The sequence below is a fragment of the Pongo abelii genome, chromosome 1 (genome assembly GCF_028885655.2).
Source record: "Pongo abelii isolate AG06213 chromosome 1, NHGRI_mPonAbe1-v2.0_pri, whole genome shotgun sequence".
Classification (NCBI taxonomy): domain Eukaryota; kingdom Metazoa; phylum Chordata; class Mammalia; order Primates; family Hominidae; genus Pongo; species Pongo abelii.
Window position 1 is genome coordinate 18,821,610 of NC_071985.2, and position 60,948 is coordinate 18,882,557.

Below are 60,948 nucleotides of genomic sequence, written 5' to 3' on the forward strand. Positions count from 1 at the left end.
ATCCTGCCGCAACTGTTCTGAGACAGAGCCATGCTGACCTCTCAAACAAAGCCCAGCTCCATATTTGGTGTGTGAGCTCATGTTCTCAGTTTCTCCTCAAGAGGAGCTTACCCACAGCCCCCAAAAATCTGCACTCAAAGAAAAAGCCCACACCGTGAGCCGAGCCAGTGCCTCGGCCTAGCAGTCATCCTGTGCATGCTGGCACCTTCTTACTCCCCCACAGAAGAGACCCTCACTCCTCGTCACGTGATGCCTCAACCTCACTTCTCATGGAAGGCATTTCATGATCATCTTTGGACACGAAGAACCCAAATATGTATGACATCTCCTTCTCAAAAGTCAATTGCAATGAACGTATGTAGCAAATAGAAAACATCAATAATTAGAGGAGGCATCACCTGAGTGCTGAATTGTCTCTCAGATCCTTCTTTTTCTTCTCCTGGCTATCAGCTAAGGGTTCCTCCAGTACAAAACTTGCCTTGCACCTCTGTGCTTTGGGACCCCAGGGGTATCAATTCTGTTCAATCAGTGAACACATCAGTCACTCAGTCAATCAGCTGACAGATTTTTCTAAGCCTCCACAGTACACAATGCTGCCTATGTGGACATAGAGTTTCTAGAGGAGGGAAGAAGATATGGTCCCTCAAAGCATAAGGATTGAGAGGTCCCTATTTCTGCATAGCCTCCTTGAATGCAGAGGGAAATCCATTCTCGCATGTTCAGGATGACTGCCAGCTGGGCAGACTTGCAGCTCACTCTCCCACAACCCTGAAAGACCAAGATGAAGTAAAAAACTCTCCTTAAGCCAAGCAGCTAGGGAGCAAGCTCTCTTCCAGCCCAATCATTGATATAGTCTGACCTGGACACCCTCTTTCTACTGACTCCTAGATACAAGCAGTTCTTGTCTCTGATATCCAAATCCCATGATTCTACATTCCTCTCCTTTTTATCTCACATGTATACATTTAAAAATGTTTAAGGGTCACAACAGCTGTATTAGTCCCTTTTTACACTGCTATAAAGATCTACCTGAGACTGGGTAATTTATGAAGAAAGGAGGTTTAATTGACTCATAGTTCCACAGACTTAACAAGAAGCATGACTGGGAGGCCTCAGGAAACTTACAATCATGGCGGAAGGCGAAGGGGAAACAAGCACATCTTACCATGGTGGAGCAGGAGAGAGAGAACGGAGGGGAGGGAAGTGCCACACCCTTTTAAACAACCAGATCTCATAAGAACTCTATCAAGAGACAGCACTAGGGGCTGGTGCTAAACCATTAGAAACCAGCCCCATGATCAAATCACCTCCCACCAGGCCCCACCTCCAACACATGGTGATTACAATTCGACATGAGATTTGGATAGGGACACAGTGCCAAACCGTATCAGCAGCATTACTCATAATACCCAAAAGATAGAACCAATCTGAGTGTCTATCTACAGATGAATGAATAACTGTAGTTTTTCCAAATTATGAAATATTATTCAGCTTAAAAAAAGGAAATTTTGGCACATGTTACAATATAGATTTATTGAGGATGTTATGCTAAATGAAATATGCCAGACAAAAAAGGACAAACATTATATGGTTCTATTTATCTGAGACAAGTAAAATTCAAATTCATAGAGTAGACAAGTAGCCTCAAATTCATAGAGATGGAAAGTAAAATAGTGGTTGCCAGGGGGTATGGGAGGCGGGGATTGGGAGTTATTGTTTAATTAGTAGAGTTTCAGTTCAGGAGAATTAAAAAGGTCTGAAGATAGATGGTGGTGATGGTTGCACAACAGTCTGAATGTACTTAATGCCACTGAACTGTATAACTAAAATATTTAGTGTGGTCAATTTTATGTTATGTATGTTTTACCACAATTTTTTAAGTTAAAAAAATTACAAGGGAAAGACATAGCAGATGAGACCAATAGGCATTAATATGTTTGCTCATTGAAAACAAAGTTGATTGCACTGCAGGAGGTCATCTAATTGGCTGATCCTGGTGGGAACCTCTGCTCTGACCATTGGCCCCACTGCCACCCACTAGGACAATCTGGTCTTGGAAGTGTAGATGGAGCCTACGGGATTCACAACTTGTTTATGAAAGCCAAGCCAGAGATAAAACTGGATGGACGGATGGATGGATGGATGGATGCCTGGAAGATAGAACTTGCTGGAAAGACCAAGGACTGTTGAGGAAGTATGGTAGTTTTCCAATAAGAAAGATGGTAGAGAGGACCTCAGATATTGACAGCTCATCCCTAAATACTCCACTGGACACAAACACTATGGTGCTTGCTAGAGGAAACCCTGGGAATGATCTGACTGAGTGCTCTCATTAGACAGATGAGGCAACTGAGATCAGAGAGGTTAAGTGGTTTTCCTAAGGCCACACAGATCAGAAGACGAGCCATGACCTCCTGACTCTCTAATGAGTGCCCTTTCTACTCTTTAACAAAATAATCTACATTCTGAGGGGGACTCGTCCAGCCCGAAATCTTTGTCATAGAGGACAGATACCACAAATCATTCCAGAACACCTGCAGCTGACACAGTTTACCTTTCCCTTCCAGCCTTTTTCTAAATTCCAGTTTGTTCTGGCCATGAAAGTTTTATTCTGCCCTTGCCTGAGTAAACCTCAGCCCTGGAAAATCAATTCCATTGTGCATCATCTGTGTCCCTTTCCTAAGTGGTTGGCCTCTGCTGGAAAATATCTCAGGACCATGCACACCAGATCCACTGCAAAGTGCATCCTCAGGGAGGCCTGCAGGGCTGCTCCATGCTCTCTTTATTTGCTCTTAGACATTCTTTCTAGGTTCCCTCTCAGAGACAGCTCTGAATGTTCCCCTCACCTTAAGCTCCCTGGGGAGTTCTCACCTTACCTGTCACTGACTTCATCCAGAAAATTGAGGCCAGTGGTTCTAAATTTCTTCTACACCACCCATCTCCTGACCCACAAGCTTGTGTCCGTCCCTGCCCACCCTCACTTCTCCCCCCAGGTCAGAGCACTAGGGTCCTTCCTCCTGCCCCAGACTAGTGGGCTGCTGCTGAGTTCCAAATCCCTTTTTCCAACCACCACTGGGTTCTCCATCCATAAATGATCCCCTCTCTCCACCTTCAGCCACCTCTTAACTAAGTCCTTCCTCTCAAATCAAAGCCTTCTTCAAAGATGTACACACTTGATCCTTCAAATTCTCACTGTCCATTCACATCTCTGATTCCTTGGCTGCCTCCATCACTTGACAAGAACCGCGCTGGCTGGAGCCACACATGGTCCAATCCAGTGAGTGTGCTTAGGGGTGTTTATTCTTTTTTTTTTTCCAGACAGAGTCTCCGTCAATCACTCAAGCTGGAGTGCAGTGGCACAATCTCGGCTCACTGCAACCTCTGCCTCCTGGATTCAAGCGATTCTCCTGCCTCAGCCTCCCAAGTAGCTGGGATTACAGGCATGGGCCACCAGGCCCAGCTAATTTTTTTTTTATTTTTAGTAGAGACGGAGTTTCACCATGTTGGCCAGGCTGGTCTGAAACTCCTGACCTCAGGTGATCCGCCCGCCTCGGCCTCCTAAAGGTGTGTTTTTCTTTGCACTGCCTTGTCTCCGCAGCATTTGACTCCACTGACCTCTGCCATCTTATGGAAATCCTCTCCTCTCCCCCTACTCCTTCAACTATTCCTTCTTGGTTTCTTTCATAGCTTTCTCTTCCTCCACCTGCCTCTCAAACATTGGTATGTAGAGAGAAATGACTTAGCCCACTGTCTTCCTTTTCCTTGAGCAATTGTACCTACCCTTTTGGTGTCAACCCCTCATCTCCTACAGTGGAATCTAGCTCTGACCTCTACATAATACAGTCCAAGCTCTGTAATTTAGCATGTAAAGACTTTCATGAATCAATCTTAGATTTTGATTATATTAAATCAATTGTTTAGTAGATTATACTACTTAATAACATTATAAAAGGTCACATTGGTTTAAAGGGTAAAATCATGACTCTCATACCAATATAAAATGAACACAAATCAAAGAGTTTATTTTTCTCACTATTTAATCTGAGAAACAGAAACATGTTACAACCAATTAAAAGGAAAACCTCAAGAGCAGACACATGCAGAGGTAATCAGCAATGGTAATATGAATTTGCTCAATAGACACAAACCTGGCTTCTTTCGTGGTGAGGAAAATAAATTAATTGTATTTCCATTGGACAAAATTAATTTTCATATCTGTTGTCAGGAGTCATTTGTATCGATAACTAGGCCAGATGGTACATGCCTGTAGTCCCAGCTACTCAGGAGGCTAAGAAGGGAAGATTGCTTGAGCCCAGCAGTACAAGTCCAGCCTGGGTGACATAGCAAGATCCCATCTAAAAAAAATGAATCCACTAAACTGCTTATAGTGTGTGAACTAGCTTAAGATGATGAAAGTCAGAGAAGGGTATACTGGATAGGGCACTAAGTTTTCCTACATCTCAAAGTCATTCACAGTTTTTCCTGGTTGTCTATTTCTCTCCTCTCCTCAACCTGTAATCGTAATAATCTCAAAAAAAGTATATTTTTGATCACAAAAAAAAGACTGGTCTCCTTAGGTTTGGCCTAATTATTACCATGGGGCAGCAAAATTATTACTTAACCATAGATGCTTTCTTGGGTTTGCTTTTGCATATTTAGAACTTTATATTATTGAATAACTACTGAGGCCACGAATTAATGTCTGTCTTAAAGTTTTCTTAAGTGATCTCAGACTTTTAAAAATCTTCTCTTACTTGCCATCCTGAGGCTAGGAAACTAAGCTTTGGAAACTCTTTCTCTAGGTTTCCCCTGCAGTCTTGTCAAGTTTGCTGAGGGTGTTGGCCCATCTCACATCTGTAAACCAGGTACCAGCCAGTTTTCCTGGGAGAGCTTTCTAGGCATTGATTGGCACCCTAAACAAAGTCAACTTGTGTTACCCAAAGTGGCTTTGTCACTCTGGATTCAATAAGAATCCTTCTCTAACATGACAACTCCAGATGAGACCCTAATCGCACAATCAATTTTCCCAACTATATCTTGTTTAAGAAAATGAAAAAAGAGAAGGAAAAAGGGAAAACAGTTTCTTTTTGAACCTATTGTGTTATGGGGAGTAAGGAGACTCAATAAAAGTTTCTGATCTCTAGGGGGATACCAGAGAGAATCAGATATCAATGAAGTAAGTTAACTTTATTTATGAATAAATGAAAATAAATTAATGAATTAATGAATAATTAATTCATTAATATAAAAATTAATGAAATAAATTAATAAATTAAATAATTTTATAAATTAAAAAATAGCTGAAGTGAATTAGAAAGCAATGAGTTTTAAAACTTCAGTTAAAATGTTTCTCATTCTTTTCTTAAACTCACCAAAAGAACTTTATTCTTTTTTGTTTTTTTAAGCAAAAAGACTTTACTTCTTAAAACACTTTTAAATTTACAAAGAAATTAAGCAGACCGTACAGAGTTTCCATGTACCACCCTTTCTCCACAGTCTCTCCTTGTAAGGGAGGGAAAATATATTTTCCTTAGGCATTGGTACGTTCATGGTTGAGGCCCCTATAACAAAAGACAGACAGATATTTAGTGTACATTTTACATGATAGTGAGCCTTTATAAGAAAATAAAGAGCCCAAGAAATGGGTAAACCTGTGTACATTTAATGCTAGGTTTGATGAAGAAGTGGATAGTTGTGGAGAAGTATGATTGGATGAAAATATGATCTAAAGGTCATAAACTGGGGGAACTTAGCAAGGCCTCTTTGTTTAGATTCTTCTCCAAGTCCCTGTGTCTTGACAGATAGAGATATTCCTTTTCTCCAGTACAGGGAGGGCACCTCTTTAATGAGGCTCTTATGATCTGCTTCATGGGAAGTTCAGAAAATCCTTCCTAGGTGTGACATTATTTTAAATACATCTTTATGTTGGTTTTTATCCACGATTTCTGACTCAGATCTCCCATAGCCCTTGTAATTTCTCCCCAAGGCAGGTCATAGAAACTAAAAATACACTCTAATCTTCCCCCACCTCTCTGTCTTAGAGTTGGCCATAAAGAAATTCTCAGACCTACGTTGTCTAATTGCAGGCGATAAGACCCCAGTTTCAAAAGGGATCTTGCCACATGCTCTGGAGGAAGGAACACTGCACAGAGAAGCCAAGAGGAGTCAGAACACACAGGCCTTGCTGGGTTTGCCCACTCCATCTGCTACTATTAGATCATGCCCTTTTTGGCCAATCACATTTCTTTATTTTTATTTTTATTTTTTGAGACAGAGTCTCACTCTGTCGCCCAGGATGGAGTGCAGTAGCGTGATCTCGGCTCACTGCAACCTCTGCCTCCTGGTTCAAGCGATTCTCCTGCCTCAGCTTCCTGAGGAGCTGGGATTGTAGGAGCCTGCCACCACGCCCGGCTAATTTTTGTATTTTTAGTAGACACGGGGTTTCACCATGTTGGCCAGGCTGGTCTCGAACTCCTGACCTCAGGTGATCCACCTGCCTCGGCCTTCCAAAGTGTGGGATTATAGGTGTAAGCCACCGTGCCCAGCCCCAGTCACATTTCTACATGGGTGTTTATACTTCAGTAAAGCCTGTCCTATGAAGTCTCCATAAAAAGCCCATGGAAGAGGGTATGGCGAGCTTCCAGATAGCTGAACATGTGGAGGTTGCTAGAGGGTTGCATGCTCAGGGAGGGCACAGAAGCTCTGTGCCCCTTCCCCCATACCTCGCCCTATGCATCTCTTCATTTTGTAACACCCTTTGTAATAAACCAGTAAATGTGAGTAAATGTTTCCTGAGTTCTGTGAGCCTAGCAAATTAATTAAACTCATGGAGGGAGTCGTGGGAACCCTGATTTGCAGCCAATAGTTGAGAAGCACAGGCAAAACAACCTTGGGCTTGCCATCGGAGTCGAAAGTGGGAGACAATCTTATGGGAATGAGCCCTCAATCTGCTACATCTGCTGCTATCTCCAGGTCGATAGTTTTGAAACTAAATTGGAGGACACCCCACTGGTGTCTGCTGCAAAGTTGCTTGCTTGCTGGTGGGGAGAAATCACCACATATTTTGGGGTCACAAAAGTCTTCTATGTTAATTCTTGTGGTGTGAAAACGGAGCAAAAAACTATTGGAGTTTTTTCCACTGACACTAGATTTTATGGCTTGCTCCTGGGGGAAGGGCCGAGGGAAGATGAGTGTGACCTTCCAGTTTCTGCTGTTTTCTCAAATGCCAAGATGCCGTCCTTTGGAGTAGTGTGTCCTGAACCCCATCATCCTGTTATTAACATTTTACATTAGTTTGATAAATTTCTTAGACTTGATGAGCCAATCCTGATATATTATTATTAACTGAAGTCCATAGTTTATACAGATTTTCTTAGGCTTTTCTCTAACGTCCTTTTTCTCTTCCAAGATCCTATCGAGGATACTACATTCCATTTAGTCATTGTATTATTGATATTTATTTCTTTTTTATTGTTGAATAATTCCATTGTTTGGCTGTATGGCAGTTTGTACATCTGTTTTGAAGGATAGCTTAGTCTTGGTTGCTTCCAGTTTCTAGTAATTGTGGAAAAAGTTACTTTAAACACTCATGTACAGGATTCTGTGTGGACATAAGTTTTCAAGTCAGTTACTTAGGAGTGAGATTTCTGAGTTGTATGGTAAAATGGCTTAGCTTTGTAAGAAACTGCCCAACTGTCTTCCAAAGGGACTATGTCATCTTGCACGCCCACTAGCAGTGAATGGGAGTTCCTATTGTGCCACATCCTCACTAGCAGTGAATGGGAGTTCCTATTGTGCCACATCCTCACTAGCAGTGAATAGGAGTTCCTATTGTGCCACATCCTCACTAGAATTTGGTGCTGTCAGTGTTCTGGATTTAGGTCATTCTAATAGGTGTGTGGTGTTATCTAATTGTTGTCTTAATTTGCATTTCCCTAATGACAAAGGATGTTGAGCATCTTTTTGTGTGCTTTTTTTTTTTTTTTTTTTTTGCTCATTTGTACATCTTTGGTGAGGTGTCTGTTTAAGTCTTATTTACATTTACTTATGTATTAGACTGGGTCTCACTCTGTTGCCCAGACTGGAGTGCAGTGGCACAATCTCAGCTCACTGCAACCTCTGCCTGCTGGGCTCAAGTGATCCTCCCACTTTAGCCTCCGGAGTAGCTGGGACCACAGGCACACGCCACCATGCCCAGCTAATTCTTTGTATTTTTGGTAGAGACGGGGTTTCACCACGTTGCCCAGGCTGGTCTCGAACTCCTGAACTCAGGCAATCCTCCCATCTCAGCCTCCCAAAATGCTGGGATTACAGGCATGAGCCACCATGCCTAACCTTTTTCTTTCATAATTCAGCTGATTTTGGTCGTGTTGAAGGTCAGTATGCAGACATTACAAGCAATTTGTACACAATTCTTAATGCACATGCCAAAATTTAAGAAGCCATGTAGTTTTAAATTCTTTTCTATACAATTAATTTGGTGACTTTCCAAGAAATTAATCCAGAAAAAGTTAAATCTAGAAAACTTACAGTCAAAAAAGATGTAGAGTACCAATATCTTCAAAGGTTGATAAGCTGTTACATTGTCTCAGTAACTCACATACTGATGTCATACATCATATATACTCAAATTTTCAAGCTTTCAGAGCAAATTATTAATAACTAAGTTATTAAGAAAAGCAAAGCAGAATGCTACAACCAAAAGCACATATTCTGATAATGAGAACCAAGATCAGGGACCAGTTTTCTTTAAAACACAATTCTCCTAAAAACAACATGGGAATAGAAGGAATTTAAAATGTTCAAGACAGATACACCATTCAGGGTCAGCAAGAGTTTTTGCAGCTTACCAGCAGCCTTGGGGACATCACAGCCTTCCATTGTTCCTCTCTGGTTCCTTCATGTTATGGATCAGCTCCTCTCTTTCACTGTCCTATTACTCCTGCTGCTGCCTATAAATACACTTTTCTTGTGTCTGTTTCACATTCAAACGCCTTGAGCAAGGATATGAGTGATTCAGTTAGTCCCATCATCCAAGTTGCATCGAGTTGCCTGAGACTCTTGACCTTATAGATGACAGGCCAGCCTATAAATTAGCTAGCTCTGGAAAAGGCACCCACCCATGGTCCAATTACCTGTGAGCAGGTGGTGGGGGTTGCATGTGTCAGGCACGGAGTCCAAAGGGTAGGGCCCTTACCTTTAAGGTGTGCTCCCCAACTCTCAGAGGTGACACAGTGTTGTACAGGCTAGTTCAGGCTTTTCTTGGGCAAAGTTGGTCATAAGGTTCTCCCATTAGTGACCCTCCCCCCATCGTCATCCTTGCTAATAAATATCCCCCCAAGAACACTCTAACATTTAAATAGAGGAGCCCCTAAAGCACAAGGTCATTGAATCTAAATGAGTTTCTGGCTTGAAGGCCTATTTCTGCCTCAAATGCCATAGTCCCTCCCAGGATTCTTTACTCCAACTGAGCAAAGACCTTAACGCTATTGTCTTCTCACTTTTGTCATGTCAGAGCATGGGCATTGTAACTTGCAGGACATGTCAGTAGGATAAAGATTAAAAGAGGAGCAGGTACAGAGGCTCATGCCCATAATCTCAGCAATTTGAGAGACCAAAGCAGGAGGATGGCTTAAGGTCAAGAGTTGGAGATCAGCCTGGGTAACATAGTGAGAATCTGTCTCTACAAAAAAATTTAAAAATTATCTGAGTATGGTAGCATACACCTGTAGTCCCAGATACTCAGAAGGCTGAGGGAGGAGAATCACTTAAGCCCAGGAGTTTGAGGCTGCAGTGAGTCCTGATCACACCAATGCACTCCAGCTTGGGCGACATAGCTAGATCCTGTCTCTAAAACAAAACAAAACAAAAAGTAAAGAGGAGGAGAGTGCATTTTGGGTCTATCCACTCCAGACATGGGATTTCTCCTATTGTACATGCTACATTCCATTTCTAAAACTCACTTAGCTATGAGAGATGATAGATAAATCAATAGATAGTGCTTTATGCCTAATGATAATCTCAACCAACATTTGTATATGTCTTATTTTTACATGCAGGCAGCCTTACAACATCTCATGTTATAGGCATCATTATGGCCACTATGTAGAGAAGTGGACTGAACTGACAAGGAGAAAAGTTAAGTAGTAATTTACCCAAGATGTCACAACTGGTAAGCGAACTCAAAATTTCAACCCCAAGAATTTCAACTCAGTCTTTCCACTATGCTATGAAAAGTCTCAGGAAAAGTGACGCTACTATTGCCTCCTAAAGACTCTAACAGTAATATTGTGTGTGCATCTCAGAAATGAACACCAGTGAGTGTGCAATGTGAGATGCAGTATGTGTGTGGGTATTTTTAGGATAAGACGGTGTGACATTATATCTTTGGCACCTCATTTAAGTAGACCGTGTTTCCTAAAAAGGAGATGTGGCTTTGTCACTTAAGCAAAGGCCTTTTTCCATGTGCCTCTAAGAATCCTTCAGAAATATTAGTTGTTTTTTTAATGAGACACTGTCTACAGGATAATGAACATTTCCCCTTCTTTTTTCTCTATGTTTAGTGAAGAACATACCTTCATGGGGTCCAAAGCAAGATATTTATCAAATAAGAGAAAAAAAATGTGATGTCAGCCAAGTTTGACCCTGGGATACTTCTCCCTTTTCTTTGTGTGCACTTTAAAATTTACTTCAATCCAGGACCAAAATATTTCCCTGTTGTTGTGCCCAGATCTTTCTCATCTCTGTTTGATGGCTTTTTGCTTCATAGCAAAAATCACAGGGGCAATTGTAATTACAGTGCAGTCACATCTGCATTTCAAATGAGCGCAATCCATTTTGGTTCTCATAATTTTGAGGGCTGAATAAATAGTGCTCTTCCAGTTGTGAATGGCTGCAATATGGAGCCTCAGGAGAGAGGGAAACTGTAGGGTTCAACATGCTCTGAACTATTCCTGGCAGCCGCAGTGCTGCTTTGAGGACTCATTATAAACCTGGATAGTATTCTCTTTGCAACATTTTGAAATGGTTCTGAAGAGTTCATCTTTAAGCTGGAGCAGTTTTATCTGGTGGTTATCTTAACCTTCACACAACAGTAATCCACTCTTTCCTCAAGAGAATCACTTAGAAAAACATACCTTTCACTTGTGACAGGCAACATACCAGAAATCCCAACATTTATAATTTGCAAAAAAACTGGCAGTTTGTTGTTTTGGTTTTCCTGTAAGGCACCTGTCATGGAGGGAGGTGAAGCATGAGTAGTGTTCCAAGGGCCATTGTAGAGTTGCTTGGGTTTAGTCATTGAGTCACAAAGACTTTCCATCAAAATCAAAGGCTAAATTCTTGTTTCTGTCAGTAAGGCAATTTAGGTGTCCTGAACAACCTTTCTGATTGAAATAACTGCATTGTTGAATAAACACTACATTTTTCCTTTAAAATGCATTGCTGGATGGAACTGAGGTAAGAAATCCACAGAGATACAAAACAAAGCATAACCAGGACCCTTGGGACTCAGACAAATGCAAAGTTAGCTTTCACCTTGAAGGTTTCTGCTGAAAACTGGAATACTTGAGCTTCTGCTTTGAGGACAACATAGGCATAGAAGGCAGGATTAAAATCCTAGGGCCCACCCCAGTGAAGAACCTGATGCAAAATACCTGCATAACCCTGAGACCCCAAAGAGCTATAATTTAAATATTAGGGTGAACTGAAAATAAACCCTAGCGTGCAGAAAGTAAAGCCAGGAAATTTACCTATCTAGACTTGGTGCTAAACAATAACAACAACAACAAAATTACTCTGAGAATACATAATTAAGATATTACAAGAGTTTTTGGTCCAAATTCACATAACCTCTGCAACCACCAAAATACACAAATAGATAAATATATTCAAAGTGGTTCTAGGTTGGTAACACCTCTAGGATGCTGTGAAAAGCAGATGCGAATTGTCTGTGCTAGACTTCAATGTCAAGCCAGCTTCTAAGAATCCAAGGAAATCCAGCCACTGGATCCAAGGAAATTAGCCGCTCACAGCACCAACACCAAAACCTGAAAGGAAATAAGGTACTGTGTGTGAGAATCAGCAGCTCCAGACAGCTGAAACAAATCCTCAAAAAGAACTTGAAAATATGAGCTAGGAAATAGATTTCACATAATTACCATGAAGATATTTAAAAACCAAATAGAACTGCTAAGATTTAAAAAGCAATAAAGAAAAATGAAAACTCAGTGGATGGATTAACCAGCAGATTAGATAAGGCTAGAGAGAAATTTAATGAACTTGAAGATAGGCCAAAAATATTTTTCAGAATGCAGTTTACAAAGATAAAGGAAAACAAAACATGAAAGAGGGGATAGAAAACAGAGGCTAAAATGATAGGCTATAGCATATGTCTTAACAAAAAGTACCAGCAGGAGATAGGGAGAATGGGTCATATTTTAAAATATTTTAAGAATTTTTTTAGAATTGTGGAAGGACACTGGTTTTCAGGTCCAAGGAACTAAATGAATTCCAAAATGAGCATATGAAAGGCTTGTTATGTAAGAAAGAAAGATAAGCAAAGAAATTGGTGAATATGTACACCTATAATACAAAGCAATATTAATAATATCTAATTTATAAGTCAAAAATAGTCTATTATTAAAATTCTGGATAACATAGAATGTAATTTGAAGGGATGTTAATTATTATTAAAGTTTTCTAAGGTTCTGCTGTTCAAGAGCAGGTTAAAGATGCTGCTTTAGTCTTTATAAGCTAAAAGTGTGTATTGGAAGATCTAGTACAGCTATGATGAGGCTGGAAACTGCTCTAAAAAGATTAGAAATAGCAAATGCCTCTTTATTGCAGTAGTATGAATAATAGCAAAAGGCCGAAAACAGCCCATATGTTCAGTAGTAAGTAGATGACTGGTTGAATACCCTATGAAACATCCACACAACAGAGTTCCTTTACAAGAATGAAAATATGATTTCCAAACCAAGTAGAAAGAAGAAATGGAATTACCAGTATGTGGAAGAGAAAATCCTCAGTCAATCCAAAAGACATCAAGAAAAGGACAAAGAAAACACAAATAGAAAAAAGTGGATGAACAGAAGCATATGATAAAATTATAGTAAAGAATCCAAATCTGGTACATTGGCAACTATATTAATGTAAATGGACTAATTCTATAGTTGGAAGCAGGTATTAGATTGGGTTAAAAGCATTCTATGCATATACCTATTACAAGAGGTATACCTAAAACATAAAGATCTCAAATTATTGAAAGCCAATGAGTGGAAATACATATACAAGGTAAATATTATCCCCCTAAAGCTGACAAATAGACATTAAAGAAAATAAGTTTTGCTAGAGATTTTACTAGAGATAATGATAAAAGGTACAATCCATAAAAATGAACTTGTAGGACCTTAATGTTTAACTTCAAAATACATAAAGCAAAAATTGATATATCTGGAAGAAAAAAATATGAAAATTTGTCTCAAAAATGGGATATTTAAAAATCTCTCTTTGTAGATTATTGTAATTGATAAATCAAGTAAATCAGATGTTAATAAGTATATAGAATATTTGAACAGCACATTTCACAAGATTTAACAACCTTGTTGAGAGAGAGAGAGAAACATTGTCCCTCAAAACTAGAGAAAACATCCTTTTAAAAGACATACAGGGAGGTGGCTGACAAGATGGCGGAATAGGAACAGCTCCGGTCTACAGCTCCCAGCGAGATCAATGCAGAAGGCGGGTGATTTCTGCATTTCCAACTGAGGTACTGTGTCCAGAATTGGTGGGTTCTTGGTCTCACTGACTTCAAGAATGAAGCCGCGGACCCTCGCGGTGAGTGTTCTCACTGACTTCAAGAATGAAGCCGCGGACCCTCGCGGTGAGTGTTACAGCTCTTAAGGTGGCGCGTCTGCAGTTTGTTCCTTCTGATGTTCGGATGTGTTCGGAGTTTCTTCCTTCTGGTGGATTCGTAGTCTCACTGGCTCAGGAGTGAAGCTGCAGACCTTTGCGGTGAGTGTTACAGCTCTTCAGGCAGTGCGTCTGGAGTTGTTCGTTCCTCCCAGTGGGCTCGTGGTCTCGCTGGGTTCAGGAGTGAAGGCTGCAGATCTTCGCGGTGAGTATTACAGCTCATAAAAGCAGCGTGGACCCAAAGAGTGAGCAGTAGCAAGATTTATTGCGAAGAGCGAAAGAACAAAACTTCCACAGTGTGGAAGGGGACGGGAACAGGTTGCCAATGCTGGCTCAGGCAGCCTGCTTTTATTCTCTTATCTGGCCCCACCCACATCCTGCTGATTGGTAGAGCTGAGTGGCCTGATTTGACAGGGTGCTGATTGGTGCGTTTACAATCCCTGAGCTAGATACAAAGGTTCTCCATGTCCCCATCAGATTAGCTAGATACAGAGTTTCGACACACAGGTTCTCTAAGGCCCCACCAGAGCAGCTAGCTACAGAGTGTCGATTGGTGCACTCACAAACCTTGAGCTAAACACAGGGTGCTGATTGGTGTGTTTACAAACCCTGAGCTAGATACAGAGTGCCAATTGGTGTGTTTACAATCCCTGAGCTAGACATAAAGGTTCTCCAAGGCCCCACCAGAGCAGCTAGATACAGAGTGTCGATTGGTGCACTCACAAACCCTGAGCTAAACACAGGGTGCTGATTGGTGTGTTTACAAACCTTGAGCTAGATACAGAGTGCCGATTGGTGTGTTTACAAACCCTGAGCTAGACATAAAGGTTTTCCAAGGCCCCACCAGAGCAGCTAGATAAAGAGTGTCAATTGGTGCACTCACAAACCCTGAGCTAAACACAGGGTGCTGATTGGTATGTTTACAATCCCTGAGCTAGATATAAAGACTCTCCACGTCCTCACCAGACTCAGGAGCCCAGCTGGCTTCACCTAGTGGATCCCGCACCGGGGCTGCAGGTGGAGCTGCCTGTCAGTCCCGTGCCATGTGCTCGCACTCCTCAGCCCTTGGGTGGTCAGTGGGACTGGGCACCATGGAGCAGGGGGCGGCACTCGTCGGGGAGGCTCGGGCTGCACAGGAACCCACCGAGGCGGGGGAAGGCTCAGGCATGGCAGGCTGCAGTCCCAAGGCCTGCCCCGCGGGAAAGCAGCTAAGGCCTGGTGAGAAATCGAGCGCAGTGCCGGTGGGCTGGCACTGCTGGGGGACCAAGTATACCCACCACAGCCGCTGGCCCGGGTGCTAAGTCCCTCATTGCCTGGGGCCGGCAGGGCCAGCCGGCTGCTCCAAGTACAGGGCCCACCAAGCTCATGCCCACCCGGAACTCCAGCTGGCCCTCAAGCGCCGCACACAACCCTGGTTCCCGCTCGCGCCTCTCCCTCCACACCTCCCTGCAAGCTGAGCCAGTGGGTTCCGGCCTTGGCCAGCCCAGAAAGGGGCTCCCACAGTGCAGCGGCGGGCTGAAGGCCTCCTCAAGTGCCACCAAAATGGTAGCCCAGGCAGAGGAGGCGCCGAGAGTGAGCAAGGGCTGTGAGGACTGCCAGCACCATGTCACCTCTCAGTACCAGGCTCATCTCATTGGGACTGGTTACATGGTGGGTGCACCCTGAAGCAGGGTGGGGCATGGCCTCACCCAGGAAGTGCAAGGGGTCAGGGAACTCGCTCCCCTAGCCGAGGGAACCTGTGAGGGATTGTGCCCGTGAGGAACTGTGCATTCCCGCCCAGATACTATGCTTTTCCCACCATCTTCGCAACCCACAGACCAGGAGATTCCCTCAGGTTCCTACACACCACGAGGGCCCTGGGTTTCAAGCACAAAACTGGGCAGCCACTGAGCTAGCTACAGGAGTTTTTTTTAATACCCCAGTGGTGCCTGGAATGCCAGTGAGACTGAACTGCTCACTCCCCTGGAAAGTGGGCTGAAGCCAGGGAGCCAAGTGGTCTAGCTAGTGAATCCCACCCCCACAGAGCCCAACAAGCTAAGATCCACAGGCTTGAAATTCTCGCTGCCAGCACTGCAGTCTGAAGTCGACCTGGGACTTTTGAGCTTGGTGGGGGGAAGGGCATCTGTCATTACTGAGGCTTGATTAGGCGGTTTTCCCCTGACAGTGTAAACGCAGCTTCCAGGAAGTTCAAACTGGACAGAGCCCACCTCAGCTCAGCAAAGCCGCTGTAGCCAGACTGCCTTTCCAGATTCCTCCTCTCTGGGCAGGGCATCTCTGAAAGCCAGCAGCCCCAGTCAAGGGCTTATAGATAACTCCCAGCTCCCTGGGACAGAGCACCTGGGGGAAGGGGCATCTGTGGGCAGAGCTTCAGCAGACTTAAACTTTCCTGTCTGCTGGCTTTGAAGAGAGCAGTGGATCTCCCAGCACAGCGCTCGAGCTCTGCAAAGGGACAGACTGCCTCCTCAAGTGGGTCCCTGATGCCCGTGCCTCTTGACTAGGCGATACCTCCCAGCAGGGGTCGACAAACACCTCATACAAGAGAGCTCCAGCTGCCATCTTGTGGGTGCCCCTCTGGGACGAAGCTTCCAGAGGAAGGAGCAGGCAGCAATCTTTGCTGTTCTGCAGCCTCTGCTGGTGATACCCAGGCAAACAAGGTCTGGAGTGGACCTCCAGCAAACTCCAGCAGACCTGCAGCAGAGGGGCCTGACTTTTAGAAGGAAAACTAACCAACAGAAAGGAATAGCATCAACATCAACAAAAAGGACATCCACACAGAAACCCCATCCAAAGGTCACCAACATCAAAGACCAAAGGTAGATAAATCCACGAAGATGAGGAAAAACCGGCACAAAAATGTTGAAAATTCCAAAAACCAGAACACCTCTTCTCCTCCAAAGGATCACAGCTCCTTGCCAGCAAGGAAACAAAATTGGATGAAGAATGAGTTTGACAAACTGACAGAAGTAGGCTTCAGAAGGTGGGTAATAACAAACTCCTCCGGGCTAGAAGAGCGTGTTCTAACCCAACGCAAGGAAGCTAAGAACCTTGAAAAAGGTTAGAGGAATTGCTAACTAGAATAACCAGTTTAGAGAAGAACATAAATGACCTGATGGAGCTGAAAAACACAACATGAGAACTTCATGAAACACATGCAAGTATCAATAGCCGAATCAATCAAGGAGAAGGATATCAGAGACTGAAGACCAACTTAATGAAATGAAGTGAGAAGACAAGATTAGAGAAGAAAGAGTAAAAAGAAATGAACAAAGCCACCAAGAAATATGGGACTAAGCGAAAAGACCAAATCTACGTTTGATTGTTGTACCAGAAAGTGACAGGGAGAATGGAACCAAGTTGGAAAACACTCTTCAGGATATTATCCAGGAGAACTTCCTCAACCTAGCAACACAGGCCAGCATTCAAATTCAGGAAATACAGAGAACACCACAGATACTCCTCGAGAAGAGGAACCCCAAGACACATAATCATCAGACTCACCGAGGTTGAAATGAAGGAAAAAATGTTAAGGGCAGCCAGAGAGAAATGTCGGGTTACCCACAAACGGAAGCCCATCAGACTGAGAGCAGATCTCTCTGCAGAAACCCTACAAGTCAGAAGAGGACCAATATTCAACATTCTTAAATAAAAGAATTTTCAACCCAGAATTTCATATCCAGCCAAACTAAGCTTCATAAGTGAAAGAGAAATAGACTCCCTTTACAGAGAAGAAAATGCTGAGAGCTTTTGTCACCACCAGGCCTGCCTTACAAGAACTCTTGAAGGAAGCACTACATATGGAAAGGAAAAACTGGTACCAGCCACTGGAAAAACATACCAAATTATAAAGACCATCAACACTGTGAAAAAACTGCTTCAACTAATTGACAAAAAAACCAGCTAGCATCATAACGACAGGATCAAATTCACACATAACAATAATAACCATAAATGTAAATGGGCTAAATGCCCCCAATTAAAAGACACATACTGGCAAATTGGATAAAGAACCAAGACCCATCAGTGTGCTGTATTTAGGAGACCCATCTCACATGCAAAGACACACATAGGCTCAAAATAAAGGGATGGAAGAATATTTACCAAGCAAATAGAAATTTAAAAAGGCAGGAGTTGCAATCCTAGTCTCTGATAAAACAGCCTTAAACCAACAAAGATCAAAAAGACAAATAAGGACATTACGTCATGGTAAAGGGATCAATGCAACAAGAAGAGCTAACTATCCTCAATATACATGCACCAAATACAGGAGCACCCAGATTCATAAAACAAGTTCATAGAGACCTACAAAGAGACTTAAACTCCTACACAATAATTGTGGGAGACTTTAACACCCCACTGTCGATATTAGACACATCACCAAGGCAGAAAATTAGCAAAGACATTCAGGATTTGAACTCAGCTCTGGACCAAGCAGACCTAATAGACATCTACAGAACTCTCCACCCCAAATCAATAGAATATACATTCTTCTCAGCACCACATCACACTTACTCTAAAATTGACCACATAATTGGAAGTAAAACACTCGTCAGCAAATGCAAAAGAACGGAAATCATAACTGTCTCTCAGACCACAGTGCAATGAAGTTAGAACTCAGGATTAAGAAACTCACTCAAAACCGCACAACTACATAGAAACTGCACATCCTGCTCCCGAATGACTACAGGGTAAATAATGAAACTAAGGGAGAAATAAATAAGTGCTGTGAAACCAATAAGAACAAAGACATAACATACCAGAATCTCTGGGACACAGTTAAAGCAGTGTTTAGAAGGAAATGTATAGCACTAAATGCCCACAGGAGGAAGCAGGAAAGATCTAAAATTCACACCCTAACATCACAATTAAAAGAACTAGAGAAGCAAGAGCAAACAAATTCAAAAGCTAGCAGAAGACAAGAAATAAATAAAATCAGAGCAAAAGTGAAGGAGATAGAGACAAAAAAAAACCCTTCAGAAAAAAATCAATGAATCCAGGAGGTGATTTTTTGAAAAGATTAACAAAATAGACTGCTAGCCAGACTCATAAAGAAGAACAGAGAGAAAAATCAAATAGACACAATAAAAAATGGTAAAGGATATCACCACCGATCCCACAGAAATACAAACTACCATCAGAGAATATTACAAACACCTCTATCCAAATAAACTAGAAAATCTAGAAATGGATAAATTCCTGGACACATACACCCTCCCAAGACTAAACCAGGAAGAAATCAAATCTCTGAATAGACCAATAACAAGTTCTGAAATTGTGGCAATAATTAATAGCCTACCAACCAAAAAATGTCCAGGACCAGACAGATTCACAGCTAAATTCTACCAGAGGTACAAAGAGGAGCTGGTACCACTCCTTCTGAAACTATTTCAAACAATAGAAAAAGAGGGACTCCTCTCTAACTCATTTTATAAAGCCAGCATCATCCTGATCCCAAAACCTGGAAGAGACAAAACAAAAAAAGAAAATTTCAGGCCAATATCCCTGATGAATATAGATGCAAAAATCCTCAATAAAATACTGACAAACCAAATCCAGCAGCACATCAAAAAACTTATCTACCATGATCAATTCGGCTTCATCGCTGAGATGCAAGGCTGGTTCAACATACACAAATCAATAAACCTAATCCATCACATAAACAGAACCAATGACAAAAACCACATGATTATCTCAATAGATGCAGAAAAGGCCTTCGATAAAATTCAACACTCCTTCATGCTAAAAACTCTCAATAAACTAGGTATTAACGGAACGTATCTCAAAATAGTAAGAGCTATTTATGACAAAACCACAGTCAATATCATACTGAATGGGCAAAAGCTGGAAGCATTCCCTTTGAAAATCGGCCCAAGACAAGGATGCCCTCTCTCGCCACTCCTATTCAACACAGTATTCGTAGTTCTGGTCAGGGCAATCAGTCAGGAGAAAGAAATATAGGGTATTCAAATAGGAAGAGAGAAAGTCAAATTGTCTCTGTTTGCAGATGACATGATTGTATATTTAGAAAACCCCATTGTCTCAGTCCAAAATCTCCTTAAGCTGATAAGCAACTTCAGCAAAGTCTCAGGATACAAAATCAGTGTGCATAAATCACAACCATTCCAATACACCAATAATAGATGAACAGAGAGCCAAATCATGTGTGAACTCCCATTCACAATTGCTACAAAGAGAATAAAATACCTAGGAATACAACTTACAAGGGATTGAAGGACCTCTTCAAGGAGAACTACAAACCACTGCTCAAGGAAATAAGAGAAGACACAAACAAATGGAAAAACATTACATGCTCATGGATAGGAAGAATCAATGTCTTGAAAATGGCCACACTGCCCAAAGTAATTTATAGATTCAATGCTATCCCCATCAAGCTACCACTGACTTTTATCACAGAATTAGAAAAATCTACTTTAAATTTCATATGGAACCAAGAAAGAGCCCATATAGCCAAGATAATCCTAAGCAAAAAGAACAAAGCTGGAGGCATCATGCTACCTGACTTCAAACTATACTACAAGGCTACAGTAACCAAAACAGCATGGTACTGGTACCAAAACAGATATATAGACTAATGGAACACAACAGAGGCCTCAGAAATAATGCCACACATCTGTCAAAGATCAACCATCTGATCTTTGATAAACCTGACAAAAACTAGCAACAGGGAAAGGATTCCCTATTTAATAAATGGTGTTGGGAAAACTGGCTAGCCATATGCAGAAAACTGAAACTGGATCCTCTTCCTTACACCTTATACAAAAACTAACTCAAGGTGAATTAAAGACTTAAATGTAAGACCTAAAACCATAAAAACCCTAGAAGAAAACCTAGGCAATACCATTCAGGACATAGGCATGGGCAAAGACTTCATGACTAAAACACTAAAAGCAATGGCAACAAAAGCCAAAACTGACAAATGGAATCTATTCAAACTAAAGAGCTTCTTCACAGCAAAAGAAACTATCATCAGAGTGAACAGGTAAACTACAGAATAGGAGACAATTTTTGCAATCTATCCATCTAACAGAGGGCTAATATTCAGAATCTACAAGGAACCTAAACAAATTTACAAGAAAAAATCAAACAACCCCATCAAAAAGTGGGTGAAGGATATGAACTGACACTTCTCCAAAGAAGACATTTATGTGACCAACAAACATCTTTAAAAAAGCTCATCATCAATGGTCATTAGAGAAATGCAAATCAAAACCACAATGAGATACCGTCTCATGCCAGTTAGAATGGTGATCATTAAAATGTCTGGAAACAACAGATGCAGGAGAGGATGTGAAGAAATAGGAACGCTTTTACACTGTTGGTGGGAGTGTAAATTAGCTCAACCATTGTGGAAGACAGTGTGGTGATTCCTCAAGGATCTAGAACCAGAAATACCATTTGACCCAGCCATCCCATTACTGGGTATATACCCAAAGGATTATAAGTCATTCTACTATAAAGACACATGCACAAGTATGTTTATTGCAGCACTATTCACAATAGCAAAGACTTGGAAACAACCCAAATGTCCATCAATGATAGACTGGATACAGAAAATGTGGCACATATACACCACGGAATAGTATGCAACCATAAAAAAGGATGAGTTCATGTCCTTTGTAGGGACATGGATGAAGCTGGAAACCATCATTCTCAGCAAACTAACACAGGAACAGAAAACCAAACACTGCATGTTGTCACTCATAAGTGGGAGTTGGACAATGAGAATACATGGACACAGACAGGGGAACATCACACACCAGGGCCTGTTGGAGGATGAGGGGCTAGGGGAGGGATAGCCTTAGGAGAAATACCTAATATAGATGGCAGGTTGATGGTTGCAGCAAACCACCATGACGCATGTATACCTATGTAACAAACCTGCATGTTCTGCACATGTGTCCTAGAACTTAAAGTATAATAAAAAAAATTTAAAAAAGTAAAATGAACATTTTAAGAAGTCAAAAAATAGACCTACAGAGTGCCTGTGAAAATTCACCTTCTCCTAGGTTATAACGCTATTCCCACCAACTTTTGAAGATTGCATTTTATGGGAACACTTTCTTTGAGCACTTGCAATTATGTTAGAGAACATTAACAACAATAAGAAGCACCCAGAGAAAACTATACATTTCAACATTAAAAATAGGCTTCTTTTAAAAAAGAAATTGTGTGTATTTATGGTATACAACATGATATTTTGGTGTCCAAAATAGACTTCTGAGCCACTCCCTTGTCCAATTAAAAAAAAAGAAATGATAAAATATTTAGGCATAAATAATGATAAAAATAATACATATCAAACTTGTGAGACAGCAAAAACAGTACTCTATTAACTTAAGTATTAACTGGAAAAAAGAATGTCTAAAATAAGGAGACAAGCATCCAACTTAACTTTAAGAAAAAGAGCACAGCAGAATACATCCATAGAAAGTAGAAGAAAAGTTATCATAGCACTATTCACAATAGCAAAGATATGGAATTTCATTGAGCAGTGGTTTGTAGTTCTCCTTGAAGAGGTCCTTCACGTCCCTTGTAAGTTGGATTCCTAAGTATTTTATTCTCTTTGAAGCAATTGTGAATGGGAGTTCACTCATGATTTGGCTCTCTGTTTGTCTGTTATTGGTCTATAAGAATGCTTGTGATTTTTGTACATTGATTTTGTATCCTGAGACTTTGCTGAAGTTGTTTATCAGCTTAAGGAGATTTTGGGCTGAGACAATGGGGTTTTCTAGATATACAATCATGTCGTCTGCGAACAGGGACAGTTTGACTTCCTCTTTTCCTAACTGAATACCCTTTATTTCCTTCTCCTGCCTAATTGCCCTGGCCAGAACTTCCAACACTATGTTGAATAGGAGTGGTGAGAGAGGGCATCCCTGTCTTGTGCCAGTTTTCAAAGGGAATGCTTCCAGTTTTTGCCCATTCAGTATGATATTGGCTGTGGGTTTTTCATAGATAGCTCTTATTATTTTAAGATACGTCCCATCAATACCTAATTTATTAAGTTTTTAGCATGAAGGGTTGTTGAATTTTGTCAAAGGCCTTTTCTGCATCTATTGAGATAATCATGTGGTTTTTGTCTTTGGTTCTGTTTATATGCTGGATTACATTTATTGATTTGCGTATACTGAACCAGCCTTGCGTCCCAGGGATGAAGCCCACTTGATCATGGTGGATAAGCTTTTTGATGTGCTGCTGGATTCGGTTTGCCAGTATTTTATTGAGGATTTTTGCATCAATGTTCATCAAGGATATTGGTCTAAAATTCTCTTTTTTGGTTGTGTCTCTGCCCGGCTTTGGTATCAGGATGATGCTGGCCTCATAAAATGAGTTAGGGAGGATTTCCTCTTTTTCTATTGATTGGAATAGTTTCAGAAGGAATGGTACCAGTTCCTCCTTGTACCTCTGGTAGAATTCGGCTGTGAATCCATCTGGTCCTGGACTCTTTCTGGTTGGTAAGCTATTGATTATTGCCACAATTTCAGAGCCTGTTATTGGTCTATTCAGAGATTCAACTTCTTCCTGGTTTAGTCTTGGGAGAGTGTATGTGTCGAGGAATTTATCCATTTCTTCTAGATTTTCTAGTTTATTTGCGTAGAGGTGTTTGTAGTATTCTCTGATGGTAGTTTGTATTTCTGTGGGATCGGTGGTGATATCCCCTTTATCATTTTTTATTGCGTCTATTTGATTCTTCTCCCTTTTTTTCTTTATTAGTCTTGCTAGCGGTCTATCAATTTTGTTGATCCTTTCAAAAAACCAGCTCCTGGATTCATTAATTTTTTGAAGGGTTTTTTGTGTCTCTATATCCTTCAGTTCTGCTCTGATTTTAGTTATTTCTTGCCTTCTGCTAGCTTTTGAATGTGTTTGCTCTTGCTTTTCTAGTTCTTTTAATTGTGATGTTAGGGTGTCAATTTTGGATCTTTTTATACAAACAAATGGAAGAACATTCCATACTCATGGGTAGGAAGAATCAATATCGTGAAAATGGCCATATTGCCCAAGGTAATTTATAGATTCAATGCCATCCCCATCAAGCTACCAATGACTTTCTTCACAGAAATTGAAAAAACTACTTTAAAGTTCATATGGAACCAAAAAAGAGCCCGCATCACCAAGTCAATCCTAAGCCAAAAGAACAAAGCTGGAGGCATCACACTACCTGACTTCAAACTATACTACAAGGCTATAGTAACCAAAACAGCATGGTACTGGTACCAAAACAGAGATATAGATCAATGGAACAGAACAGAGCCCTCAGAAATAACACCACATATCTACAACTATCTGATCTTTGATAAACCTGAGAAAAACAAGCAATGGGGAAAGGATTCCCTATTTAATAAATGGTGCTAGGAAAACTGGCTAGCCATATGTAGAAAGCTGAAACTTGATCCCTTCCTTACACCTTATACAAAAATTAATTCAAGATGGATTAAAGACTTAAACGTTAGACCTAAAACCATAAAAACCCTAGAAGAAAACCTAGGCACTACCATTCAGGACATAGGCATGGGCAAGGACTTCATGTCTAAAACACCAAAAACAATGGCAACAAAAGCCAAAATTGACAAATGGGATCTAATTAAACTAAAGAGCTTCGGCACAGCAAAAGAAACTACCATCAGAGTGAACAGGCAACCTACAAAATGGGAGAAAATTTTCGCAACCTACTCATCTGACAAAGGGCTAATACCCAGAATCTACAATGAACTCAAACTAATTTACAAGAAAAAAACAAACAACCCCATCAAAAAGTGGGCAAAGGATATGAACAGACACTTCTCAAAAGAAGACATTTATGCAGCCAAAAGACACATGAAAAAATGCTCATCATCACTGGCCATCAGAGAAATGCAAATCAAAACCACAATGAGATACCATCTCACACCAGTTAGAATGGCAATCATTAAAAAGTCAGGAAACAACAGGTGCTGGAGAGGATGTGGAGAAATAGGAACACTTTTACACTGTTGGTGGGACTGCAGCCATCCCATTACTGGTTATATACCCAAAGGACTATAAATCATGCTGCTATAAAGACACATGCACACGTATGTTTATTGCGGCACTATTCACAATAGCAAAGACTGGGAACCAACCCAAATGTCCAACAATGATAGACTGGATTAAGAAAATGTGGCACATATATACCATGGAATACTATGCAGCCATAAAAAAGGATGAGTTCATGTCCTTTGTAGGGACGTGGATGAAATTGGAAATCATCATTCTCAGTAAACTATCGCAAGGACAAAAAACCAAACACCACACGTTCTCACTCATAGATGGGAATTGAACAATGAGAACACATGGACACAGGAAGGGGAACATCACACTCTGGGGACTGTTGTGGGGTGGGGGGAGGGGGGAGGGATAGCATTAGGAGATATACCTAATGCTAAATGATGAGTTAATGGGTGCAGCACACCAGCATGGCACATGTATACATATGTAACTAACCTGCACATTGTACACATGTACCCTAAAACTTAAAGTATAATAATAATAATAATAATAATAAAAGATATGGAATTGACTTCAGTGTCCATCAATGGGTGATTAGATAAAGAAAATGTGATATATATATACACAATGGAATACTATTTAGCCCTAAAAAGGAATGAGGTCATGTCTTTTGCAGCATCATGGATGGAACGGGAGGCCATTACTTTTTAAGTGAAACAAGTTGAATACAAAGACAAATATCACATGTTCACATTTGTAAGTGGGAGCTACATAATGTGTATACATAGATGTAAGTGTGGAATGACAGACAGTAGAGACTCAGAAGGGGTGGGATGGATAATAAGATATGACTCAATAGGTACAATGCACATTTTTTGAGTGATGAATACCATAAAAGCCCTGACTTCATCACTATGCAATATATCCATGTGACAAAATTATATTTGCACCCCAAAAATTTACAGAAAATTTTTAAAAGAAAGTGGAAGGAATGATAAAGCAGACAGTAATGATAAAGAAAACAAACGTGCCTTAGAAAGGAACCATAAAACCAAAGGTTAGTTGTTTGAAACAGTTTGATCAATAGAAAATCTCTGTTGGTATTTACTAAGGGAAGGAAGGAAGGAAGGAGAGAAGGAAGGAAGGAAGGAAGGAGAAAAGGAAGGAAGGAAGGGAGAGAGAAGGAAAGAAAGAAAGAGAGAGAGAAAGGGAGAAGGAAAAAAGAAAGAAAGAGAGAGAGGGAGGGAGGGAGGAAAGGAAAGGAAGGCTCTAGTGAAGTAAGTTAGAAAAAAAAGGAGGACACAACTACAGACACTGCTGAGACAATACAATAAGAGAATATTCTTTTTTTTTTTTTTTTGAGATGGAGTCTTGCTCTGTCGCCAAGCTGGAGTACTATGGCATGATCTCGGCTCGTTGCAACCTCCGCCTCGGTGCCTCAGCCTCCCGAGTAACTGGGACTACAGGCACGTGCCACCATGCCTAGCTAATTTTTTTGTATTTTAGTAGAAACGGGGTTTCACCACGTTGGCCCAGATGGTCTCGATCTCCTGACCTCGTGATCCGCCTGCCTCAGCCTCCCAAAGTGCTGAGATTACAGGTGTGAGGCACCGCGCCCGGCCAATAAGAGAATATTCTTAACACCTCTACACCAGTGCAGTTTTAAACTGATGAATTGGGCAAAGGTTTTTTTTGTGTTTTTGGTTTTTTTTTTGAGACAGAGTCTCGCTCTGTCGTCCAGGCTGGAGTGCAGTGGTGCGATCTCGGCTCACTGCAAGCTCCGCCTCCAGGGTTCACACCATTCTCCTGCCTCAGCCTCCCGAGTAGTTGGGACTACAGGCGCCCGCCACCGCGCCTGGCTATTTTTTTGTATTTTTAGTAGAGACGGGGTTTCACCATGTTAGCCAGGATGGTCTCGATCTCCTGACCTCGTGATCCACCTGCCTCGGCCTCCCAAAGTGCTGGGATTACAGGCGTGAGCCACTGCACCTGGCCGCAAATATTTTTTAAAATACAGTTTATCAAGAAGAAATAGAAAATATGAAGAGTCTTAAAATGATTGAGGAGATTGAATCAGTCGTTGAAAAGTCTTCCTCAAAGAAAACACTAGTCCCAGTTGGCTTCACCAGCAGTTTCACCAAACTTACAGAAAAAAAAGAATTTCAATCTTACTACAACTCTGCCAAATCATTAAAAAAGGGAAAAAAATCTCCATTCACTTTGCAAGGTGGGCCTGACTTTGATACCAAAAATCCAATAAAGAACAATATGAGAAAGTAAAATTGTAGGTCAATCTCACCCGTGAGCATAGATGCAAAAATCCTCAACAAAACAAATGAAATTTAGCAATATATAAAAAGGTGAATACATCATGGCCAATTAATAGTTAATTCTCGGAATAAAAGGTTGTTAGTTTAATATTAGAAAAGTGATTTATGAAATTCACAGTAACAGATCAAAAGATTAAAAATCATATCATTATCAGATACAGAAAAGCACTTGAGGAAGTTCCATATCTAATCATGATAAAGTCTCTTAGCACACTATAAAGAGAAGGGAACTGTCACAACCTAATAAATAACAAACATCATATCTAATGGCAAAATGTTGAAAACATTCCCTTTAAGATTAGGAGCAAGACAAAAGTAGTTAGCTTTCCGTTCAACATTTTACTGTGAAATATGTCTTCATATCCTTCTAAAAGCAAGGTGGAAAAACTGATGTATATTATGCTACCATTGTGTGGATATGACTATATAGATATGACATGCTTATATATGAATGAATGCTTACATTCAAATAAAACAAGAAAGGTAAATTTAAATGGCCCACTTCCATTCAATATTTTACTGGATGTGCTAGAACAAGCAATAAGGCAAGCAAAAGGAAAGATACAAATATGTAAAAGGGGAAACAAAACTGTCATTTTTGCTATAATACAATTGTATAAGTAGGAAATGTAAAAGAAACCACAGATAAATTATTTTAACTAATAAGAGAGTTAAGGGATTGCTGAATAAAATTAGTATACAAAATTTCCCAATGGTGAGGGAAATTTTAATTTTGCATATGCAAAATTACACATGCATTTACCCTTTCAACCAGAAATCCTGTTTTTATCAGAATCTATATGTCAATGATAACCTAGCAAAATGAAAAGAAGTATGCACAAGACTATTCATTACAGCATTATTTGCAAAAGAATGGAAATAACACAACTGTCCATGAGCAAGAAGCTGATTGAATAAACTGGTTGCATATGGCATATCCGCATCATTGAGTACTTGCCATTAAAAAAGGAATGAGGGGCCTGGTGCGGTGGCTCATGCCTGTAATACCCAGCACTTTGGGAGGCCAAGGCAGGTGGATCATGAGGTGAGGATCCCGTCTCTACTAAAAATACAAAAAATTAGTTGGGCGTGGTAGCACATGCCTGTAATCCTAGCTACTCGGGAAGCTGAGGCAGGAGAATTGCTTGAACCCAGAGGTGGAGGTTGCAGTGAGCCAAGATCGCACCACTGCACTCCAGCCTGGGCGACAGAGCGAGACTTCATCTCAAACACACACACACACACACACACACACACACAAAGGAATGAGGGCTGGGTGTGGTGGTGCACATCTGTAATCTCAGCACTTTGGGAGGCCCAGGTGAGAGAATCACTTGAGGTCAGGAGTTTGATACCAGTCTGGCCAACACGGTGAAACCCCGTCTCTACTAAAAATACAAAAAAATTATCCAGGCGTGGTGGCACATGCCTGTAATCTTAGCTACCCAAGAGGCTGAGGTAGGAGGATTGCTTGAGCCCTGGAGGCCGAGGTTGCAGTGAGCCAAGATTGCGCCACTGCACTCTAGCCTGGGTGACAGAGCAAGACTCCATCTCAAAAAAAAAAAAAAAATGAGATATGCGTTTATACCCTACTATGAAATATGTCTTCATATCCTTCTAAAAACAAGGTGGAAAAATGTGTGTATATTATGCTACCATTGTGTGGATATGACTATATAGATATGTTAGCTTATATTCAAGTAAAACAAGAAAGATAAATTTAGAAACTAAAATAGAGGGGTTAACTCTAAGGAAAGGAACAGGAGGAAAAGAAAAATGAACACTAGACCTCTCTGAATACAAGTTGTTTTGCAGATTTGATTTTGAAAATATGGAAACATTTTACATAATTATGAAACAAAATTAAATAATTCCTAGAAATCAAAAGCAAAATAAAACAAATTTAACTGTATATTGAGTTGTTGGCATAACCAGATAGAAAAAAAATTATCCTTAGAAAAAATTATCCTAATTGACTTTAAAATGTAATTTGATGGTGCATTTCTAAAGAAATGTTTCCTAAGAACAGGCCGGGCGCAGTGGCTCAAGCCTGTAATCCCAGCACTTTGGGAGGCCACGGCGGGCGGATCACGAGGGCAGGAGATCGAGACCATCCTGGCTAACATGGTGAAACCCCGTCTCTACTAAAAATACAAAAAATTAGCCAGGCGTGGTGGCAGGCCCCTGTAGTCCCAGCCACTCGGGAGGCTGAGGCAGGAGAATGGCATGAACCTGGGAGGCGGAGCTTGCAGTGAGCCGAGATTGTGCCACTGCACTCCAGCCTGGGCGACAGAGCAAGATTCCGTCTCAAAAGAAACAAATAAATAAAAAATAACTCTAAAATATGTAATCACATTGCTAATAAAAATATTGCTATTGGCACTCCAAAACAAATATAGATAATTGAGAGAGAGAGAGGAGACAGAGAGAGAGAGCGAGCAAATAAGCAACTATGTAGATGTGGTTGGGAACTAAGATTTCACTGTCAAATGTAAAATCAAAGTTAATTAACTCACAACATACTTAATATTTAATCTTTTACAATCTTAGATTTGTCCATTGAGAAGGTCTTGAGCCAATGACCACCCATTAGCAATCAGTGCTGCAAACACCAGAATGAGGTCTTTAAATATCATTTCGGACCAGCAAGAACCAGGGCTCCTTGGTGATTGGTGATTCTAGGTCTGGGCCAGGAAATTTACAAGTTGGCAGCCAACAGCAAGAAAGCTGTCAAAGACAGCTGGGGTTGCATAAAAGGGACTCAGGAGTGAACTGCACAAACCCCCAGGGGCCAAACAAAGGAACAATTTGAGCATTACCAAATATAATAACAACTAGGGATTTAAACACAGCACATATATTAAATTCATGAGCTATTAGTGATTTAAAAAAAGCACACAAATGAACATAGGAAAACCCCTTCCTTGGTCACCTTTAAGGATACTAGGAACTCATTAATTTGAAAGGTGATGAATAACCTCTTCCTCAAAACAACCAAATAGTTGATGAGAAAAAGTTTCCCTTTATTACTATTTATACATGAAGGAATAAAAAATTAGAGTATCTTATTTTTGGAGACCCTAATGAGCATCAGTGGTTGCTAACATCACAAAAAGACACAACCAGATATTACGTGCCTTGTGATGGAAGTGCTCTATGACTACCTGTCAAGTTATTCCTCCCGCCCCACCAACAAAATGGCAAACTTAAATCTGAACAGGCCTTAAGAGCTAGCTATCAACTGACAGGAAAAACAGAGACGGAAGAACATATTAACCAATACCACAGAGATGCAATTAGCTAAATCCAAACCAAGGTACATCATAAAGGCCAAATGGCCCAGTTTCTTCAACAAATAAAAGGCAAGAAAAAAAAACTGGAGTCTGGGGAGAGGGGACAGCAGCCCCACAATTTCATCAGCACCCCAAACTTCTATCTTTCTGTTCCTCCATCATCCTTACAGTGAGACTCCCACCATTAAGGTCAAGAGCCAGCTGCTACATCTCCAGACACTGTATCCGTGTGTATTCCACGTCTAGGAAGGAAGAAGGAAAGGGCCCAATTCTTGGGAAGCTTTGTCTGCTTTGAAGCTCTTTTCAGGGACTTCTAATCCTGACTCGAGTGGTATTAGGTTTCCTGGAACCCCCAGCTACAAGAGAGTCAATGGAGATGAATGTTTTTTTTTTTAACTTGGCACATTGTCTCTTGGAAAACATTAGTGTTCGATTATTTAAGAAGAAGGGGAGAATGGATATTGAGCGGCAGGCTTCCATGGTCTCTGGCAGGGATAAATTGGTATTGTCCTAGTGCCACTGCTTCAGCGGATGAGATAGAGACATGGCTGGAGTCCAGATCACAGCTTACAGCTTGGAACAGAGGGACATTTCTGACTTTGAAGGAAATCTGAGATTGCTTTCGCATTAGTACACTATTTGAACCAAAGGAGCTAACCAGCTATAGTGTTCGTGTAATAACGTCCACAGTCACAAACTGTATTCTTCTCTTCCCTACATTCTGACATCTTTACCCTAATGCCATTAAACATAAAGAATTGTCATCAACTCTACAAGTTTAATTTGCTGCTTTCTAGACATCGATACCCATTATAACTCTATTTGGAGGTGTTCTTCCCTTTTTAGATATGTCATATAAAAGAATGACATCCTTTTTCTTTCAGTTTAAATGTTTCTCCTACTTCAACAGAGTACTGAGGATGAAATAAAATCTTATTATTAATACCATCAAGTCTTAGAATTCATAGTTATTACTAGTCTTCTATCTACAACAGAGAATTAAGCTGAAGTCTAAAAATTCATGTCTTTGTATCTCTCCCTATCTTCCTTCTATCAGTGGAGAAAAGAGGATTTTTAAAAAATTAATAACTTTATTTTTTAAAGCATGTGATGGGTTGAATTGTGTCCCCTCCCCCAAAGATATGTGGAAGGTCCTGGTACCTATGAATGTGACCCCATTTGAAAATGGAGTCTTTGTACATGATCAAGGTAAGATAAGGGCATTAGGGTAAGCCCTAATCCAATAATGACTGGCGTTCTTTAAAAAGGGTAAATTTGGACCCAGACACAGACATGCGCAGAAGGAAGGCAATGGGAAGCTAACTCTGTGATGACAGAGCCTAAGAGGACTGATGTAGCTGTCAGCCAAGGAATGTCAAGGACTGCCAGCCACCTCCACAAGCTGGGAAGAGGCAAGAAAGGACTCTACCCAGAGTCCCTGAGGGACCTGGGCCCTGCCAACACCTTGATTTTTGACTGCTAGCCTCCAGAACTGGGAGGCAGTAAATTTCTGTTTGAAGTAATCCAGGTACATGGCGGTGGCAGCCCTAGCAAACTATTACAGAGCAGTTTTAGGTTAGCAGAAAAATTGAGCAGAAAGTGAAGCATTCCTGTATAATGCCTTGTGCACTCTGACACAGACTTTCCCCTATTATTTACATCTTGCATTAGTATGGTACACTTGTTACAATTGGTGAGCCAATATGGATATGTTACTATTAACTAAGGCTCAAGGTTTACAATAGGGTAGGCTCCTTGTGTTGCATATTCTGTTGTTCTTGTGTGGACATGTTTTCAACTCATTTGGGTAAATACCAAGGAGCATGATCCCTGGATTGTATAGCAAGAGTATGTTTACTTTGTAAGAAACCACCAAACTGTTTTTCAAAGTGACTGTATCGTTTTGCATTTCCACCAGCAATGAATGAGCATTCCTGTTGCACCACATCCTTGCCAGCATTTGATGCTGTCAGTGTTTTGGATTTTAGCCATTCTAATAGGTGTGTAATTCTGAGAACAAAAACTGTTTCTCTATACTCACACAACATTCACTTCTGACCCCAGAGGTGGGTTTTTTTCCACACAAAAATTCAATTAAATCCTGACACTATCTACCTGGAGTTAACATCACACCCACAAGTTAAGGGCTCAGTCCCATAAGGCTACCCCCACTTCAGAAGCCAACTGCAAGTCCCCAAACACTTGGCCTTCTGACTGACTAGCTGTAAATTCATGAGGTTCCCACAATCCCCTCCTTAGGTTCATTAACCTGCTAGAATGACTTATTTAGTCATTCTAATTTAGAGAAACACTTGGCTTATGTTTACTGGCTTATTATAAAGGATACAACACAGAAATAGCCATAGGGCAAGTTATGGGGGATGGCGGGGAAGGTGTATAGGGCTTCCATGCCCTCTCCAGGTGTGGAAGCCTCCCAGGCACCTTGATATATGCACCAACCTGGCAGTTGATCAAATCTCATGCTCAAAAGTTTGTGTAGAGCCTAATATCCAGTCCCTCCCCTACTCCCCTTGCAACTTCCCAGAGGTCAGCGTATGGGGTTGAAAGTTCTAACCTTCTAATCACTTGGTTTTGCTGGTGACCAGCCCCATCCTGAGGCTGTCTAGGGGCTCTACCCTTAGGTACCTCATTATAAACCCAGGCATGATCAAAAGGGACTTTTTATAAATAACAAATGACATTCTTATCACTCAAGAATTTCAAGGGTTTTAGAAGCTCTGTGCCAGGAACTGGGGACAAAGACCAAATTTATTTCTTATTATACCACAATAGTAGTATCTCATGGTTGCTCTGATTTAAAATCTACAGTGACATATGATGTTGATAATCTTTGATGTGCATGTTTGCCATCAATATATCTTCTTTGATGAAGTGTCTTTGCAGATCTTTCACTTATTTTTAAAATTGAGTTTACTGTTTTCTTATAGTTGAGTTTTTTTATTCTGGATATTATTTGTTTTAGATATAAGCGAGGGTTTTTTGTTGTTTGTTTGTTTGTTTTTTCAGACAGAGTCTCACCCTGTCACCCAGGCTGTAGTGCAATGGTGCGATCTCAGCTCACTGCAACCTCCACCTCCCGGGTTCAAGTGATTCTTATACCTCAGTCTCCCAAATAGCTATGATTACAGGCATGTACCATGATACCTAGCTAATTTTTGTATTTTTAGTAGAGACAGGGTTTCGCCATGTTTGCCAGGCTGGCCTCGACCTCCTGGCCTCAAATGATCTGTCTTCCTCAGCCTCCCAAAATGCTGGGATTACAGGAGTGAGCAACAGATGTGTTTGAAATTTTTTTTAAGTCTGTAGCGTGTCTTTCATTTGCTTGATAGTGTCTTTTGCAGCACAAGAGTTTTTAATTTAATGAAGCACAACTTATCTTTTTTTCTTTTATTGGTTGTGCTTTTTGTTCTAAAAAGCCATTGCTAAACCCAAAACCAACTACATTTTCTCCTATGTTATCTTCTAGAAGCTTTATAATTTTGTGCTTTACATTTGGATCTATGATCCATTTTTAGTTAATTTTTATGAAGCGTGTAAGGCCTATGTCTAGATTCATTAATTTGCAAGTAGAGGTCCAGTTGTTCCAGCACCATTAGATGAAAAGACTAGCCTTTCTCCACCATACTGCCTTTGCTCCTTTGTCAAAATTTAGTTGACTATATGTGTGTGGGTCTATTTCTGAGCTCTCTAGTCTGTTCCACTGCTAAATCTGTTTCATTGATCTGTTTGTCTATTCTTTTGCCAATACCACACTGTCTTGATTGCTGTAGCTTTATAGTAAGTCTGGAAGCCAGGGAGTATCTATCCTCTGACTTTGTTCTTCTTCCTCAATATCATGTTAGCTGACATGGATGTTTTGCCTTTCCATATAAACTTCAGAATCAGTTTGTCGTCTACATCCACCAACTAAATTGCTGAGATTTTGACTGGGATTACATTGAATCTATAGATCAAGTTAGGAAGAACTGACATCTTGACAATATTGAGTCTTCCTACACATGTACATGAAATCTCTCTTCATTTACTTAATTTTTTGATTTCCTTCATCAGATCTTTGTAGTTTCCCTCATTTAAGTCTTGTGCATATTTTGTTAGATTTATACCTAAGTATTCCTCTCTTTTTTTGGTGCTAAGGGAAGAGGATTTTTATAAGAAAATAAAATTAGAAAGCTTAGCAATTACAGAGATGTAAAGTAAAAGAAGAACAATTAAGCTGCATAATTCATGGCATAATTCCAAACGCAAAATAGCAAAAGAACAGAATACAGTTTGCTAAAAAGGCATAAAGAAAACCCCAAAGGCTTCCTTAGTGAAACAAACGTGGAAAACAAGCTGAGCTTCAGAAGGAGAGCCCAAGAACACAGTTCAGGAATAGAATTGACTTTCTAGAGAGCAGAGTGTGCCAGGCTGTAGGAGCCCATATCACATACCTGGCACCACATCCCAGAACGGCCCCAGGCAAGTCCAGGGGAGGGAGGGAAGGGAAAGATACAAGCAGGGTCCAACAAACCTCCAGGTCTCTTCGGAATGGATCAGAAAACCATGTTGAGGATCTGAGACATCACCTGTTCTGAGAAAGCTTAGAACCTCAGACAGATAATAAGGAAATGCCAATTTCTGACCAAAATTATGCATCTCATCTCACACATGAGGACAACCAAGATGAAAGAGCTATCATGGGCCATATGTTGTTGACCAAGTTACAACTGGTATGAAAACTTATCTAGGAGAAGAAATTGTCTTTCTTAACAAGACGCTTGGTGGTAGAGGTTGGACTCTGAGACCAGAAGTTTCAGAAAACAAGAAAACACATGAGACAGATAAACTGCCCTTTGGAGAAATAAAGATAGATTTTGGCATGGGGGAATGCTGAGAATAGAGGGGAGGAGAGAAAGAGGGAGGAAAAAACAGGATGGCTGAGCAGTATGGCATGGTATCAGAAGGAGCGGGCTATGGTGGGAAATGCCCAATTTCATGGTGTTTGCAAGCGTTTCAAGGTCTTTTGGATGCTATCGCATACACTGAACCATTCTTCATCTTCCTCAGCAGTTGCCCAATGGCTTGGTGTGAAATAAAGATTTTGGGTGAAAATCAAGGAAAGAGAGGTGAATTCCGCATCTGGGTCAGAACAGAGGACAGAAAGAAAGAACTCACAGGAAATAAAACATGATTGATCTCAAAAGGGTCTTGCAGCAACTCAAAGCCAGGTGTGACCATGAGAATATATATTTCAGAGAATACTCAGACATCTTGGGTCAAATGTAGGCTATGAGGATCAAGTACTCAACTAGGTCACATAAGAAACCAAACCCAAGTCTCTCTTTTTTAAAATAATGACAACTAATGTTAAATGAGTGTTTATTAGGCTTTGTGCCAAGCAATTTACAAACATTATCTTCCTTTGACTTTATAACCCTAGGAAGTTAGGATTCTTATCATTATCTTTATTTGAAAATAACAAAATTGAGACTGAGAGCAGATAATAACTTGCCCAAGGGCACTCTGTAAGTGACCAAGCCACAATTTGAGCCCAGACTGTCTGACTCCAAAGCTCTACACTCACCTATGATCGTTTACAGCCCGTTTTTTGCGTCAGCTGCCAAGAATGACTCGAAACCAATTAAGAGGTCATGTGATTCACTGAAACTCTAAAACTCTTCTTGCTGGGGTCACCATTTCCCCATTGTGAAATCCAATGAGCTGACTTCAGGGTAACAAAAGAAGCAGGATCCAGTTTCTTCTTCTTCTTCTTCTTCTCTTCTTCTTTTTTTTAAAAAAAGATAATAGCTAATGTTAATCATGCAAAAAGCGCATGCCAGATGCTTCTTCCCCTCCTTGGACTTCATTTTTCTCTTTAGCACTTATCACCACTTGACATTCTATATTTAACTTGCTTATTTGTCTATTGTGTCTTCCCCAAGTAGCTGTCCCCTACAGCAGAGATTTTTGTTCTGTTTTACTTACTGCTTACACTTGTAGCAGTGTCTGGGAAATGATAGCTGCCTGATAAATATTTGTTGAATGAGCCTTAATATTTAACAAAAACAGTACAATAATTTGGAGACGTGTTAGGAGTTCTTTAAGAAGTTAAACCAGCATCTGTCCTACGACCCAGCAATTGCATTCCTAAGTATTTACCTAAAAGAAATGAAAATATGTCCAATAAAAGTCCTGTACAAGTGTTCATATTATCCTCATTCCTAGTAGCTGTTAACCAAAGTGTGACTGAGTCAGGGCTCGGTTGATTAGAGGTTTATTTAGCCAAAGTTGAAGACATGCCTGGGGAAAAAAGTACAAATTGTGGGAGCATCTGTGACTTATGCTTTTTCCCAAAGGGGGTTTTGGAAATTCGGTATTTAAAGGGGAACGAGCAAGCAAGAGACGGAAAAAGAGGAGTGAGGTAGGCAATGAGGCAGATGGTTACATTCTTGTGATGCTCTGATGAGCCTCAGTAAATCTACACTTTACATGTGAAAAGAGGAAATAGAGGGAAAAGTCAATTATGCATCCTCCAAGTTCAGTAAATCTATGTTTCTTTGTAAGATAAAGTAAACAAGTGAAGAGAGGGACTAGAGGAAATGAGAGTATGACATAGGTTGTGAAATTACAGCTATCTGCTTGGGAACAAAGGGAAGATAGTATTGGTGACTCAGTTCCCAAGCTCATCTTTCCCTTTGGCATAGTTTCTGTTTTTCTTTCACATAGCAAAAACTGGGAACAACCCAAATGTCTATCAACAGGAGAATGGGTAAATAATGCCAGTATATTCCTTAAATGGAATAGAACTCAGCAATAAAAGAACTACTGATACACAAAGTAGTATGTATGAATCTCAAAAGCTTATGCTGTGTGAAGTAAGCCAGATACAAAGATGTATGTACTATATTATTACAATGTGACTTCAAAGAACAGCAAAAGCTAACCGATGGTGACAGAAACCTGAGCAGCGGTCACCCAGGGTGCTTGGGCATTGACTGGCAGGGCTGTGGGGAGCTCCCTGGGGTTAGGGAGGTGCTCTTTATCTTGTTTTGGGGAAGCAGTTACAGAAGTGTAAACAATGCTGAAACTGATCAAATGGGCCACTCAAGACACTTGCATCTTATTATATATCAATTATAGCTCAATTTTTAAAACATCTGTTTTCCGAGGCTGGGCGCGGTGGCTCACGCCTGTAATCCCAACACTTTGGGAGGCCGAGGTGGGCAGATCACAAGGTCAGGAGTTCGAAACCAGCCTGACCAACATTATGAAACCCCATCTCTACTAAAAATACAAAAATTAGCCAGGTGTGGTGACGCACACCTGTAATCCCAGCTACTCAGGAGGCTGAGGCAGGAGAATTGCTTGAACCAGGGAGGCGGAGCTTGCAGTGAGCCGAGATCACGCTACTGCACTCCAGCCTGGGCGACAGAGTGAGACTCCGTCTCAAAAAAATAAATAAATAAATAAATAAATAAACAAACAAATAAATAAATCTGTTTTCTAAATATTAGCCAGATAGAGTTGGAGAAGTGTTTCTTTTCTCTTGGGTAGCTCTAATAAAATAGATCCTATTTTCTTTTTTTTTTTTTTTTTTGAGACAGCGTCTCACTCTGTTGCCCAGGAGTGCAATCTCAGCTCACTGCAACTTCTGCTGCCTGGGTTCAAGCGATTCTCCTGCCTCAGCCTGCTGAGTAGCTGGAATTACAGGTGTCTGCCACTGCACCCAGCTAATTTTTGCATTTTTTGTAGAGACAGGGTTTCACCATCTTGGCCAGGCTGGTCTTGAACTCCTGACCTCGACCTGCCTTGGCCTCCCAAAGTCCTGGGATTACAGGCATGAGCCACCGCGCCAGGCCTAGAATCCTATTTTCTAGCTAGGAGACGCCATAGCCTCTGTCTCCTCGTATGTCATATGAGGAATATCATGCTTACCAAATAGAATTTTTGTCAGGATTAAGTAAGATAAGGTATATAATATGCTCAGCTTCTTAGTATCTAGCACAAAATAGGTGTCCCATAAATGTTAATTATCTGTCTTGGTATTGAAAATAAAAGACAAGGCACAAGTCTGATTGCTCTGCTCCAACTAATTCAAGGTTTTGGCCATATTTTATGCCCACTGGCAATTTTCTGAGCATGTTCTTCAAATATTGAAAAATTCAGTCTATAAGACCACAAGTGCTTTTGACCTTGAAGCAAAGCAAAACTAGGTCAAATGGAATCAATTTAGATAATGGCAAAGTTAAAAGCCAGTTCTGAAATCTATTCCCTAAACTTCAGATCTATCTTTTTATTTTTAAAGCAGTGAATTATAGGAGCTGCTCATTGACAAAACCTTTTAAAAACTGTCATTTTGATTCTCAAAATAAATGCCTGCTAAAGGTTATGAATTTGTTCGGTGCTCTCATTTCATTATTGTACAGAACAAACATAATTATTGGTTGATTTTGCATTACTGACCTGTATAATGAATTCTGTTGCTTCGTAGTCACAGCTGAGTTTGTTCCAGGGATTCTGAGTGGTTGTTAGATCTTTGTTGTGGCTCCCTCAACTCATTTCCCCAAGGGACAGCATGACACAGCCAGGTTAGCAGATGCCAGCTCTAAGTCAGGCCATGAGAACAAGTTCTTCTCTCCTGCAGAAAGCACGATGATAGAGGAGGACTCCGGGCGCGTGTGGCTGGCAGCCAGGTCTGACGATTTCAAAGCCCTCATCTGAGAACCTGAGGATAGTGTCGCGGGTGAGCAGTGACCATCTGGGCTAGTGGTGCAGGAGTAAAAGAATTTACCAAGACAGTTGTATGCAAAGAAAGGCAGATTTATTAGAGAAAGTAGGAAAATACATTGCAAGTTGCAATGGGCAGAATCAGCATAAGAGCAGCTGGCTGCAAGGAAGCAAAGGCTTGCTTGGGAAATTACAGAATGAAACTTGGGTTGCTTGATAATACCAAGGTATCCAGAGCTAACTTGCATTCTTCTGTCAGCCGAGGTGTTTGATAAATTGAAGCACTCGATGAGAAGCAGAAAGTGTGTGAGTTATGTACATTATCTGTGCAGAAGGGCTATATGCTGTGGACCAGAAAGAAAGGCAGACCTATAGTTTATCTGTTTTATCTCTTTGTTTTCCCCTGGTCCCAGCAGTCTGCCTCTTCTTTCCTAATTAGGACTCTACAGGTAGCATGAGGTCAAAGGACCTGGGTTGACTTGGAATCTGATCATCCCCAGGCCAACCAGAGATGTCCTAATTCTCTGGCTTTGGAGAGCATATAAGAAGAGTCCCAGGCCAGGCATGGTGGCTCAGGCCTGTAATCCCGGCACTTTGGGAGGTCAAGAGATCGAGACCATCCTGGCCAACATGGTGAAACCTCATCTCTCCTAAAAATATAAAAATTAGCTGGGCACTGGTGGCGCACGCCTGTAGTCCCAGCTATTTGGGAGGCTGAGGCAGGAGAATCACTTGAACCCAGGAGGCAGAGGTTGCAGTGAGCTGAGATCCCGCCACTGCACTCCAGCCTGGTGACAGAGTGTGACTCCATCTCAAAAAAAAAAAAAAAAAAAAAAAGAGAGAAAAAGAGAGAGAGAGAGAGAGAGAAGAGTCCCAGACCAACACAGCTCCACTCTCCAAGTCTCTGTCGAGGAAGGCACTGCCTTAATGTGGAGAATAGTATCTGGACAGCACAATATCTCCTTCACGGTCTTTCCACCATGATTAGGCTTGATCAGAGGGTAGCCAGGTTGAGAACAGATTATGGAACCAGGAAGAAGCAGCTAACGCTAGCCTCCACCCCTTCCCCAGTTCTGACTACTGGTGGCCTCTTCCACTTACATCAGCATTCCCAGGAAACTCTGCCGACCAAATTCCCAAGATTTGCCTTCTACTTACATGTTTTCTTTGTGACCTGGCACATGCAATCTTATTGGAATTAATGAGTAGAAACGTGAGACCTTCCTTTCCCTCTGTCTCATAAATGCCATGTGCTCTATTTATAGATTAAGGTGAATATTATGGAGCCTCTCTGGCCTTGGGTGAGTTTTTCTTTCTAGGCCTTAATTTCCTTTTCTATAAAATGGAGGTGATCATACTTACCTCATAGGGTTGTCCTGAGAATTAAATGAAGAAACAAATCTAGTTCTTAGCACGTTGCCTTCAGAGTGACTGCTCAACAAATGGTAGCTATTGTTGTGTCATAATTATTTTTACAATAACATCTCACATGTTGTATAATAACTTGCTCCCTCTTAGTGATAGTCCTCTGTTAATATCCTCTCCAAGCTTTACTATTATGTAGGATGTCTCAGTCATGTTGGTCTTCCCAGGAGGTTTTCCCCAGCCACTCCCAAGCCCCCCTCCCACAGAATCCTACCCTTTCTTAGAGCTCATCCCCTTTCAAAGGAGATGGAAAAATGGGATCCAATAACATACGGTACATAGAGAACACTTCCAAAGGCCTAAAACATCCTCCTTTCTTCCTATGACTCAATTTCCTTATATAAATAGCAAACGCAGAACCAATTATGACCTAACTGGTGGGCAGAGATTCAGGAACTAATAGGTTAACATTAGTAAAATCATTTGAAGTCACCTGACAAAAAAGTTCCAAGATGGTACATGCGAGGCGTTTCATGGTTTCCTACTTCTGCAAACGAGTTAATTATTCCTTAAGCAGGTTGACAGCCATGGAATGACAATCTCATAGAGCTGGAAGGGTCCATGGAGAACATCTAGTCTGCAAAGTGCTGGGGAAATATAATTAAAAGAAACAAAATCTCCCAACTCAGAAATCCTGTCTACAAAGGTAGTAGAAACAGAAAACAGTTTTATTATTGAATAGCATTAAATCAGAATGTGATACATCACAATCTGCTACAAGATTGCAAAGACAAAGAAATCTCACCCATTTATATAGCCAAGCAGGTCTGGCTCACACATATAAGCTTTCAAGGTAAACTATAACTAGTTTTCAAGTAACAGGGCTTGGCAGCATTTTTCATCACACATAGTTCCTTCTAACTTTATTATGGTAATGGGGAGTCCACCTGTGTTGGCTTTATCCAGAGGAGAAACAAACTTCTCATATCTTTGTAACAGAAAGTAAGGCCGGGTGCAGTGGCTCACACCTGTAATCCCAGCACTTTGAGAGGCCAAGGCAGGTGGATGGCTTGAGCCCAGGAGTTCAAGACTAGCCTGGGCATCGTAGTGAGACCCAATCTCTATAAAAAAATACAAAAATTAGTTGGATGTGGTGGCGCACATCTGTTGTCCCAGCTACTCAAGAGGCTGAGGTAGAAGGATCGCTTGAGCCCAGGAGGTTGCCATGAGCCATGATCGTGCCACTGCACTCCAGCCTGGGCAACAGAGCAAGACTATGTCTCAAAGAAAAAAAAAAAACAACAGAAGGTAGTTTTGCGAATTGGAGCAAGTAGCCCAGTAAAGTGAGGCTTTTACCCTCCCAAGTAGGTTCTTACTTTCTCATAGGAACTAGGAGATAGGGATGCTATCTCCCTTGATATTGCATTGCAAAGATAGCTCCCAGGTCCCTGAGGAAATACTTCTGAGCTGTGAAACAGACCAGAGGCTTATTAAGTCATTATAAAGAATGACTTACATTTGAAAAAGACAGAAACAAATGGAAAGAAAAGAGAGAATGAAGAAGTCTCTACCTTTAGTTTCAACAGGAAATTAAGCCTCTAATTTTTAGTTTCTATTTGCCCTTACACCACCCTGACCCAGGTCCTAGGAAGGCACTCAAGCTGGGGTTGTGAAACTGAAACGGTACCTAGTTTGTTGTTGTTTTTGCTTTTTAATATATAAGCACGTTTTTAGAGAGAGATCCACAGCTTTCATAGATTCTCAAAGATTCAGGGACTCGGTCTTCTTATTTTAGACATGAAGACATCAAGGCTTTATTAAATAAAATTTATAGGCGGCCATTGGTTTAGATTGAGCTCCTGCGCTAAGCCCAAGAGACCAAACCAAAATGGAGTCACTCATGCTAAAGTTCCATGTCACCAACCCAAAACTAAGTTGTTTATATGACCTGAAAAATCAGGAGAGGGAGAGATGATAGCCAAATCCCCAAACAAGCCAGTTTTAGCTGGCACGATAAGGGAGTCCCCTCTGCTTTAATCTTTACAAGGAAAGTATCTTTGAAACAATCAATCCACTTTTTGTTTTGTTTCTGCTTTCTCAGCCCTCTCCTGTCTGAAAAACCAACTTTCTCTGCTCAGCTCATTGGAGTATTCATTCTGTTACAGAATAAGGTGTTGCCTGATTCTAGAATCGTAAGTAAAACCAATTAAGATCTTTAAATTTGTTGTAATTTTGTCTTTTGACAGCCTTAAGAGAACAAACATGGTTTTTCCAAACTAATTTAAATGTGGTTACATAGAAAGAGATCTACCGTTTGTTAATAGGAGTCGTGGGACAACTGCTTCCTTGCTGTCCTCCATCTTTTCAGACCATCTTTCAGGCAGGCTCTCCCAGAATCTAGTGGGTTTACCTAGAATTTCTAAAACCTTCCTGCCACCTATACGCTACACTCTGCCATGGAGAAAGGGTTGCCAGATTTAGCAAAAAACAAGACAACCAATAATAAAATGCAAAAAAATCCCAAACAAACCATGATGCCTAGTTAAGTTTCAACAACAAATAATAATAACAAACAACAAATAATAATTCCTTCTGAAGCATGCGTACCCTTTCCCTATGGTATATAAGCCTTGGAACTGGGGGTGTAACAGTGCTGCATGGGGACCCACCATCTCATCTTGCTGCTGAGAATTCTGTTCATAAGTCCCTATTAAATACTTCTTTAGGAGAAACTGGAATTGTCAGCCTCTTTCTTTGGTCTCTCAGCTTCCTCAGCCTTTGGGAGTATGTTTGCCTAGACCTGCTCACCACAGAACAACCAGGCAGTACTCTCTGGAGATAACAAGGACAGACAGACGGTAGCACATGTAAGTACTGTTTTTGTGTAATTGCTCACTACAGGTTGGGTCTTCTGGGAGCAGAGACCCAGAGCTCCAAGCTGGCCTAAGAGTCAGGGAGGCCCCCAGGGGAAGCACTTACATCTATGACCCATGGATTAAGTAGTTATTTTCTAGGTAAAAGGAGTGAGGGAAATGTCTAACCTGAAACTTGGGAGTTAAAATACAGTACCTCCTAAAGGCAGTAAGAGGGGCTGTGGGGATTCCCTTCTTTTTTTTTAATTTTTATTTATTTGTGTGTGTGTGTGTGTGTGTGTGTGTGCGCGCGTGCGCCTCACCTTGGCTTACATCTTTCTTATTTATTTATTTTATTTTATTTTTGAGATGGAGTCTCACTCTTGTCACCCAGGCTGGAGTGCAATGGCGCAATCTCAGCTCACTGCAACCTCCACCTTCCAGGTTTGGGTGATTCTCCTGCCTCAGCCTCCCACATACCTGGGATTATAGATGTGAGCCACGACACCCAGCTTATTTTTGTATTTTTAGTAGAGATGGGGTTTTGCCATGTTGGCCAGGCTGGTCTTGAACTCCTGACCTCAAGGTGATCCACCCGCCTCAGCCTCCCAAAACACTGGGATTACAGGTGTGAGCCACCGCACCTGGCCTTTTTTTTAAATTTAAATTTAAAATAAAAAAAAAATGTTTTTGAGACAGGGTCTCGCAATGTCACCCAGGCTGGAAAGTGCAGTAGTGCAATCAGAGCTCACTGTAGCCTCAACTTCCCAGGCTTAAGCGATCCTCCCACCTCAGCCTCCTGAGTAGCTGGGTCTACAAGTACGTGCCACCATATTCAGTTAATTTTTTATAGAGTCAAGTTCACACTATGTTGCCCAGGCTGATCTAGAACTCCTGAGCTCAAGCAACCTTCCCTCCTCTGCCTCCCAAAGTGTTGGGATTACAGGGATTACAGGCATGAGCCACTGTGCCCAGCCTGAATTTAAATTACATTTTTAATGTTTGTGAGTACATAGTGGGTGTATATATTTATGGGGTACATGAAATATTTTGATACAACTGTACAATGTATAATAATTACATCAGGGCAAACATATCCATCACCTCAAGCATTTATCGTTTCTTTGTGTTACAAACAATCCAATTATATTCTTTTAGTTATTTATTTTATTTTATTTTTTTGAGGCAGAGTCTTGCTCTGCCGCCCAGGCTAGGGTGCATTGGTGCAATCTCGGCTCACTGCAACCTCCGCCTCCCGGGTTCAAGCAATTCTCCTGTCTCAGCCTCCCATGTAGCTGGGATTACAGGCGCCCACCACCACGCCCAGCTAATTTTTGTATTTGTAGTAGAGATGGGGTTTCACCATCTTGGCCAGGCTAGTCTCCAGCTCCTGACCTCGTGATCCACCCACCTCAGCCTCCCAAAGTGCTGGGATTAAAGGAGTGAGCCACTGTGCCCGGCCTCTTTTATTTTTAAATGTATGATAAATTATTGTTGATTGTAGTCACCCTGTTGTGCTATCAAATACTAGATGTAATTCATTCTATCTAACTATATTTTTGTATCCATTAATCATCTCCACCCTACCCCCTGCCCGCCCCCAGGGATTCCCTTCTTTCCTGTGAAGGTTGCACAGTCGGAAGCTGGCAGAGGTTATCCAGTATGCCAGACCTGATTAGGCCCCTATGACACCTTGCAGAGAATTAGAAAAGAATGCCCCTTCCAAAAAGGGAAAAACTGGCATTACTAAATTGTTTGTCTTTCAATAATAATAGTTACCAAAATGAAACTAATCTGTATAGATTTTGCAAATTAAATTATACAAAATGGACATTTTAATCACAATAATTAGAAACTCAAAGTCACCAGACTATAAAATACTTACATATTTTCTTTTCATGACAACAATGTGAAGATCATTTCATTGCTTACGTGCCCCAATACCCTGTTTTCTACAGACGTAACCGTGAGACTTGACTGCCTTTCTTATGCCATTATAGGCCTTCAGTCTTTTTCAATACATTTGAATTCTGAGAAACTATATTGGCAAACTTAAATACGTTCTGAGAAGTACAGAAGTATGTAGAGAAGCATCTGATAAAACCATTGCTGCAAATATATTAAAATACATCCACAGAGGACATACTAGACTTCAGAAAGTAACTTGAAGCTTTTAGCTCCTTGTATGTTAATATCCCATCAATTTCACATTGCTTATATATGTACGGTATACTTGTTTTGTAAATTTGCACATAGTAGAGTGCCACATGAGCATTATGATTCTCAAGCACATGGCATCTAGATCACTGGTAGGTCACGGTGTGCAGTATCATAAACCTGTCTTTGGAGGGTAACATTGTTGTAACAGAGAAAAAACAAATTTACTTTCAAACTAATTTGGGATCATAGTTGGGCTGATCATGGGATTTGAAGATTAAATGAGTTTTCCTTGTCTTTTAAAAGTATTTTCTACATTGGAGAAGTTAGCTTCAATGTAAGAGACTCTGCAATTTGCTTTGTGTTCCTAATACGTATCTTATAAATATTGTCTCTTCATTTTTCTTCAAAACATTTCTGAATCCCATTGATGTTTTTAAGAGCATTATGTACATTGAATCTTGGTTCCTGTAACTCTTTGTTAATAATATTAATTTTACTTAATATACTATACCAAATGTATTCACTCACATTATTCTTAATATTCAATAAACATATAAGTTGTAGATTTTAGCCAAAGGTATACCTTTAAAATGTATTTGCTCAGCAAATAAATTTGAGTTACATATGTATATGTATGCGCGTTTAAGCATAAATAAAAGGTATACCTTTGGCTAAAATCTAGAACATATCTTTATTGAATATTAAGAACCTCTAAAACAAAATTGCTGACAGCAATGGAATTTTCATGACATGAAGGCACCAATTTGACTTTCCCAATGTGTATTCAACAATATTTTAAATTTATGTTTGGTAAATGTGTTTTCAATACATTTTTCACTGAGGTTGAAAACAGTGGCATAATTTTGGGATAGCACAAAAAGTGTCAGTGGTATCAAAATACTTTTTTTCCTGCATTGTTTCCTACCAAGTTTAAAGAAGGCACAGAACCTGATGCGAGGTGTCAGCATCCAAATAGAGTGAAGAGGGTGTCCCTCTGTCAGGGCAGCCTGGCATGGGGCCTCTGAGATGGTTGTCCCCGCGGGGTGGAGTTGGGGGCAACAGCCCAGTGCCAGGAGTCAGAGTGCCTGCTGAGGGGAAACTTGGCAGGGTGTCGGAGGCACAGCAGGGTGAGGAGGGTACCAACATGGATAGGGGCAATGCAGGGCAGAGAACCTGAGCCTGTGAGGGTAAAGAGGGCATCAGCAGGGTAGATGCAAGACTGGATACATACAGAGGAACTGATCAAATTATGTAAGCATCTAGGGAGAATGGGAACCAGGTTAATCAGGTCTGGAGAAGGTCGTCACATATACGGAATGGGGGAATAAATTAGAATTAACCTGTATATTGGATTGACATAGAAAGTAATTGCACAAACTCAAGTTCAAAATATACACACAGGTATAAAAATAAATATGGATGTTAATGTATGTATGCTCAAACACGTACATGTATACATACATAAATGCATGCATGTATATATTTAGCAACATGCGTTAAATTGCCTGGGATCAGTGGCATCCCAATAGCAATGAGTATTTCTAGGGCCCAGGTCTTGGCTTCTAAGTTCCATTTTCCACTAAAGGGAACCAGGAAAATAACTGATTCCAGGGCTGGATAGGAAAGTACAAGATAAACTCGGAACACCTTGTAGTGTCAAAGTGCTCAAAGAATGATGAGGACTTGTCAAAAGAACACCAAAATCAACATAAATGGGACTCCCAATGGTCGAACTGGGGATAACATGAGTATTGAAATAAATAAAGATTGGAGGGCTGGGCGCGGTGGCTCACACCTGTAATCCCAGCACTTTGGGAGGGCAAGTCGGGCAGATCACCTGAGGTCGGGAGTTCGAGACCAGCCTGACCAACATGGAGAAACCCCATCTCTACTAAAAATACAAAAAATTAGCCACGCATGGTGGCGCAGACCTGTAATCCCAGCTACTCGGGAGGCTGAGGCAGGAGAATCGCTTGAACCCAGGAGGCAGAGATTGCAGTGAGCCGAGATCGTGCCACTGCACTCCAGTCTGAGTGATAAGAGTGAAACTCTGTCTCAAAAAGCAAACAAAAAAAAAATTGTAACAGATTATAACCCATTAAAAAAACAGGAAAACATAAGTCCATACAAATAGAGAAACTAATAAATGGGAAGTTGGGTGAGAAATTGGATATTTACATAGTGTTAAAAGTACCACCCCACAAAATACTTCTGAGTTTTGAAAGGGAAAAAAAGTGTGACTGCAGTAGAGAAGACCCGCTCATGCTACCTTAATCAAGTGATCAAATTACACCAACAGGCCACGGTGGTGCACACCTGTAGTCACAGCTACTTGGGGGCTGAGGCAGGAGGATCGCTTGAGCCAGGAGTTTGAGATTGTATTGTGGTATGATTGCACCTGTGAATAGTCACCACACTGGGCAACATAGCAAGACGCTGTCTTCGAAGAAATTTAAAAATAACACATTTTTAAGGTGGAAAAGAAATATCACAAAAAACAAATTACATCATCAGTACTGGGACAAATTCAAATCCTACGTCACCTCTGACAAGGCACTGAGAACACGGCATCACTTCTGTGCTACTCCTCCCAAAGACGAAGAACTTGGGTCTAATCATGAGGAAACGGCAGATAAATCCAAAGCAAGAACATTCTAGAACATAAGCGTCCTGTGATCTTCACAAGTGCCAAGGTTATGAGGGTCAGGGAACAACCGAGGAAGTGTTCCAGACTGAAGGAGACTAAGAGATCAACAACTACATGCCTCACATGATCGGTTATCAGACAGTCAGAATATGCGTGGGGCTGTGGATTAAACACTAGTAACACATCCATGTAAACATCCAGGTTTTGATGTTTGTGCTGTGATTCTGTGGGAGAATATCCCCATTTGTAGAAAATACACACAAAGTCTTCAGGGGTGATGGAGCATCCAGTTATCAATGAACTCTCAAATAGTTCAGGAAAAATAAGGTTCTTCATTATTTTTGTATTCAAAAATAATGAAGGAGTTTTGACTGTTTAAAAATAAAAAAACTGCTGGGCGAGGTGGCTCATGCCTGTAATCCAAGCACTTTGGAAGGCAGAGGCGGGAGGATCATTTGAGGTCAGGAGTTCAAGAACATCCAGGCTAACATGGTGAAACCCTGTCTTCACTAAAAATACAAAAATTAGCTGGGCGTGGTGGCTCGTGCCTGTAATCCCAGCTACTTGGGAGGCTGAGGCACGAGAATCGCTTGAACCCAAGAGGTGGAGGTTGCAGTGAGGCAAGATCACGCCTCTGCACTCCAGCATGGGTGACAAAGTGAGACTTTGTCTCAAAATAATAATAATAATAATAATAAATAATGTACAAGGGAAGGAATATAGAATGTCCCAGAATATTTTTAAGTAGCTTTATTTAATCTACTGTGTTTTCCATGCATATTTGCAGCTTAGTTGTAATCCTGGCTCAAATTATTTTTTACTAGATTCAGTCTTCATAGGTGCTTTGTAGTATTTTAACTCAGAGTGTAAAATTTTAAAGTAATACGTATGTAATAAGTATGTAATTTATATAGCAATAAAATTTCCATATCATTGAGAGTAATTGCCATAATATAATTAGCAGACCATTTTGTAGTAATTTCTCACAGGTCTGTGTAATACTTTGTGGCTTATTAATGATACATGAATATTAACTATTAAAACTGTATTTGAGCTCTTTTTTATTCCACATATAAGTTAGATCATGCAATATTTTTCTTTCTGTGTCTGGCTTATTTCACTTAGCATAATGTCCTCCAGGTCCATCCATGTTGTGGCAAGTGGCAGGATTTCCTTCTTTTCTTAAGGCTGAATAATATTCCACTGTATACATACATATACACATATGTATGTGTATACATACATATACACACACATACACATATATACAACATGTACATTACATTTTCTTTACCTATTTGTCCATAGATGAGCATTTAGGTTGTGTCCATGTCTTGGCTATTGTGAATAATGCTGTAATGAACACAGGAGTGCAGTTATCTTTACGAGGTGGTGATTTCATCTTTTTGGGGTTTACACACAGAAGAGGGATTGCTGGGTCATATGGTGGTTCTATCTTTAATTTCTTTAGGAACCTCTATACTCTTTTCCATAATGACTGTACCAATCTACATTTCCACCAACAGTGTACTGGGGTTCCCTTTTCTCCACACCCTTACCAACATGTGTTATCTCTTGTCTTTTTGATAATAGCCATCCTTACAGGTGTGAAGTGATATCTCATACTGGTTTTAATTTACATTTCCTTTATGATTAGTGATGTAGTGTACCTTTTCATATACCTGTTGGCTATTTTTGTGTCTTTTTTAGAGAAATGTCTGTTTAGGTCCTCTGCCCATTTTTTAATTGGGCTTTTTTGTTTTCCTACTACTGAGTTGTAAGAGTTTTTTTTAATAAATTTTGGTTATTAACCCTTTATTAGATATGTGGTTTGCAATTATTTTTTCCCAATCTATCAGTTGCCTTTTAATTTTGTTGATTATTTCCTTTTCTGTGCAGAAACTTTTTAGTTTGATGTAGCCTTATTTATATTAGCTTTTGTAGCCTAAGCTTTTGGTGTGATACCCCCAAAATTATTGCCAAGGCCAATGTCAAGGAGCTATATTTCCCTGTATAACTTTCATGATTTCAGGTCTTACATTTAGGACTTTTTTCCATTTTGAGTTGATATTTGTATGGTGTAAAATAAGGTTCCAATTTCATTCTTTTGCATGTGGAAACCCAGTTTTCCCAGTACTATTTATTGAAGGGACTATCTGTTCCCTATTGTGTCCTTTGGTGTCTTTGTCAAAAATTAGTGGACCACGTATGTTTGGATTTATTTCTGGGATTTCTATTCTGTTCCATTGGACTATGTTTCTGTTTATGCCAGTACCATACTGTGTTGATTACTATAGCTTTGTAATATACTGTAATTTTAAATCAGAAAGTGTGATGTCTCCAACTTTGTTTTTCTTTCTCAGTATTGCTTTGGCTATTCAGGGTTTTTTTGTGGTTTTATATGAATTTTAGGATTGTGTGTTTTATTTCTGTGAAGAATGCAATTGGAATTTTGATAGAGATTGCATGAAATATGTATATTGCTTTGGGTAAATGGGCACTTTAACAATATTAATTCTTTCCATGCATGAAGATGAGACACATTTCCATTTATTTGTATCTTCTTTAATTTCTTTCACCAATTTTTATAGTTGTTAGTGTACAAAGCTTTCACCTTCTTGATTAAATTTATTCCTAGGTTTTTTTATGCTATCTTAAATTTGAATTTTTTATTGATTTCTTTTTCAGCTAGGTTGTTCTTTGTACATAGAAATGATACTGATTTTAGTATATTGATTTTATATTCTACAACTTCACTAAATTTATTTATTAGTTCTAACAGGTTTTCTGTAGAGTCTTTGGTGTCTTCTACATATAGAATCATGCCATCTTCAAGTGGAGGTAATTCTATTTCCTTTTAAACTTAGAATGGCTTTCATTTATATTCCTTGTCTGATTGCTCTCACTAGCACTTCAAGTACTATATTGAATAGAAGTGGTGAGAGTGGGCGTCCCTGCCTCGTTCCAGATCTTAGTGGAAAAGTTTTGGTTGTTTCTCCTTGATTATGATGTTAGCTGAGGGTTTTTCATAAATAGTCCTTACCATGTTGAGAAGCTTTCCTTTTACATCTAAATTGTTAAGAGTTTTTAATCAAGAAAGAATCCTGAAATTTGTCAAATGTTTTTTTCTGCATCAATTGAGATGAGTATGTGGTTTTTATCTTTCATTCTATTAATGTGATATACCACAATGGTGTTTTATTTTTAATTTTAAGTTATCAGTACATGAATCAGAAAAGCAGTTCTTTGTCTAGAAGCAGCTTATTTTAGAAATTGTTTGGGCAAAAATGTCTTTCATTTATCCAACTTGACTTTATTTCACAATCAAAGCAGAACACCACACAGGTACTTCCCACCTAGCATTAATTAATGCATTCTTGAAAGTCCACTGTTCTGAGCAACAAAATAATAGTCTTTCCTCCATTATTTTAAAAGGCAAATTTATTATACAGAATATGTCAACAGAAATGTATATGTCAATCTCTAACCAACTTATAAGACAAACAAAAACAATGAAATGCCTATACGTAAGTAACAAACTCTAAAGGAATATAAAATGCTTAAAATATTGCTTCTTGATCACAAAACAATTAATACACTGTTAACCAATATTTGCTCTGTATTCAACAGCAGGTGAGGTTTGCATGCATCGTTACATTAGCAGTACAGCACAGCAAATAGCATATAGCAATAAATGGTTTCCCCAGGGAAAATGCAAATGAAGATTACAATAAATTAAGAATATTACCTGTAATCTTACCTGCCAAGTAAGGTAGACACCTGGAACTGACAAAACTTGAGAAGCTACTGCTGTAGATGCTCCTGGATCCTGGTAAATCTTCAAAGGAGTTGGTGATACATCAGGATGAAAAAAATTCCCCAGGGGATCTCTGTTTACACTGAGAGCTTATGGGCAGACATTTCATTGTAGGGTATTATCAAGGCATGAGGCCATTCTTAAAAGCAAGACTTTCCATCCTATGGCTTCATATCAAGAATAGGGATAGCATTGCTTACATTATCTTAAACCAGTGATGTTCAGGGGTCGATATGATGCTCTTCCAGGTCTTCACTTTAATCTTCCTCAAACTCAGTGATCAATAATACCCCAGCATATATTTTTTAAAGAGCTCTTTGACATCTTTTCACTATCTTCCAAGGTGTCTGCTTTTGCAGGCATCACAGCTTTCCTGGGCATCCACCACGTTTTCAGAGTCTTTGAAATCAGCCACAAATTGCAGGGCTAATTTCTTTCATAATCCCATGCTGTTTGTAGAAAAACTCTTTGCTATGGCTTCTCAATGATAGTGGAGGTTTCATCTGCAATCGGAGCCGGGACTGGAAATTAATTTTTATATAAACATCAGCTAAAATGTTTGTATTGAGAAATATGTACATTCTATAAAAGTTGGGCTTAAAAAATACAATAGTCTATTATGAACCCCATATTACTGTGGAAAGAAGCACTTTATCTCTGCCTTTTGGAAACTTGGTATAACATACTGACTTGAATTTTTAAAAAGAAGGCAGTTTTATGCTACCTACCCAAGAAAAATGCCATAATAAGCAATAAATTGCCCATCTTTGGAGTCAACAAATTAGTAATTTTTTTTAAATGTTCAAAATAACAAAGATATCTGTAATATTAAGGTAATCTTCTTAGTTGCAGGGCCTTGTGCAGTGCACAATCTGAACAATTTTACATGGCAGCCAGTGATCAGATTTGTACATCGATTCTTGGCATTCCATTAAAAGACAGCCATGCACATGGTAAGTGCTCAATAAGATGCTGACAACCTGGCAGGATGGTGACTTCAAAGCCTACTTCCCTATTTCAGGCATCTTCCTAGCCCACTTTAAATAATCTGCTGTGGTCCAAATGTGTCCCCAAAATTCGTGTGAGGGAGATGTAATTCTCAATGTAACAGTGTTCAGAGGTGTGGCCTTTTGGGGGGTGTTTACGACATAAGGGCAGAGACTTTATGCTCCTCTTGTGCACTTCTGCCATGCAAGGACCCAGCGTTCCTCTCCTCTGGAAGATTCAGCTGTCAAGACGCCATTTTGGGAGGAGGTACCAAGTCCTCACCAGACACTGAACCTCCCAGTGCCTTGATCTCAAATTTCCCAGCTGCCAGAACTGTGAGAAATAAATTCTGTTCTTTATAATTTACTCAGTCTGAGGTACTGTGTTACAGCATGCTTAAATTTTTTTATAATCAGAAAATCCTGCAGAAGTCTAAATCCATTTTCTCTTTCTTTCCCACAGAAAAAGTCCCACACAACATTCTCCTTCTCTCCATCAGGAAGTAGATTATGTCGAATTCTAAAACTCTGCTGGCTTTTGGTCACTATAACTCTTCGTTTTTCTCCCTACCTTAAGCCCTCTGTGTGGCAGAGTTCTCTAACACTCATCCTGCTAGCATGCGCTATGATTCCGTTTTCTCCTCCCCAGTCAAGTTATGTGTTTCCCCTAAAGGTTGGTTTTGCAGTTTTGTTTGTCAACCTGGAAGGAGGCCTCAAACATTTACTTTGATTTTTGGAGCGCTAATGACTACAAGAATTATGTGATTAGACTGATTTTAAGTGAAATACATTTTTGAAGTTTTGGTTCATTGAGTCTGGGATGAGTGGTTTGGGCCCTAGAGTTGTAGCTTCCAGACACTGATAGAGCTGAATTATAGATCAGGGGACCAGGAACAACTGGTTTCTGTCTCCTCTAATCATCATGAAGAAATTTCTTTTTAAAAAAAAAATCTCTATTTTCTCACTTTAGAAATGAATCCTGGGGTTTAATGGTAAAAATCAAAGAGACATATTTCTCTTTCAAAAAGTGTCCTGCAAAGCAGCGCTTGAAAGATAACTCAGTGAGTTATGGGAAGAAAATATTAGAAGTTTTGAATTAATTTAGAAGTTATATAGAAGTTTATTTAATTTTCATGTCACCCTTTTAAATGTTTATCTTTTGCATACCATTTATAATGCACACAATAATTTAGTAGAATTGTGTAAGTAAATATTTTATAAATAAATATTAAATAATACATTTAAATATATATTTATTTATTTACATTGGTCATATGTTCTCAATAAAAATTGTTTTTTGGAAAGAGAGATACACAATAAAAAATGTTTGGAGACCACTGCAATATGGACCCCAAGCCTCGTTTCCCTCCATCCACAATGTGAGTTTTTAGCATGCCTTTACCACCATATCCGCTCCCTGAAATATGCCCTCTACAGCATTTGGCTGTCATTGCCATCCAAGGCAGTCACTGCAGGCTGTGCTGAGATTATCTTGAGGAAGGGGGTGGACCAGGTGACTTTGCTGTCTCACCTCTGCCTCCATCAGCAGTCCCACACATTGAAAGGCCAGTGTCGCCCAGTGTTTGCAAACACAGGCACTGGAATCAGAATGGGCAGAGATTCCAGCTGCCCTCTTAATAGCTCCAGGCCCTTGGGAGAGTTGTGTGACTTCTCACCAAGGCTTAGTGCTCATCCATAAGACGAAGATGAAAATAATGTGTCCCCAGTGGGCTGTCTTAAGGATGATGAGATAATGCCAGTGGGAGCTCAGCAGCTTTCAATAAGCAGAGTTGTTCTTACAGTAGCTATTGAGATTACAACTACTATTCCTCATAATAATGGAACCCATGGTTTGAGATGACTTTAAAACAGTCTCTTTGCCTGGATATTCAAGATTAACCTGCTTTAAAATGATTCTGCTCTACTGTGAAGAATGATTCAGCCAGCTGCCAGTGGATTTCTTTGGAACACTTTCTGAACTTTTAGGATTCTCCCTGGAGAAATTTTCTCAAGGAAGACAAAATGACGTTATACTGTCTCTTCAAAGGAAATGGCAAAATGGTTAATTTTGCCAATTAATAGTCTGTTGGGCATAGAAGGTGCTCAACAAGTATATTTTATTTGATAAATTATGGATTTTGAAAGAAGCCTGTGTCTTATATCTAAAAGTAACATACATAGTAACAAAAATAAGAAAGGCACACTGGTGGCCAATGACATGTAATTAAACTTATCCCTGCTCTATGAAGCCAAGAGCTTAATTAGGTTTGAATGATTGAGTAGAGTATGATTAAGAAAAAAAACCAATGAGATGCCTAAATGCTCAATTCCTCTTCCTGTTAATTTTCTGCTAGAACAAAACAAAAGTCCCAGGGAGGTTTATGTTGCTACTGAACATAAAGGGGCCAAATCCCACACTAGGGAGCCTTGAGAGTTGTTTTGATTGTGGATATGTGGAGTTATATGGAAGTGCAAAGGATGGCTCACCATATGTCTATCTACTAAGGTGCACAAGAAATATAATTTTAGTTTTCTGAAATGTGTCTAAATTTCTGTTTCAAATGCAATTTTGCCTATTATTATGGGGTGCATTGTGTCCCCCCAAAATTTATATGTTGAAGTCCTAACCTGTAAGACCTCAGAATCTGACTGAATTGGGAGATAGAATCGTTAAGGAAGTAATTCAATTAAAACAAGGTTATTAGGGTGGGCACTAGTCGAATATGACCTATGTCTTTATGAGAAGAAGCAGTTAGAACACAGATACACACAGAGCTGTGACCATGTGAAGACACAGGGAGAAGACAGTGCTCTGCAGGTCAAGAGAGGCCTCAGAATAAGTCAACCTGGAGGCCGGGTATGGGGGCTCAAACCTGTAATCCCAGCATTTTGGGAGGCCGAGGCGGGCGGATCACCTGAGGTCAGGAGTTTGAGACCAATCTGGCCAACATGGCGAAACCCCGTCTCTACTAAAAATACAAAGATTAGCCAGGGTGGAGGTGGGCACCTGTAATCCCAGCTATTTGGGAGCTGAGGGAGGAGAATTGTTTGAACTCGGGAGGCAGAGGTTACAGTGAGCCGAGATTGTGCCACTGCACTCCAGCCTGGGCGACAGAGCCAGACTCTGTCAAAAAAAAAAGAAAGAGAGAAAGAGAGAAAAGAAAGGAAGGAAGGAAGGAAGGAAGAAAGAAAGAAAGGAAGAAAGGAAGGAAGAAAGAAAGCTAGATCATCCCAGCCAACACCTTGATTTTGGACTTCCAGATTCCTGAACTGTGGGAAAATAAAGTTCTGTTGTCTGAGCCACTCAGTCTGTAAGACTGCTGTGGCAGCCCTAGTATACTAATACGCCTATGTTTCAGAAATGGTCTCTTTCAAATTGAGGGTCCTTCCCTTTGCCCTAAGGTTTTATTTCAGTTTGGGGGGTTTGTGTGGCGCTACTGTGTCAGGGCAGGAGGCAGGGAAGGAGATCATGCGCATTTGCCCCACAGGGTCATCCAGTTACTGCACAGCTCTTCCCAGGGCTGGCTATAGAATTTGCAACCTCAGTGCAAAAGGAAAATATAGGACCTTTTGGTCAAAAAGCATGAAGAAAAGCACTGTTAAAGATACTAAAATAGAAAGCATTTTTCTTTCTTCTGGGGTCTCTCTCTTGGCTTGCCACGGTGTTTTTATTTCCTATTTAATGCTGCCCTAGGTAAAGAAGTATTTGAAATTTTAATCATCAGGATGAATTTTACCATTTATCTTCAGAGTTTGCAATGCTAGCTTTGAATCACTCATATGTGGACCCACCAGAATGACACAACTCAATCTCACAACTGGTATAGGCATATGGATTTTGTTCTTCACAGAAGGGTGGAAATCCTGCACAAAATGAACTCAACTGCTTTTATTTCGCTTCTTGATGCACACACATTCTACCAACACTCCTTCCTCTGGCTAACTGATGAGTAAGGAAGGGCTGAAAAGACAAGGAACTATGGGTTGCCCTATCTCTTCCTTTCCTTCTATGTCACCATTCTCAGCGTAAGTGGTTGGCTGACCCTGGGAAGTAATAGAAGTGTGGAAGGATATGCTGAGGTTCCTGGTTGTTCATGTTTCTTAGAACACCATTGCCTTCTTTCTGCATTTGGTGCAAGTTCTGGTGTGCGGGGAGCATGTGGCCTCTGAGGGTGGCCCATGTCCTTCTTTACTGAGTGGCAGATGTCACTGGCTTTGCTTGTATTCACTGCCCTCCCTCACATTGTCCCAGGTAATGCTGGGCTCACGGGCACCCTGAATGCTCCATGCAGATGAGGAGGCTAGAAGTGCAGGACACAGTCGTCATCCTACCTCCTATGCTCAGAAACATGCTCCTCTGTCCAATCAACTTCACTCACAAAACACAAGTTCAAAGACAAAAATCACTGAAAATCTCAACCCATCCACCACAGAGCACAAGACCCAGCTCCAGGCCCTTCTGAGGGCAGGTCTCCGTGTCTATGGATTTCCACCCCAAAGCCAGCCCCACCTGTCCATCCACTTTCTCTCCCCAGCCACCTTTAGGCTTGGAGACTAGAGTCAAAACTAAAGGAATGTGTCCAGTTGTTTTACAACTGCAGTGGATGGCATGTTTTCAATATCAATTGACTGATTGTTCTCAGCATGTTTCAACTCCCTCAAAATCCCCAGGTTTTACCTTTTTTACTTTATTTAACTGCACAAGATATAACATTTTGTGCTCAAGGACTGAGGGAATAGAGGTGAGGGGAGAGAGCAGAGAAAACTTAGTCTATTCTCAATTTTTAAGTTTCCAAAGGCTCATCAGTAAATGGAAAAGAGTTGTGGCACAGATAAGAGATTTGGAAGAAAGCATGGTGATAAAAAGAAATTGTCTTGCTGGGTGTGGTGAGACACGCCTGTAGTCCCTGCTACTCTGGAGGCTGAGTTAGGATAATTGCTTGAGCCAGGAGTTCAAGTCCAGTCTGGACAATGTAGCAAGATCCCCCTTCTCTATATAAAAAAATATAATCAGTCAAGTCTGGAAAACAATTCCCAGGCAGAGGGAGCCTGGAGATTTGGCGGGAAATCCAGAGAAGGCAGCCATCAGCGGTTTCCCTGGAAATAGGTCTTAATCAAATCCCTAAATCCCAGGGCTGAGCCTTGGGAATTAATGAGATTGGTCAAAGATCATTTTATATATACCACAAAACCACAGTTGTATGAGAACAGTCATAAATGTGAAAGATAGAAATTATATTTAAGATAAAAGCATATTTTAAATATATATTCTTTAATCAAAACAAATAATAAAGCCAGAATACAGAGAAAATTCTTGAATACTTGTATGGTGAGTTAATAATGACCTTCTAGAGTGTCTACATCCTAATCCCCGGAACCTGTGAATATGACCTTACATGGCAAAGGGAACTTTGTGGACATGATTAAGAATCTTGAGATGGGGGATTATCCTGGATTATCCTCATGGACCATAAATATGATAATAAAAATGCTTATAAAAAGGAGACAGAGGAACATTTGACTACAGAAGGGGAGACGGTGATGTGGTGAGGGAGCAGAGATTGGGTGATGCACTTTGAAGATGGAGGAAGGGGCCACAAGCCAATGAATGCAGGTGGCCACCAGGAGCTGGAAACAGCAAGGAAATGGGTTCTCCCCTAGAGTCTCCAGATGGAACCAGCCCTGCAGACACCTTGACGTTAGTGTAGGGAACCTGATTTGGGACTGCTGACCTCCAGGAGTGTAAGGGAGGTGATAATGATGAAACAGAGTAGCTTTGTTCTCCATTCTCAGGTTTACCTTTAGTTTACTCTTGCTTTGATCCTTGGGAAGTCTCTGGAACAAACAGATTTAGGAATGCATAGATCTTTATATTTCTTTCTTTCTTTCTTTTTGAGATGGAGTCTCACTCTGTCACCCAGGCTGGAGTGCAGTGGCACAATCTCAGCTCCCTGCAACCTCCACCTCCCGGGTTCCACTGATTCTCCTGCCTCAGCCTCCCGAGAAGCTGGGATTATAGGTACATGCCACCACATCCAGCTACTTTTTTGTATTTTTAGTAGAGACAGGTTTCCCCATGTCGGCCAGGCTGGTCTCCAACTCCTGACCTCAAGTGATCCACCCACCTCGGCCTCCCAAAGTGTTGGGATTACAGGCGTGAGCCACTGCGCCCAGCTCAATCTTTATATTTCAACACTGGTTTATGTTGATGGAGCAGACACTTGGGCCTGGGAGTAGGGGGTGGCTGGGAGAGGAGGAGGCCAGAGCTATCCAATCTTTCGAAGATCCCACACTCTACATTTTTTCAAGTTTCTCTTAATGTCACCTGTCTCTGCCCAAAAAGGGGATACTTTAGATGACTTAAGTGGCCTGGAGAATAAACCTGCGTCACCGTCTTTTGCAGGCCTGGATGAGTGACCTGAAGAGTGAATGCTGTTTGTGCTGAGGTAGAAAAGCTCTGTATGCTTCATGAACAATTCTGCATTGGCAGCATCTTATAAAGTAGTGCAAGACTGGTCTTTCAACTGGGGCCGGGCCTTTTTGTGAGTGTCTGCAAACACCTGCTCCTCTTCAACAGCTCCGGAGGGCAGTGCTGCATCTTGAGATAAACATAAATATGTATATTAAATTTCTTTATATATATATTTACACATATAAATATAAAATATGAATATTATTTAGAATACTGATTTGCCCTCTATTTTGTCAAGCTAACACTGTTCCCAACTTCATGATGTCAATGTAACATTCTCTTTTTTTTTTCTTTTCTGAGACAGGGTCTTGCTCTGTTGTCCAGGCTGGGGTGCATTGGTGCCATTGTAGCTCAGTGCAGCCCTGACCCTCTGGGCTCAAGTGATCCTCCTGCCTCAACTTCCCAAGTACCTGGCTTTTTTTTTTTTTGTAGAGGAAGGGTCTCAAACTCCCAGGCCCAAGCATTCCTCCTGTCTTGGTTTTCCAAAGTGCTGGTGTGAGCCACTGCACCCAGCCACATCCTCTTAATTAACCCTCACAACATCTCTACCCTTTAGATGTTACAATTAAGGTTCAGTGAGGTCCAGTCACTTGTCTAAGGTCATACACCCAGTATGTGGCCTCCAGCTTTGGTTAAGCAGCCCCAGTGGGGGATTTGGCTGGGTCTCCTTGACCAGGAAGACAAAGCCAGAAGATGAAGGCAGAGGCAGACACACCGGAGTGGAGTTGTTGGGGGGAGTCTGAATTGGTCTTCTTCGGCTAAACGAAGGTTCCTTAGAAAGAGTCCTGTCACCCAGAGAAGGAGGCATCCCACTGGTCTGGAGTGGGCAGGAATCTAAGAGCAGAACTCTCCAAATTGTGGATTGGGGGTGGGCCCTCCTGGGAAATGCTTGGCCAGTAGGGAGCACTGCCTTCTCCATTCTACAAATGTCGTAGGCTCCCTCCCACCTGATAGCTTTCTGCCCACTTGTCATTCTTCCCCTTAAACAGAGTTCTCAGGAAAAGGCCTGACACATGCATCCAAACTGCAGAAATTCTGCAAATGGCATGCCGCATTGACCCATGCCCAGAGCTGTTGATTATTATGAGGGCGCAAGTAACCTTAAGAGAAACTAATACATTTTGAGCACCAGAAAAATGACTCCAAGAGTAATGTAAAGGCTGGCTACCATTATTGGACCAGAAATATTTCTGGGAGTTGCTCTTAACATCCCCCCTTCATTCTTCCTTCTCATCTGCAAGTGAATGCTGTGATGTTTAGGTTCCCTGAAAGAAACATGGTTGACAGTAAACTGTGTGTGACCCCTGCAGCTTAATTCATCCCTGAACAACAATTAATACTGATGGTTTGAAGGATGGATATTTTCTTGGGAAGAGGAAAAAGCTGAAGCAGAACATATGAGTCA

At 40.7% G+C, this 60,948-nt stretch overlaps 1 long non-coding RNA gene across 1 annotated transcript; it reads right to left on the reverse strand.

Moving 5' to 3' along the window:
• Positions 1-5,464: 5,464 nt before the first annotated feature.
• Positions 5,465-37,317, reverse strand: LOC129061044 (uncharacterized). Its single transcript, XR_008528011.2, has 3 exons — positions 36,102-37,317; positions 8,850-12,047; positions 5,465-5,561 (listed from the first exon to the last, which is right to left on the reverse strand). It is a non-coding gene; the product is annotated as an uncharacterized LOC129061044 (long non-coding RNA).
• Between the last annotated feature and the right edge of the window lie 23,631 nt (positions 37,318-60,948).